This window comes from Plutella xylostella, chromosome 17, assembly GCF_932276165.1.
Source record: "Plutella xylostella chromosome 17, ilPluXylo3.1, whole genome shotgun sequence".
In the NCBI taxonomy this organism is placed as follows: domain Eukaryota; kingdom Metazoa; phylum Arthropoda; class Insecta; order Lepidoptera; family Plutellidae; genus Plutella; species Plutella xylostella.
The window spans coordinates 6,308,910-6,376,971 of record NC_063997.1 but is presented as its reverse complement, the minus strand read 5'-3'; the positions used below and the strand labels follow the sequence as shown (position 1 = coordinate 6,376,971).

Below are 68,062 nucleotides of genomic sequence, written 5' to 3'. Positions count from 1 at the left end.
AACTGGTTCACACGGCCCGTTTCCAGTTAATCTAATTTGAGCCGGGTTAACGGAAAGACGGAACTTTAAACATGTTGCTGGATTAACTATATTCTACAGCTCAGTCCGGATCTATTGTATTATCTATGGACCATTTCTGACTACGCTGGTCCACTGAGGAATCGTCTGTTCGCACATGTAATGTGTTAAGCCCGTCAGTAAGATTATTGTTAGTTTTATATTTTCTTTAGTTACCTAATGTTAATTAATTGCTTTGTGACTGTCCTCTTTTTTGTGCGGGTACGAATACATCCTGACTTCAGGTCAAAGATCCACGGAAAAAATATTTGAAAATAATTGAATACTTACATATTTTTTTAAAATACACGTTTTTTGAAATTATGAAGATAAACTTTTTTAGACGACCTCTCCAGAGCTATTTTATTTTACTCTCCGAAAAGTTAATAGAGGGCGCATTTCCATGGATTCCGCTTGCGTTTCTTTACAAAACGTTCTTATTTTTTATTCCGACAGCGCGGCAGCACTTGCCATTAAAAAGCCCGACGTTTGCCTCCGCCGAGCCTCTTTCCCTATCCGTGTATGCCGCGCGCGTATGTGTGTGTGAGAGTATGCACGGAACAGAGTTGAGGGACTAGAATAGTAAAACTCTTTTTTATAATACTTATAAGTAATATATAAATAAGGTTTCAGCTAGCCTTTGATTTTATTCATTTGTTCTAATGCAAGGACTGCTTTTTCCCTTACTTTTAATGTGACTGAAATTGTGGTTCTTCTTGTTTCTTATATTCATCTTCTCAAAGATCATACACCTACAATCCGTGATCCTAGAAAATATATATCACCTGTAGCGAAAGTATTCTGTATCTTATCAAGACATTTTTCTACAAAGCCAAGTCCAACGATTTCATAGCTCTACATGTCTTTTATAAGTGCTCGTGTGTCAAATGGCAGAGATACGACACCTGACTAGACCTGGCTAGACATATCGCGAGCACTTGTTGACTCACTCTATTCACCAGCGCAGACCATAGATGCGGAAGATTAAACGTTCGTGTTCTTATTTACCTTATCTCTGGTCGTCCTTACTACTGAGCGCATTTTAACTTTGTTACTGTGATGCGGGGCTGATTTTGTACAAGTTGCTAACCCAGTTTGAAACTTGTGACTGTTTATGTCGCTAGGGAGTTAGTTTCGTGAATACGGCTTAATATTTTATTGGGATATAGTACGTTTTGTCCCGCTGTGGATATTGTTTAAGTAATTTCAAATGTATACCTACTTTTGTTTATGGATAGATAGCAACCAAAATAATGATGTTCTCATTATATTTCACAAATAATGATATTTTTAAATGGAGATACTCATTATATCTCCATTTTACCAATAGCATTTATTTTATATCAGTGTAGTATGTGATTAAATCATATGTGGCGCGCGTCGTTAGCGAAAATCTGGTTTACGGATGAGCAAAATGTAATGGAACGCTTCAGGATTATAAAAATACGGCTGTCAATTTGCTAAAAGATTGATTCACGTCATTTTGAAAGACGAGAAATTTGAGGTACCTACATCTGGTGAAATGAAATCAGTCGACACAAAAAAGCACTTAATACGTTTTAAGAAAAAGAAGAAAGCCGCCTAATTAGATATTACGTCTGTTACAATTCTGGAAATCCTTTGTACTGCAGAATTTTATGCGTTCTTTGTGCCGTCAGCATTTTTAAATGCCAGAGCGTTTAATTTTCGTATTCAAATATGGACTTAAAGATGTTGAGTTAGAGTCTACGTTGTTCTAAGGTGAATTGTAAATATTGAGCCGGTGACAATCGGCGGAGCGCTGAGTGCGAGCGTCACTAACGAGACCCCCCCCCCGCGCGCCCTGCGCCGCCCCCTCGCCCGCCCGCTCATTTTCATTTGATCGCCAGTCCCGCCCCCTTCGCCTACTTTCAGTTTTTCTTCAGCAAGCCTGACATAAGGCACCTCATTATAATAATATCCTGAGTATTTGAATACCTATATCAAAGACGCCAGATTAGCTTAGCATGATTTACCATAATATCGAACATTGGAAGTCTCTTTGTGAAGGCACAGATTTATTGGCATTTTGTATTCAATATAATTGGACGGCATCGAAGCTTCTCAAGTTGATATTGAAGAGCACTTCCAGTGCGACAGTTGTTAGGCACGACGAACTTTTGTTTCACAAGTAGCTACGATACCTACATTAATAATTGTTAAGTATCCAAGTAACTACGTTTAAACTTACCTATTAAGTAGGTAAGGTATGGTAATATAGGTAAGGTACTATTATATCATCACTCCATAGATCAACGCGGACTCGGGTGTACCCTCTTGTCAATTTCACCACTCTTTTCTATCTATCAGTAAGAAAACCATATTTTAAGCATACCACATCAAAACCTACACCTACACCACGCAAACCAAAATATACATGTCCTAAAATCTTCAAACCCGTTTAACCGTCCATCAATTAGGGCGGGCGCACACTGGGCGGCGCACAAAGCGCGCAGCGGTCGTGTCACAGGCGGGTGCGTCACGGAGTGCGTCGCGCGTGACGCGGCCACTAAGCGACGTCGTCGTTACCCGCACGCTGCGTCACGAGCCGACGACGTTGTGTGTAGTGTACACATGTGCTTAACATTCCCAAGACTGTGATGGCAGAGCTTGAGCTTTTAGTTTTATGTTTTACTTAATATAATAATGAAAAGTACTGAAATACCTGTTTATTTTAATTTAGACTGGAGATTACTGAAAAAGACTGACTATCGTTTAATAATAGTTTTGATAAATATGGGAAATCTATACTACATACATACACATAGAAACTAGCATTCAGTAAAAATTTATTAATAATATGAAATACAGCAAACAAACAAACTTTTTTATTTACTAGCGCGTCGAATAAAACTATATGGCGGCAATTTGTAACGTCACTCCCCCACACTGCACTGAATAAAAGTAGTGCCATTGTAGTCCGCTAAATTTAGGAGAGTTGGCGGCTGTGAGATTACATTTAATACGAAAAAATGCAAATAAATGTAGTTAATTGGTACCCATTGTAAAAAAATATATGGTTTAATGATCAAAAATATATCCGATGTTTTTGATCTTTAAACCATATATTTTTTTTATTGTATCTCAGTTTGTTTTTAATCCCCTGAGATAAAAGAGTACACTGCACTTCACTGCTGCAGTCACATGACGGCTGGAATGTGCAGTTGAAGTGTACCTCCAGGTCAAAGTTAGGGCTGGGACTGGCTGGAACACAGTCTGCGATGCAAGCTCAACCAAGCATTTGAATTAAGTACTTGCAGCGCAAATGGAATATTTCTGTTCAAGATTTTGGCGACACGATGACATTGTTGAATAGACGTTTTGAAAAGTCCTTTGGTATTCAAAATAATGTTAATTACTTTATACAGGTCAAGTTTGCAGCACATTGTAGGTGAAATAATAAAATCACAGCGGTAACATTCAATGAATATATTAGGTATCATTCTCTATCAGTCATTATAGCCTTAAGAAAAGGAGATTTAATACTATCATAATATCACAACAAATATTAAAAGAATCTCAAATATTCTACAAATTTTATAAACGCAAAATACGTCAGTGAAATTCAAACGCCAATTTAACTACGAAGCGAATTCGTGAAAATCTGCGCAATCCATTGTCGGGTAATTGAAAGAGCTTTATCGCTTTGAGCCGGCGGCGCCGCAATGGATATCGAACCAGACTCAGTAATGTGCCCGGAGACAGCTGGCGGCCTGTCGTTAGCGATCCAATGACGAGAATTTGCGAGAATCGCCTTGTTGTCCGTGTAAGTATCACTAGAAGCAAATTTTTAGCCTCTAAATTTAATGAGAGGCACTGAAGGTATTTTAAATGAGGGCAGGGTATTGAAGCCTCAGTCTTTTCTTAATTTTATTGTGGTACTACTTATTAGTGCCCTTTAGTTATAAAACTAAAGGGTACTAATAAGTAATACCGTTGTATTTTTTATTTTTGTAATGTTTGAAAACTATTAAAAGCTTTTTTTTTTTCATTTAATGTGTCCTTTCCCACCCCAATTCTGGTGAAACATAACTTAGGTAACATATTTATTTACTGATTTTTAATCTATAAGTAAAGCAATATTTATATGCTATCGAAATCGTAATAATTATTGCACAAAAATCAATGGAAAATAATCAATGAAAAATATTCGTATTTTCCCATCAAAAAGATTCGCGATGGTACGTGCCGACGCATCCAATGACATAGTTTCATATGAATAATATTTTCACTCGATTGCATAAATTATGCATCTGAGCTAAAATATTGATATGAGCTTTTTGCCCTAGGCTAAAAAGAGTGGTTTACTTTGATGTGATAATATCAATCATTATCATAATTTCAGCAAACAATGTTGTGAAATAGATTTTTTTTCTTACTGAGAAAACAATAAGGACACCCCATTTTTTAACCATCTTGATTAAAAATCAATGTACATACGAAGTTTTAATCTGTGCTTCAAACTCTAGTATATTTCTATCTGACAGAAAATCATCGACCCCAATGAGGCGTTTGTTAAAAAAAAAAAGTTCCTTTTTGGAGAAATAGATGGCGTTGTCTGGGGTTGTACCAACTTTCAAACCCTCAGAACACACTCAGATCACAATATGTTATTCTGTGAGGCTAACGAAATGTGAAAGTGACGTAGGTAGGTAGAATTGTAGTATTATTTTCTCTATGATGTCGATGTCACTGTTGCTTCAGCGTTCAGTGCGATTGTGCGTACAGCCGTTCTTTTCAAGTTTTCTCAGTTTCCTTGTGTTTCTCCTGTATTAATTGAGTTGTAGTTGAGCTATCTGCTCCTCCTCCCTTGATACTGTAGAGTTAGTGCACTTGAGATAGTGACTCTTTTGAGATAGTGACTCTTGTGAGATAGTGCATAGAGAAAAGAACACTACGTGACGGCGCGGGTAGAACTATTCACAGAATACTTAGCACTATCGCAAGCCACATGCAGTCTGAGCCTCGGAAGGATGGCTCGCGCTACCACCCGACATTTAATCACAACTAGTGAGTTCTTATTCTGAGTTTAGTACTCTTTGCTCTCTATGTAATTTTTGACAGTTGGTACACTGCGTTTTCACGCCATCTATCGGCTTACCCAAAAGCTCAACTGACAGCTGTCAAGGAAAACGGCTCATTTCCACATCACATAATATATAATAGGCATGAACCTACTTATACAGGCTGTTCATGTAATATATGAACGCACGCAATTTAAGAAGTTTCCATAGGGACGGTCCTCTTTCCGAAGTCATTGAAATGTAAAATCGTTAATGAGGCTTCTCCGAAAGAGAACACTTCGTCGCCTCTAGGGATTTTACCTGTCTTTGATATGTTCTTCTATACGCTTATATTTATGTATTTACACCTAAAATTGAGGTTGGTTTTTCATGCTTGTTAAACGCTTATAGCTAGCTACCTACATGTATTTGTATATTATATTGAACGTCTTCAACACTCCAATAAGCAAAATTATACAATTTAATTTTATAAACAGATTTACTAAAGTTGTAGAAAATTTAAACTTTCTACTTCCAATTCCAGAAGTTCCATTTAGGTACAAGTGAACTTTCTGATTGAAGGTGGAAACTTTAAGGTGAAAATTAATAGCGAATAATGATAAAGTATAGACAATGATTGAGTGTCCCTTTCACTACTACTTGCTAATTCTTTCTCGCGGAAAATCGCAAAAGGGTTTTTAAAGTGGTGCGGTGGGAGTGCCCCCCCCCCCCTCAGTCCGGATTAAAGGGGGGGAGCTCGTTAGCGACAATTTTTCTCAAAGCTTTCCCGAGGGAATTGTCACAATTCCGATTCTGACGAATTAAGTCGAGAACAATGTAACCGCGTCTTTTTTTAAGACAAGCCGGCGGCGGCGGTGGCGGTTATGAAAATAAAATATGAAATTAAAAAATAATACTTATGGCTTTATTCTTGAAATTTAGATATAGAGGTAGATTTGAGCAAGTATGTCATGATAATAGGTACTAAGATGTTGCCAAAAAAGTACTTAACTAAATGAAATTTTAAGTAATTCGAATTTTTATTCAATGTTTACATGTATTAACCATAAAAATGTGTAATTTTATAATCATATTCATATAATATAAGATTTTACGGGTACTTATATTTTTTGACACTACTTACCTAATATTTAATTACAAAAATAAATACCTAATATCATCAATTACTTATGTAAGTACGTATGTTTTTTGACACTACCTTGGTATTTTTGCTCTCTTTCTAAGGCCAGCAATTTAATCAAAGTCCGCCAGAGTGATTGTATTAAAAGGCAATTTATTTTAGTTCGTGCGAAAGGCGACGGAGGAAGGGTCTGTTAATTACGAAACTAATTAAGACTGTCGATTCTGCTATCAATTTCCCCTCAGTAATGGTGAAAAATAATGAGCATTTTTAGTGTTGGTTATTATAATTTCACCCATCGCTCGCTTTATAGAAATATGTACTTGCGGATAGGATTTGACATCGAGGTTAAAAACAGTGTGTTGTGTTACGATCCTTTTAAAAGTTTAATGTTATTATAAGTACGCAAAGTATACATACAGGGTGTCCCAAAAGTCAACGTCATCCCTTAAAGGACTTATAGGTCAGCTCATGAGAGGCCAGAATATCAGAATATGACCTCAGTAAAAACTCGATAATTTTCGAGATATTGACACTTTTATAAATTTGCTGAAAATCGACACATTGGATCAGTTTTTTGCGTGCCGCCGGTACAAAAATCCATATTGTTAGAATTTGTTTGGTGTTGCATCACCCTGTATAGCCCTGCTATTGATCGCAGTCAAAAAAAATATCGAGTAATGCTGTATGTTTAAAAAAAACACGGTTTTCAAAGTCATAAAAGGTAATCGTATTTTTTTATAAACAACTTTGACTCTACATACTGTAAAAAAAATATACCACGCAATCCTGGCACCTTATTTGAAAAGATTGCTCATTTAATGCAGTTTCCAAAATGGTATGAAACGTTGCTATTGTTTCAATTAAAAAAAAAGTTATTGCTATTTTAGTACAAAACGACCTCGATGTAAAATTGTTTGAAGGAAATTTATCTGACTGAATTTATTAATGGTAAGTCATGTTGGAATGAGTAAAAGTAAAATAGGTGGTGGGGTCAGCCGTGGCAATATAGATGACGCAAAAATAGCTAAGAAAAAACTTACCAAACTCTTATAAAACATATTTTGCGTTTTTTACACCTTTTTTAAAAAAAAACAAACATTTATTGACTTTTATTTTTATTTCTCAAAATCATAACACCGCATTATTATATTTAGTACATAATCAGCAAAAAATAATACTCATTAATGGTCATAATCATAATTTTGAGAGTTTGGTTTTGTTTAACAATAACTTTAAAATAAATAACAAGTAATTAGAGGTAATGTTAATGACAAACTGATCTGTCCCTTTTTTGGATACTGTGGGTGTACAATGTACCTACATGTGTAAGCGTTTATCTGTACAAAATCGCACATTAGCACTACTCAGGAATGTACGTTACCATGCGCTACATTTATGGGGAATGTGGAGTTGCTATAGTCCACTTTTTTCGAGAAAGATACTCAAAATGCGTTTTTTTTATTCTGTGACAACGTTGTTTCTTTTCCCACTCCCGGCCACACCACCTATTTTACTTTTACTCATTCCAACATGACTTACCCTTAATAAATTCAGTCAGATAAATTTCCTTCAAACAATTTTACATCGAGGTCGTTTTGTACTAAAATAGCAATAACTTTTTTGTTAATTGAAACAATAGCAACGTTTCATACCATTTTGGAAACTGCATTAAATGAGCAATCTTTTCAAATAAGGTGCCAGGTTTGCGTGGTATATTTTTTTTACAGAATGTAGAATCAAAGTTGTTTATAAAAAAATACGAATACCTTTTATGACTTTGAAAACCGTGTTTTTTTTAAACATACAGCATTACTCGATATTTTTTTTGACTGCGAGCAATAGCAGGGCTATACAGGGTGATGCAACACCAAACAAATTCTAACAATATGGATTTTTGTACCGGCGGCACGCAAAAAACTGATCCAAGGTGTCGATTTTCAGCAAATTTATAAAAGTGTCAATATCTCGAAAATTATCGAGTTTTTACTGAGGTCATATTCTGATATTCTGGCCTCTCATGAGCTGACCTATCAGCCCTTTAAGGGATGACGTTGACTTTTGGGACACCCTGTATGTAAATACGATTTTATTTATGCCTCTGGCACATCACAAAGCTGAGACATTATGTGTGTAGAAATCCCGTATACGTTATCCTGAAAATATCACGTTTTTTTATCGATTTGCCGAAGTTCAAATCGCAGTGTTATTATTTATGGCTCCCTAAAATTGTCGATACTTTCCAATTGTTGAAATACCTCAAACAACGAACACACAAATACTACACTTGAGTAAAATAAGGAACGGCATTCGCGTTGTAAATGTTACTGTTAATTAGAAAGTCCGACTTGATTAATATTCTTTTCCATGAATAAGGAAAGGAACCTGCCTCAGAAATGCTTGTTGTATAAATGCATCGCTTAACATTTAGTGAGCAAGGAAAGTAACGGATCTTATTTTGAAATAGGTGTATGCAAAGTATTTTTTTTAAACTGGCAAGTTGGCCAAGATTGTTATTGTCTTTTTCATTATTATCGGCATTTTATTATAATGCTTTTGTATTACGAGATAATCATAATTATTTGTAATCTAGTAGCAGTGAATTCCCACCCTCACAATAATTAATAATTTAAATCTTGTTTATGGCGAATAATAAATAAGTTCACTTTTAGTATAGTTCAAATATGAAAATATTTTTACTATGTAGCAATGAAAATCGCACTCAATTCTTATTATTTGTGAATTTTATAATAATAGCTTTCAGCTAGCAATTACTTAAAAGCTTTTATACAAATAATAGGGCTTTCAGAAGCGGCATATAGTTGGGATTAAATTGATTGGAAATAGTGAACTAGATTGAACTTATATCATAACTGAAAATGTCATCATTATTATCAGAAATATTCATAATCGTCAGCATCACCCAGCAGTGGGCAGATACGGGCTGATAATGATGATGATAATGATGATCATCACTAACCATAACTTCAATGATCAGCAACAATCACTGAAGCTATAGCTCGACTACAGAGGCTTAAAAATTGTCTCAACCGTTGAAAAGTTATGAGATCCAGGATTTTATGGATGTTGTGCTGCACACACCCGTAGATGTTCGTCAGCTTCATATTTCTGCGTATATATATGAGTATCTAATGTTAGTGTGACCAAACACGGGAAAGCTGTACTGGATATGAAGCAGTTATACCGACCCTCTCCAATTCAGGCAATTTATTCAAGAACGCGTTTCACACATCCACATCAGGATTCAGCACACAGCGCCCAATCCAGCCAACGGTTAAGCTTATTAATCTAACACAATACTTGGAAAAAGCTCTCGTTTAAAAAAAAAAAAAAACACGCACTCACGCCTTGTACTAATGTACTCCCTTGCGGGGTAGGCAGAGGTGCATTGCTGCACCCACTTTTCGCCAGAGTGTTATGTTAGTCCCAATGTAATGTAAGCTCTCGTTTATTTGGCGGAAATTGAAGTGGAAGAAAATATATGCAAAGTCAGGGTCTGAGGTTGAGTGCTGAGGTTGTTATGAAAAGTGAAAGGCTTATATTCGGGTCGGGTATAAACTGTTCCAGCACTCATGGCGTTATAGCGCCACTTGCCGCTATCGCAAAACGCAAACGAGCGTTAAATTCGGATTTATATACTCATGTGTGTTGACTTGCTGAGTGATATTTTCGTAGTCGAGACTCAAAGGACTTGAGCCGTAGTAAATCTTTGAAGTTTGCTTTGAATTAGCATAATATAAATTATGTTGTACAAAATCTTAATGAGCCATGTGGTTGATACTAATTAGTTAACTACTTACCTGTTCAATGTACCTTAATAAATTAAATTGAATTAATTATATAATAATTCCATGTTTTTTGAGTCCTTGAATTACTGTTAACAAGAATATTTTTATTCAAAAACTAAACTGTATTAAAAGTAGACAACCGGTTCTCATTTAAGATTATTTATGTAAGCGTTAGCCGGAAGTGCTGAAGCTGAAGTTATTGATAGCCGCCGCCCGTGCCGTGAATACTAAGGGTTGGATTGGAATATGCCTCGGTCACTGTTTCTTGGTCCTTCGCAATATTGGGATAGTGACTGCACTAATAAAATATTCGGACACTTCAAAAATAATCATTTTTGTACAATAAAAATATATGTGTCAAGTACTACATGGTACATTTTTATTTTGTTTAAGAAAAGACAATTATTAATACTAACATAATAATGTCGATTTAGGCACAAAATTTCATTTTGGTGATGTCATACTATAAATTTTACCAGTGGAAAATGAGTTGGACAATAAGCCCCTCCTCCCACTAAACGACGCTTGATAGTTGCGTGACCTTACACAGTAAAATTTTAAAGAAAGTATTTAGTAGAAATTGTGCCACTCTTGAGTCTAATCATTTTGACATTAGAATATGACTATAAAGCGCCATTTAGACTGTGCAAGAAACTTGCACTTGCACACTAGAAATAAGTCTTCATAGATCTAAATAGTTGTAAAACCCTCAGTCACCATTACTTAGTGTTCCGGTGTTCTCAATGCTAAACTGTCCAGAAATATTAGTGGCAAGTTCCAGTAGTTCCTAAACTACCATAACAGTAAAACGAGGGAAGTATTTACCAGGCGCTCTTTTACAAAATAATTATGGTATAACTAATATGAATATAGGTAAGATTTTATTAATATTTGATATAGGTAAGTAAGTGTTTAAACAACAACAGTATTATTACGGCTAAGTATGCACGTTTTCGTTAAACTTACATTTTATGTAACAGTGTTACATGATCGAAAGCTGGTGATTAGGAATCTAATGAGAATACTGTTTTTAGTTCATAATATCCTGATGCTCGTAAAATGTACTTATTCAGGTTTATATGCAATGAGAAGTTTAAATATACCTTATCTGCTTATACTAAACTATTTATATATTTTACAAATAAAAATAAAATACCTAATAATATAAAAAATACTTTTAGGGCCTGGAAATATTCTACCCTTAATAAACGGGAGTTTATCAAAGGTAGAATATTTCTTTTAGTTCGCTACCATCGCCCGGGATGGTTCCGAGGAGGCTGGCATGAGAATACTTAAATGAAAACATTTAAATCTCAAATACATTCATTACATTATTTGAATCTTTGAATTTTTTAATAACCTACTTCTTACTTTCCCTGTTTTACTTTCAAATCCGTCCTCTTTATCTAGATAAATAGATTTACGCCAGGGAACGTGGAGTTAGCTGCAACCGTGAATATTGAATTAAGTTACACCATTACTTATGTTTTATATTCACCAGTGAGGTTTGGGATTGCAGCTGGCTTACGTAATGCATGCGGATTTGAGCAAATTACCATCAAGATAACGTTGGAAATAATTTGTAGGTTCATTCAATATTATAAAATATATAAAAAAATTAGCAACCTAGCCAAGATTAGTGAATGCAACGTTTACCAATTTTATTATTTTTATTTTATTGCATCTAAATTGCGTTGAATGATGATACATTTCAAGTCAAGCCTTCTTAAACCAAGCACCCGATGATTTTTACCTTGTAATGAAGGTGAGGGAATATTGAGCGCCCTCGCTACGCTCTACCCTGGGGTAACAATGTACTATTTCGTAGGATTATCCGTTAAATTTCCACTCACAAAATTTCAAAGAACAAAATATTTCAGATGCGCTGTTAAATGTACCAACTTCAAAATTGCAGACGGATAGTTTCTTCCGTTTAGTAGCAATTTGGTGCTATGTCACTGGAACTGTTTTCATTGCTCGTGAGTGTATTGTTATCCGGTAGGTGGGATTACAAATAAACAATTAGTATATATATAGTAACAGGAACTACTAATGTACAATACTATGTATACCTATACTTAGTAACTGATTCGTCGCCAGGTGATTAATCGGTCATTTGAGACGGTTTAATCCTCAGACGACGATAATTGATACCCTCGGCTATCGTTACTTTAGCTCTTGCTGAAAGCTGGCTCTTATTTCGTAGACAATAAATAATAGTTAATTGAGCTTTTCGGTCTGGCTTGCTGCCTTTATGTACAGGGTGTTGCAAAAGTGGTATAGTAAGCCAAAAGTGGTTGCTCAGGGGAAATTTTGAACTACTTTTGTTCGATAACTTATGAAAATTCGAGAAAAAAATATGCTTTAGGTTTGAAATTTTGTCACGTGACACTTTACTTCGGTTAGTTTAAAGTGTTATTTTTAATTATTAATTTTCATAAGTATCAAGTAGAAAAAGTAGAATTAAAGTTGTTAGGAGATATTAGATCCATTTTGGCTTACAATATCTGTTAAGCTATATATTTTTTTGGTTTTCGTCACAGATCACTTTTAATATAAAAGATTTCAGATGAATACATTCGAATTTCATATAAAATGACGCCGCAGGCGTTGCGTTCATACAGTCCACTCAACTTTACGTTATTCGCTGACTGCACTTTGTGTCCAATCTGCTTATTAGTATTCATAGTTAATACATACATGATATATTTGACCGTAAAATGTACTATAATAATTGAATTTAAGTACACAGGTAGGTACTTACAGTCAGCACAACATTTACGTTTCCGAAAATGCACTATACTTACCTCATCATCATCAGCCAATAATCATCCACTGCAGGACATAGGCCTCTCCCAAGGAGCGCCACAACACTAGATCTTCGGCCTTCCTCATCCAAACACTACCCGCCACCCGCCTAAGGTCGTCAGTCCAGCGGGCAGGAGGGAGCGTTCCACGCTGCGTTTGCCTGTTCGTGGTCTCCACTCGAGAACTCGTCTACCCCAACGATTATCGGTTCTTCGGCAGATATGACCAGCCCACTGCCATTTCAGCTTGCATATTTTGACAGCTATGTCGGTAATAAATTTAATTATTTCGACAATACCTATAACGGTTTTATTTTTGTAAAAACTTCAGCATTCCACTCTCGACGAGTGCGTGGTTTATAAATATTGGACTCATTCACAATAGCCTTTTATGAATTTAGGGAAATATTATCAAGTGGACCCAAAACTTTTGCTGGTTCCGTCCGATAACATTTTGGGGACGGCTGAACATTTCCAGCGGGGTTGGTGGAATAAAATTTACATACAAACGTGTTGTGTGCTATAATACACTTAAATTGGATTGGTGCTTTAATGCTTCAAGGCTAGCAAAAAGCTTCAATATTATTAATTTCATGATGGTTTTTTGATCATTAATATATCGTTACATTACAGTTTGTAAAATGTACGACCTAAATTGCTTTTATGCCCAGTGCATCTGACTATTTATAAACAACATATTTTTGCTATTGCGTTTCATAAGTATATTTTATGCTCATTTCCGTTTTCTCCAGACTCTAGAGACTTGCGAGCGAGCATGTGCGCGGCAAAATATTCAAATGCACTCAACAGAAGTTACATGCGGCTCCGACTTGAGCGAGTTACTCGCACGAGTTAGAGTTGCTCGTACGAGTTAGTGCAACTCGCAGGCTGTGCTATGCGGATGCGAATAAATTCGATAATTTACTTACCTATATTTTCCGGTTTTGTTTTTCTATGATTAATGGTGTACACCGTTCATAATATTCATTTTTAATGTATTAAAGATTTAACACGGTGAAGAGCATTGTGCTTACTATCCGATAATATTTGAATACTTATCCTTTTTATAGTGTTTATTCTGACTTGGCCGTTTTTACATGGGCCAAACTTTTAGAGAATCCCTTATTGCGGGGAGAGATCGTCGTAGGAGTTACCATAATTATTTTCAGTGTCTTTTCTGGTAAACGAATTTCTACTGATTAAGATAATAGGCCTATTACATCTTGTGGTCAGGCCCTCTCCTTCTCTCAATTGTAGTCAGTAGAATAGCCGCTTAGGCCTGCGTATAATGTGACAACTGCAAGTAACGCTCTCCCGGAGTACTTGGGAATACTTACTAGCGGCTCCGGCACATAAAATTCTACCATTATAAGAAGCTGTCTTACGAGTATACCTAATAATTATTAGTAATAAGATCGTGGTGGACTAGGCCTAAACCCTTGCTTCATTGGAAGGAGACCCGTGCCCCAGCAGTGGGGATGTAATAATAATAATAATAATAATAATAATAATAATATATCTTTATTTCAGGTGTAAAAAGCCCATATCATATCCTATCCTAATTACATTTACATTTATAAAATTAAAATTAAAAGATACAAAAGTAAATATCATTAAAGTTTAAAGACAATATTAATATATATATATATATAATTATGTATACTCGTATAATAAGATTTCACTTTGGATAAAGTTCATGTCATTTAACGTTCCCACCACGATGCACAGCTAGCCAGTGCCTAAAGAATGGACCATTCAAGTCGTCACTCACCACTTGCAGTATGGTATTGCTGGAGGAGCGCACTCTGTCCCAGAAGCCCGCAACACGTGACCTGATTATTGCAAAAAAGTCAGGGACCCCAGCCTCCGCAAACATGCCTGACGCACTGCAGAAACGAGGATGCTTTAGAAGTATACGGAATGCATCGTTGTACTGAACCCTAAGAGTCGAGTATGCGCGTTTCGTGTAGTTTAGCCAGAGCTGACAAGTATAAAAGCTCTGGCAGTACGCTCTAAACAGAGTTACTTTTACTTGCTCAGTACAACGAGCAAACCGCCTCGCGAGCATGTTGCAGCGGACGGCCAGGGCCCTGCGCTCCCTCTCCAGGTCTGCATCATCACGTAGATCTGACGTGAGCACGTGTCCCAGGTATCTGAATGACTCCACAACCCGAACTGGCGCCCCCCTTAAAAAGAGTGGAAGTACTCTCTCAGGACCCTTCCCCGACCTGAATACCATCATCTCCGTTTTCTTCTCGTTATACTTTAGACCATGCGCTTCAGCATAACGAGCACATGTGTCCAAAAGCCTACGAAGACCCTCGATTGAGGGGCTGAGGAGCACCATATCATCAGCATAACTTAGGTTGTTTATGTAAACATCACCTATGTGGCAGCCAATTCTGGTGCTCCTCAGCTCCACAATCAAGTCATTCACATAAAGGTTGAACAGATCGGGAGAAGTAAGTCCACCCTGACGCACACCACATTCTAGCCTATACTCGCTAGACATGGTGTCGCCCCATCTAATGTGATTCGTTTGGTTTCCGTACCAGTATCTCAACAGATCCACCACCTGACTGTTGACATTTGCCTCGTAAAGTTTTCTCCATAGTAAATTGTAATTTACTAAGTCGAAAGCCCGGCTTAGGTCCAGAAAACATGCGTAGACGGTTGTTTCACGTTCCGTATAGTATTTTGCTGTATGTTTTAATGCCAGGATGGCAGAATCCGTTGAGAGACCGGGACGGAAACCAAACTGAGAATCATCTATTCTTAACTGGCCCACCAGCTCAGGCTGCAGCAGCCGCTCCAGCACCTTGCCGAGGATAGTACCCAGTGATATCGGCCTGTAGTTACTGATACTTGAAAGGTCTCCAGTTTTATTTTTAGGCACCGGCACTACGACAGTTTTCATCAACTGCTCCGGGAGATAGCCGTTGGCAATGCATCTGTTGAACAGCGCACTCAGTACAGTGTAGATGTGATCACCTGCGTAGAGGATGTGCTCAACACTGAGCCCGTCGATCCCGGGTGATTTCCCACGGACCATGTTCCTTACCACTAGTGCTATCTCCTTACTGGTAAAACTGATGTTCGGTTGATCGCTTCGGCTCTCAGTGTCGGGCACACTCTCCACGCTCGCCGTTGGTAACGGCTTTACCTTGAAGTGGTCTGCGAACAGTTCAGCTATTTCACTGGGACTATCACACTTGTCTACACTTACCGGGACAGATGATCTGTGACTCATTTTCTTTGTGGCTGTCCAAAACTGTGAGAAGTTTTTACTTTTCCTGGTAACGGCTAAAATGTCCATCTTAATTTTGTCCTCATTTGACTGACACCACTTTAATTTATTCTTAAAATTTCGCCGAGATGTACACATTAGGTCATAAGATGGACCAGACCTAGGTCTACCACATTCTAACCAATGCCTATAGTGCATCCTCGCTACCTGGTGGCTACTCTGTACATGATAGTTCCACCCCGGAACATACCTACGTTTTTTCTGTGCATCGTGTTGGGATTTAAAACTTAAAATTGCCCCTTCTTGTAAAATTGAGATTAATTCTGTATATAAATTGTCAATTAGGTAATGTAATGTGTCGTGATACTCGTGATGAATAAGATCTTATTGTTTAGATACATATCCTTTTATCCAGGTACTTATCTGAATTTACAATAAATACAACTTCTACTTAAATCCTACATAAATGCCTACAGGTACTTAATAAAGTGGGAGGAAGTATAGGAGTGGGGGCTAGAAATGAAAGCCATCATGTATAAATAGACAATATTATTGTATAAATTTTTGTATACATATACATATGTATAACTGAATTTCCTAATTACACCGACTAGATAATATTTAATCTACATAATTTGGCAGTTTCGTTTCTCAACTTCCAGAGTCTTGTGAACAACCTGAAAGAGAAAATAAAAATCAATTATGAATGCTCTCTCTAGGTAAGAAAATCTCCATCAAAACATAATTATATCCTAGGCAAATCATTAAAATATCGATAAATTCACTATGTGCAAGTAAGTGTGTACTGTATAGTACATAGTAGTAGTATAGTACTGTATATACTTTAATTACCATATTTATTCCCGTGGTCGGGGCAGTAGTGCCGCCGCCGCCGCCGCCGCCTCTGCGCATCACACGCGTCGAGGCACGTTTCTTCTGTTGAAGAATACATTATGTCATTGAAAAGTCTATTCTAAATTCACATTTAAAATACTGAACTATTTTATAACGCGGCTAGTGTGAGCCTACGCTACGGTGCTAATGTCGTAGCAATGGCTACGAATGGCGTAGCAAACTGCTACGAAGTTCGTAGCAAATCGCTACGAACGTCGTAGCACCGTGTAGGGTTAGATGTAAGTAAATGTAAGGGTGGCGCTGCCATCGTGCGATTCCTGCGTGCATGGCCAGCGTTCCTCAAGGAGCAGTCTAGCTAGCACCACCGATATTCCTCGTTATACAATCTACACCAAACAAAAGATAACGTATGCAATGCCAGCGCAAACACATGATTTTATGTGAATGGAAAATACTTAGCCTAGAGATTGTTAGTATGTATCGATAAAATAATATTGTTTAATTCATCTATTTCCAACCATGAGAAGCAGAGTTAAACTGTTTAGCCGGGGGTGACATACATTTCTGTTTTGTAACATACAATATCCTCACAGCCGGCGGGCGGTAGTGGTAACGCCGGCGGCGCGCTATTGCCATATTCTATGACCGCCGCCCCTGAAGGAGTATTCTATCCCCACCAAACCAATATTCCTTATCGACTTCCTTTGTTTTGTGCTATTTATACAATGTTATTATGTGCTATAAATACACTGTCCACATACCGTCACAGCAGTCGGGCAGCAGCGCGGGCGGCGCGCTGTCGTCGTCGTGCCGCGCCAGCGCGCGCAGCTGCAGCGTGTACGCGCGCGACCCGCCGCTCGGCGCCGGCGGGCCCGCGAATGTCGCGTACGGACTTATCTCGTATACGTCTGTAGGGGCGTGAGAGATTGGTGATGAAACGCACAGACTGATGATTTACTGGAGGACATAGGCCTCCTTATATACTGGAGGGTTATTGTTATAATATTCATGCTTGGCGGGCACGTTGGCAATATTAAACAAGGCAAAGAGAACAAATATCTGCCTAGGGCGGAGATCGAACCCGGGACCTTCGACATAGTTGTCAGAGCCACAAACCACCGCCACTGTCCGTTGATTTCAAACTTTAGGTTAATTTATACAGGTTTTTAGATAATAACATTGTCATCTATTAATTAAAAAATCAGGTTAAGAAACTCAGTAAGGAAGACCCAGTATAAGTTTTCCGCTAGAGATTGATTGATAACATTATAGATTCAGTGGCTTCATAGTTTCGAATACACAATGTAGGTACATGCTATATTTTGTGAATAAATAATATATTTTCAATCGCATCATCACACCGATTTACACCACAATAAACCGCAGCGCCCACTGCTGGTTGCATGTAAATTTAACGTCGAACACGTTTTTCCCGGAAACGTAATAAACTCGCTAGTGGAAATCAGTTCCCAAGCCTCAAACAGTACCATAACTGAATTACAATATAACTAGTACATAAATCTAATGTAACATTTTGTCGGTCCTAACAGAACACAATATTACCCGTTTATTAATTTGTTTGGGAGAACAAAAGCCTGAAAACAAATAACAGTTGTGAACAAAAGTTAGGTTTCCGTTCGCGGTGTGTGGGACGTGCGTGTAAAAGTTCAGTTCAGTTTCTGTATAATTATTGTATTATGTTATGCGGTTGAAAATATTTACTACCAATCATTATGAGGTGCGTGATCTAATTTAAATTGGAACCAAACTGAATCTACATTTATAATTTATGTCCCAGGTGATTTGTTTTTGGTAACTCACCACAAACTTTCTATATCTTTTGTAAAGTTTGTTTGTTCTCACAATGAAAATATAGTAGTTCACCTGTACAATATAATTGTATTGGTAAAATAATATATTAATGATAAAATATTTAGTTTAAAAAGTTTTTCATTGGCAGGCTGAAAAGGTACTACTTTTTTCAATTGACTACCACAATCATCTAGATTCTAGCTTATTATTTTTATAACAAACAAACGCACATCATTAATTCGTTAAAAACATTGAAAAATAGAATGAATAAAAGTTGTTAAAACTAAAGGCTACATACCTGGCGGGTCGGGAGGCAGCTTGGGCGTCTGGTGCGGCGGCGCGCGGTACGTGCCGCAGCCCGCCTTCTCGGCGTTCGTCGTGACGCGAGCCACGCCGCCGTCACTCCTAGTGTAAACAGTACTTAACTTAACTTTACTTAAAAACAGTTTAACACCATGCGGATTTCATCACGCACGTGGGATGGTACGCCATTTTCCCACGTCTCGCGTGCATGTTCCACGTGTTACAATGAATACTTAAATATAAACTCGTGCGGGGCAATCCTGAGTGCGTGATCAAATCCGCATGCTGTTAAAAACAGCCTTAAACGTTAGCGTCAACCTATCGATATTGTACGGTATATTATTGTATTGTTTCAATGTCCTTTACGCTAAAATATCTTGCTATACACAATCCATTAACCCGCTCTAAAAATCTCTGAAATCAATATTCATTTCCATTAAATTAATAAGAACATTTATGTACTGAAATCACAGAGATAAGTAAATAATATAGTTCAGATAAATTTGATTATTTTGCACCAGATTTGCAGAGATTCCTCATTGAGCAAATAGGTCAGGCGAGTGACGATGACGCGCTGACAGTGGTCGCTCTGTAGGTTATGTTCCTACGTTGATATACCGCTCGCTGCGGCGATGATATTGACGAATCCGTCGAGGACGATGATTTATGCGAACTAACTACTGTGACCGCGGTCAATAGTTCTATGCTCTACCGATGAAAAATATGATATTTGTGATTGGATAACTCCGTATTTATATTTATTACACTTGTTCATTTGTAGTTAGCTAAAAGTTAAGTACAACAAGGTTTGTGGCCTTTTTGGGACATTACGTTAAGTAATTTGATGATTCTGGTAAATTAATTACGTTACCCTAAATTTTAATGCAAAGTCACATTTTAAGTCATAAAATGTAATGCGTCACAAAGATAATAAAAAGGACCATAACGCTCCAACAATAAATTGTATTAAATTAATTTAAGAGCTGGAAAAGGTAAACCTTTTAAATAAAAACGTATAACGTAATAACTCGTCGCCGCTACAGTGCTTAAAAGAGTGCCAAGAAATCGCGCCCCGTGATGGAACAGTGGCCATTTGCGCGACTATGTAGCAGCGAGACGCGATAAATTATACCAAATAGCTACAGCACTCTTCCATTGCGTGAATAAACTTTATTACAATGTGCTTTTAAACCGCCATTTTATTCCTCTTTCACGTCACTTTCTGACTTATTTCCGTAGATAATACGCCTTCATTTGAATACGGAGGCGTCGTTCCGTCACTAAACTAATTTCGGCGTACGAAGCAACTAAGACTTTGTAACAGAATTTCTGATAGTTCCTACGAGTATGAAGTGTCTACTCTTTCAGTGAGCTATACTTTATAAGTTCATAACTTCGAAACTTGGCGGTGTAGGTTTTAATTTAATGGAAAACTATCCTCTTACAGCATTGAGGTGTATAAATGCTCACATTGTTCAGTAACTACGGTTTTTAGATATTCTCAATGTTCGAAATCCATGAAAAATAGAGATTCGTGGAAGGTTTAATTTTTAGCGACGACTCTTCGTGTCGGCTGAATTCGGGTTTTGTCGACAAAACGCTCCGCAAAGGGTTGACGGAGGCAAACGACTTCAAACGACATATTTAATTGTCGATGGAGCACCCGCGTCGGAGCTCTGTCACCGGCAGATTCGGCACAAATTCTGTTTCAATGATATCACGCATTTTTTCACAGACAAAGCGGATTTGGACCCGGAGGTATCGCACTTCATTAGACCGAATCGCTCGGTCCATTGAATTTGCTGATTGTCGTTATATTTAATTTTGAAAAGCACATTTGTAAAATCGATTTGGATTATTACTAGAAAAGTCACGTCTTTTTGGTACATAAGTATTTTTATTAACAGATAACCTCTATTATATATTAAGTATATTATTCATATATGATCAAAATCAGTAATATGTATTACTTTCAGACAGTAATATTCGAATACAAAATTGTACTATCAGTACTGAAAATTAAATAAGTATTCGTACATCTTCCTCCTCAACAATGCAATGTACTGAAACAGGCAGGGACGCCCCCGCACAGTTCACCAATTACGGCGCCAATACTGGGGTGAATCTTGCTTTGATTGCATGCTCGCATTGCTCAGTTCCATGATTTCTGTACCATAAATACGTAGGTGTTGCATTGCAGCTACTACAGTAGCTTTATGACCCTATGCAAAAGTGATAAATATAGGATGTCGAAAGTGACGCCTCTAACACAACCACTGTTATACGACTTTTGTAAATTCGCGAAAATCATATTTAAAACTTACGTAACAAATATGATTTTTGAAAAGCAAAATTCATTATGAACATTTTTTCATAATGACCCCCTGATTCACCTTATTTTGGCTAACTACACCCTTTTAGAAACCCCTGTATGGAAACCTCACCTTTTCCTCCTCAGCAATATGGCCAATATCGTGAGAGCGGCGAGGGACAGCATGGCACAGAGCGCGAGCAGCAGCGCTAACTCCCCCGCCGTGGCAGGGAAGGGGGCGTCGACCTCCTCCGCGAACCCTCCTTCCGACGCTGTCGTGGTGAACTCGTAGACTTCGCGAGTCCAACTGGCTTCATTGGACGCGCGGGCAGCCACGCGGTAGCGGCAACCCGGGGTTAGACCTTGGGAGATCAGATGGTGGAATGAACGCGTGAAGTATAGGTATGCGTATCCTTCTTGTGGCGTGATGATTGGTAAAATAAAAACCAAGTAAGTAAATAAGTTTAAATAGTGAATATTGAGGTTTAAGCAGTACCATAATAGTACCTATACAGTAGCAGTACTGTAGTACGGTGATTCTAATAGGACTGAACTAGGAACTAATCTATATTCATGTGCATGTATTGTAGGTACTCATCCTCAACATTTCGTTAGCAACCAAGATATACCACAAAATAAACCTACAATCTCCGTTTCCCAAACTCACCTCCTGATATAACTTCTCCCCCAATAGGCACGTCCCGTGCGCCGGCCGCGCTCGAGCCGGCCCACTTGAGGCGCAGCGCGACCGGCCCGCAGCCGCCGTCGGCCCACACACCGACGTTCTCAATACATCTTTAGTTCTACCTAAGGGGGATTATCTCTTACGCTGAGATGTGACGATAGTCAAGACGTGATGTTATTCAATGCTGTCAGCTATTATTACACCATCAACAATCTCCACTTTTACTAACCTCCTAGTATGACTTCTCCCCCAATAGGCACGTCTCTGGCGCCGGCTGCGCCCGAGCCGGCCCACTCGAGGCGCAGCGCCACCGGCCCGCATCCCCCGTCGGCCCACACGCCCGTGTCGAACCGCGCGTGCGTCGCGTTCGCGTGGATCCATCTGGGTAATTTTGTTGTATTTAAGTACGGTCAGGTGCAAAGAAACCTGACCCCCCTCTCATACTAACAATGCTTCTGAGGGGGGTCAGGTTTATCTGCCCCTTACTGTACCATGAAATCAAGTACAATTTATATACATTATATATTGGATTCATATTACCCTGTGTGTTCTCTAGACGTAATTAAATTATAATATGAAGTCTGAGAGTTCTATTAAAATTGGTAAGATTCAGGCCAATGTCTGTCTAATAGCTGTCCATCTAACATCACACTCATACACCATTCATTAAACCCATATGGCTAACGTCGAATAATGTTGTAAGTGTTGTAACACAATGCTACATACATATACAATATAAAAAAATCCTTTTAGGGAAAGTCTGTTTATTTATTTAATTCTTTATTGTACAAATATTACAAATAAAAGTACATAAATAAAAGTTTATCATCATTAAAGTTTTTTCATTCAGTATTCCAACATACCTGGCATCAGCGGGCGCGACGGGCGGCCCCCCGGTGGTCCGCACACTCAGCTCGGGCCCGGGCGGGCCCCCGGCGGCCGCGTAGGCGCGGTAGGCCGAGCCGCAGCGCAGCCCCGTCAGCCCTATGGGACCGGGGTTCGCGGCTTGGACGCGCCATTCTCCCTGCCAGAAAATTAGGTAGAGTATAATAAACCCTTCCTTCATTGGAAGGAGACCCGTGCCCCAGCAGTGGGGACATAATGGGTCGTGATGATGATGATGATAATAAATAAATCGTAAAATGTATGAAAGTTTTTTTGAGGATTCTAGCCAGTGATTTTATTAGAACCAAAGAAAAAATAATTTACGACAGTAATCAGGGTAATCTGTCCCTCAATTATGTTTCATATTGAATTTCCAGATAATGCAATCCAAATTTCGTATCAAGACTTTAACATACTTTTACAATAAAACCAATATTTCATATTCTCAGTCAAAGCGTACTTCCTTTCACTCATAAGCTCCAAATCTCGGAGGCCACATACGAAAAATCATGACCCACCTTACTAAGTAGAAAATCCAGCTTCACGATAGAAAGATAGCGTACCTCAGGCGCAGCCAATCTCCAATGCAGCGTATACGCTTTAGCCAGCGCATGTCCGGGCGCTCTAGCCGCCGGCCGTAGCTCTAACTCCAGTTCCCTAGCCCGGGCCTCCACCAGCGCCAGGGTCGGTGGGACTGGCGGCCGCAGGACAATGACCTTCCACGTGACGGAGTCTGAGCCGTGCGGGTTCTCGGCCACGCAGGTGTAGTTGTCGGCGTGTGAGAGTTCTAGACCTAGGAGGGGTTGAGTGTGAGTTGTTATGGGGACAGAGGGGTTGTGTGAATTGGGGGGACGGAGAAATGTAAAGTTTTAAATTGGCTTTACGCTGCTGCCACTGGAAATCGTTATTTAACGTAATTTAAAGAAATATGAAAGCTATCAATGGTTAAAATAAATTTGATGCTTAAATTGATACGTAACAAATATGGAATTCAGTCCAAAATTACATATGAAGAGGTAAAATATATAATAAAATAGTTACGTCAGTAAAAAACTAAAACAATGACTCACTGCGAATAAGCAAGGCGTCGCCATCAATGTGGAACGGAGGTCGCAAATGCAGAGGGCTCCCACCTCTCAGCCACCGTTTAGCCGGAGGGGGCGTCCCACCGACCACGCATCTTAAAGATATGGAGCCCCCGGCTGCACCCATGGCTATGCCTCCGAAAGACGATATTCTTGCTGGTGCTATAAGAATAATGATTTTAAAAATAATAAATAGTTATATGGCCAAAAAGATGATTCTTATTGTTTGCAACAAGAATTAATACAGCTCCATTCTAAACTAGCCTGTAGGTACTTTAGTAGTTAGTACTTCTAAGAATCTTCTAATTGAAAAATGTGCCAGTTTACAAATCTGCAAACATGAAACAGCGACGAATATTACCCGCTTTTCAGATTTGCGTCGTGGTACGGCACAAAGTCGGTTTACTTCTTAGAAAGCATTGAATAATGAGGACAGCTTCGCGGAATCCTTCTTGTGTTCGTGTCGAAGCTGTAGAGGACCTCATTAAGAAATGCATAAAATATGACTCTCATTGGGATCTTTTGACCAATAGGTACCTTTTATTAGTGATCGAGTGATCAATTATTTGTACACAAAACAGAACAGAATAAGTTACATAACTTATATGTATACTAAATCGCGGTCTTGTGGCTTAAAGCGTTTTTTTTGAGGATATGGATATTTGGGTGGAATGTTTTACTTCCTTAGACAACTCCCCATAAATATGTTTTTTTCGCTGTAATGTATGTATGTACGTATGTTTTTAATCTATATTCTATTGTTCAAGTTGTTGGTCACCTATTTCACATCCCTAAACTCACCCAAAGCATTAGTCTGACACGCCACAGCTGACGACGGCGGCCCCTCACCAGCAGCAGTAGCGGCCCGGACCCACGCCTCGTAGGTCCGTCCCGGCCGCAGCCCCCGCAGCGCCTTGAGGCACTCTGTGGCACCGCCCGAGGTTTCAGGGTCGACGCACGAGCTCACTCGAGACACGTTGGGCTCTTGTGATCTGTGGTTGTTGTGAGTGGTGAAGATTTGGGGAGGTGTAGTTGTGGTGGTAAGTTTAGGGATATATAGTGAGAAGCATTTTTAATTTTAATTGAAATGTGAGGACCACAAGCCTGAGTGATAAGTGCTTAAATTTTGAGCAGCTGAACCATTTTTCATTAAATACGGTTGAGAACAATTGTGATCAAGACACTTCACTAATAAAAACAAAACAAGAATTTTAATTTACGAATAATAGCGGCTTAGCTTATTTGAACTAATACAAGAAAAATAAGTAATTACGTATGTAAGTACATTTTTTTTCTATTCTATAAGGGCTGAAAACATAATAAAATAAAACTCAATAAACGTTACCCCGACAGATCCTTGACATAGAGCGTGTAGTGCGTAAGCCTGCCGTTGGGCTCGGGCGGGGGCAGCCACGAGGCGCGCAGAGACCGCTCTGTCAGCGCCACCAGCTTCATGCCTCCAGGGGCACTCGGCACTACGAACCAAACATTTGTTTATAACTAGCTGTTTGAAGGGAATTAGACAAAAGGGCCAGATAGACGTACGCGTAACTTAAAGCTCGACATGTTTTTTTGTTTGTGAAGTACGCGAATCGAAGGTGACAAACGAAAGACCGTCGTCGGCCATAAGTACGTGGTCCTTACTCTCACGTCTATCTGGCCATTTTAGCATCAAGTGGGGTTTATAATGACACGAAAAAAATTTAGAAGTTGACTCAACAAGTGACTGTGTAGAGGTAATTAATTATTTACTTCTGTAAAACGCACGCAAATGCACAGCCTGTAATAATCCTTAGCAGGACATGAAACTGCTTCAAGATTATTGCCATAATCTTCATGCTTGGCAAGCGGGTTGTCATTGTCACACAAGCTCTAAAAGTCCTCAATCAGTTTTGTGATGTACATTTTTTATGATGATTCAACAATTTCAATACGAGAAAGAAATGTAAGTGATTATAACGCACCATCCTCATCGGTCCGGCACACTTGCGGCGCGCTCAGCGGCCCGTCGCCCGCCGCGTTGTGTGCGCGCACCCTTATCTCGTATTCCGCGTACGCCGTCAGCCGAGACACTGTCGCTTCTTCCCCCTACAATTAACACTTCATTAGACCCTGTATTGTGCCGTGGACTCTTAATTGTACGCTTCAGTCAAAGCTGGAATGTTTGGTATTCAGTCCTAGCTTTGGATATGGGTAAATAATTTAACAAACTATGAAAAGATTCCGAGAATATAGCAGAAATCTGGGAATTCGATATTCTCACTTGTTGTTGTTTCACTTAGTAGTAGTTAGTTGTTTTCACTATACTTAAATTTTACTAAAATATGATCATACTACATAATCTAAAATCAATCAAACCTGAACACGCAAATGAGCGTCTTGCGGCGGCAGCAGCGGGTCAGCATCTCGTCTCGTGTACTGCAAGGTGTAGTGTGTGATGACCCCCCCTCTGTGCTCTACAGCCGGCAACCTCCACGAAACACGCAGCGATGTTGAACCCCCCGATACACACGACAATCTTTCCGGCCCAGCCGTCGGCGCTACAAAACAACTTAACTTTAAAACTTAAGCATTCTTTGCTGTAAAAATATGAACAAGTAAACTTTTCAAGTGGCCATCAATTCATCCTGAATCGTTTGACCTACATCTGAGAGGCTACGGTCCAATTAAGCCATTTTGCATTTTGATGGGAAAATTTACGATGGCCGCTTTGCGTCGATAGAGAGGCGGCGCAGCGTGGATTTATTTACGCGGTGACGTCATCGCGCTCTGCGGAACTCGCAGCTCGGATATTGGAATTGCAAAGTGCACTTAAAGTGAACTTATTATTATAACTATTTGTGGGACAGTTTTTATAGGGAGTATAAATACTTTAGCTTGCTGTAAGTTATAGAAATAGACTTTATTACCATAGATGTCAAATTGAACTCACGTGACTCCAAGGTATGTCTATAATGCGGGGGCGACGGGGGTCCACTACCGGCTGCATTATACGCCCTAACCGTGACCCCGTACCGCGTGGCTGGCTTCAAGCCCCTCAGGGTGGTCCCTGTGGCCTCGGCGCTAGCTCCACTCTCCGTGCCCGGCCCTTCGCTGGACATCGACTTGCCTTCCTCTGACACCTCCCACCATTTGATTGTGTAGCCTAGGAGAGTGCCGTGCCATGTTTCTCTTAGCGGTGGCTGGAGAAGAAAGTGAGTGTGTAATGGAGGTTTTTGTGTAGTCTATAATATAGTGTATATTTAAGGTACAAAGTAAATTTTATCAGTGATTAATTTAAAAAAAATTACCTGCCAAGTGATGTGTAGTTCTCTTGCTTTGAGCGCCCGAACTGTGATGTCGCGAGGTGACCCGCCGGGAGCTGTATAAAATTAGCATGAAGTGAAGAAATTTTATTAAAGCAAGTTATTCGGGCGGGGAACTTTCATCACATAAACATAGGTAACTAGGTTACCTTACATAAACATACATTACAGGAGGGTCACTTGAGCTTACGAAAAACTAATTTCCGGAGCTCTGCTGCACTAACCGCGACTCTGAAGGGTTACTCTATATACTCTATACTGAGTGGCTCACGATGCAGCGCTCCGAAACTTAGTTTTTCGTCACATAGAGTGAACCCCCTGCCTAATTGATTGAAAGTACTTACCAATTTAATTTTTTTCTAGACTAACCCTCCATATAGGTAGATCAACATACCTTCCTCGCGAGTAGTGAAGTGCAGCGGCGCGGTGTAAGGCGACGCGCCCACGTCGTTGTAGGCGGCGAGGCGCAGCGCGTAGCGCGTGTCGGGTGCCAGGCCTGCTAGTAGCGCGCCCGCGCGACTTGGGCCTTCCGACCTGTGAGGTAACGCGAGGTTACATACTACCTAGGTTCCTGGCTGATGAGAATCAGATTACAGGTAATAGGTGACAGAGACAGGCTTGACCCCTAGTTCTTATCAGCCAGGTGCAAGTTAAATCATCCAGGTAGCAAGACTGTAGTCTGATATACAACCATGTTCATGAAGTAGTTATTTCGTATCTTAACAATATGAACATTTTAAATATGCGTCTCGTCTGTAGAGTTCGTAATCGTAAGATTGTAAGATAGATAGACCTTCAAATTCAATCTTAACAGTCTGGCTCTTAAAATCGTAACAACTATGTGCTCCTACACCAAGGAACCTCCAAACGTAAACAACAACCATAACACTCACGCAACATGCAGCAAATCCAAACTAGCCAGCGTCAGATTGAGCACATCAGGCCCAGTCCACGAGTCTAACAGAGCGGGGAGCGGGGCTTCGAGCGGCGCGGGCGACGGGTCGCGCGACAGTGCCCGGTATTGCACGGAGTAGTGCGACACGAGCGCGCCGCGCGCCACGCGCCACGTCACGCGCGCGCGCCGCGACCACACTTCTGATACGCGCATCTCTTCCGGCGTGCTTGGACGTTCTGTTGGGTTGAGTTGATAAAGGTTGCCTGATAAATACTTACATTTTATGATTTACAAGGGTGAGTGGCACGTAAACGCTACTAGAAGGAGATTGCTTTGGACAAGGGATTAATCATATCACCGGTTGATCTTTAATAAACAGCCGAAACTCGGGGCCTATATGGGTAGGATGCGCCAAGACATACGTATTATACCTTTCACAAAAAGAGACGAAGGGTAAGCTGGCCGGCGTACTATCTAAGCTTTATTATGTAAGACCTACCCTTCACAAACAGCCGGAAGGTGAGCTGATCACTGCCGTAGAGGTTCCTCGCGTGGCAGGCATACTCGCCGGCGTGTTCAGGCCCGACGTGCGCGATGGTGAGCTCCGTCAGTAGGGAGCCCGCGCCCGCATCACGCGTCTCCACGCCGCCTGACCCACTGAAGGAGGGAATGCTTAATGCTTATCCAGGGTGTTGCAAAAGGTGCTTTGACTGGTATAGTCAGCCGAAAGGGAGTGACCCAGGGGAACACATTTTTACGAACTTCCAAAAGTCGTAAGGTCTGTTTTTAATGACAGATTCTGAACGATTTATCAACAGTCGATTTTCCCGTGATTAAATGACGTATCGTAGTATTGGCGGGACACTCGACTGTTGATGAACCGTCCTTAATCTGTCAATTTAGTATCTGAGATTAAAAAACAGACTGTAAAACAAAAGTTGATCAGAATTATCACCAAAACACCCCCTTTCAGCTTACTATATATACCCTTTTTCTAACACCATGTAAACAATTTATATTACTATAGGTTCATATGTAGGCACTGAACAATCAAAAGGTTCCTAACCCAGCTGTAAGAGTCACGTGACTAAAGCAGGTCGGATATCATAATCAACAGTATGGGTAGTATAAAACCCGTCTGAAAAGCAATTACCCACGGTCGTCAGCTGTGCGTGAGGATCCGTAGCATCGTAGCGTGGGAATCAAGCTTCAAGTATTATGTGCGTTGCCACAGAGAGGCATTTGTTAACACTATATACATATAAGTACTATCTAAACACCTTTTGTAACAACTGAATTACAAAAATGGTCAGCTAAAGTCTCAATGCTTCGTAGCCTACATCTCGAGCACTCACGCCTGCTGGCAAAATGGAGCACTCTCCTTATTCACAAACACAAAGTATTTCGTGTTTCTATGTAGGTCTACGAGCAAAGCGGCAAGTCATTTTGCAATTCAATTCTTAGAACCTCACGTTGCTTTCAGTATGCCCTATTGTACAATGCACTGCCCAATGATGTAGAATATTGTGACGGAAACTGTAGACGTGAATAAATATGAGCAGGTGTAGAGACTTCGTTAATACTATAACACCCTATATCTACCTTTACTTTGAACTAAAACAATTGAAATTTCTATGTAAATAACGCTAACGTTAAAATCAGAAATACATACTTAAAGTACATACTAAAAGTACCTACAATGTAGGAGTACCTCAATTGCAAAGTGCAACATTTATGGCTATTGTTCTTATTATTTATCGGATGTGAGTTTACGTGAGTTATCGCCAGTTCCATTATAAACGAGCCGGGACCCACTTAATTGTTCTACAGCTACCTATTCGTTTGCAGAAAAATAATAGAAGATTTATTGTTGGCTTTAGCTTAGTGGTTCTTTGTGAATGAAATTTCAATTCTATTGAATGTTGAAAAATATAATTTGCTTCTGTTTTGTAATTAAAAAGCTGGTGGACAGGAAAATATGAGGTAGGGAATCTGATACCTTCCTTGCGCTAGGATGCTATTTTATAAACTTATAGATATTTTTATAAATCATTGAGTAGGGTCAAAAAGAGCTAGAACAATGCTTCTTCGATCATTTACGATCTCGGATAACCACGAAACTAAATAATGAACTATTTTTTTGTAACTGTGATTTTAGATTGGTGTATTAATATTTTTAACAACTTTTAATGTATTGATTATTGTTCTATTTAGAGGGTTCGTCAAAAACATTTAATTTTCTTCGTTGTTTCCTTTCCTTTCCCACATAAATCATTAACCTCAATAACATGGCTAAGCTGACTCCATGTGCCATTCAAATCATCCGTATATCATTGTTAATTGAACCGCAAATCCGGCCGGTAATCCGCGTTATTGGCATGACTGCGTGAGGTACTCTAATAATTCAAATAGGAATTTGGCTCCCTATTCTCTGTCTTCCGAGCCGTTAGCAACCGTGAATGATCGCATTTGTGTAAATAGCTCATTACTCATTAATTCTACATGACATGTGTTTAGGTACGACAAATTATGTAGAGAAGTATATCCGACAGATGTTTATAGCTCTGATAAATAAATCATTCTGTTGCATCTGTGTCTCCTACATTATAAGGTACTCGAAGACCAAAATCACAATCCAACGAATATTTTCCCTTGTTCACTAGTTGATCTAGGGTTGAAAAGGAGAAAAATATCCGTACGTGAAACGGTGTGGGTGTATATTTAGTATATGCTGAATCAAGTCAAAGTGTTCCAGAGTGAAATAACCCATAGTTAACTTACTGCAAGGCGAGCGGCCGGGAGTCGTGAGTCCAATGCAAATTGATTTCTGGCTCTCCCCTGGCGTTGCAGGCCAATCTCGCGGTGGTTCCTCTAACGACCCATCTTGTCTCGCCGCCGCCGCCGTGTCGGGATAGCTTCGGAGGCTCTGTGTGAGCAACAGATTATAGCTTGACAATTATAAAGCTCTATTCAGACCTAATGTTAGCAGAGCAAGACGATCAATGACGAGACGGTATGCGATTTGTGACAGCTATCAGCTTTTGCTGAGATCTGAATAGGTCTTTATGCGTCTTTAGAGGAAAGAAGGCAGAGTAAAGAGGTAGTTAAAGGAGTAAGAAGGTGATCAGATGCACGTCAAGATATCCGATGGACAAACTGATATAGATAAAGTTATATGAGGTGCGGCTACATATGTAAGTGAAAGTTTTAAATATATTCAACGAATGTTTTGATAGGATAACATCCTGAGCAGAATGATAGACGCAATTTTAACAGAACCCTTTACTTTTGACCCTTAAAATTAAACTAAACATAAACTTACACTAAAACTAAATATACCAAAATCTGAAAATTTTAAGTGTGAATGCTGAACGATGTTTTGATGTTTCATATTTTAATTTAGGTGTTTCCATGGAAGTAGGGCGATCTCAATTAAATTAGCTGACCCAATAGAAGTAAATATATAATGGAGACGCTGCTGGAAAATTGACATACTAGTATATCTCTATGTTTTGTGGTTTCTGTGAGCCCCTTCGACACGACTCACAACTATTACGAACGCCGGATGGTACTATCTTAAAAGAAAACACCAGTATTACTATCGGGTTCCGCTCATCTCGCATAATCTTTATTGACCAAAACTCATTTCGCATAACTCGTATGGTCTAAACTTTTTTGGCCGAACCATCACTTTGCCAAGGCTTATGTGGCATAAGGCTCGTTTCGTCTAAAACTCTTTAGGCACAATCTTTAAACACCTAAGTTTCGTTTGCTCAAATTTATGTTCGTCTATACCTGTGTATAATTTTGTTTCTCCTAATGTTATTTTAATAAATAATGTATTAAGTATGTAGTAAATGTACAAATTGTGGTATTTTTCTCCTACATCCCGAAAATCACGATATTGTATGATCAAAAAATCGAAAGTTAACGACCAATATAATTATTACAAACCCCATGAGATCGAAACCTAAAAATAGGTGCGACGACGAGCAAAGCGAGGAGGAGCGTGTTAGGTGCACATGTTCATCAAAACCAAAGCGGAGCGCAGCGAAGCGGAGCGGAGCGTTTTCCAAACAGCGGAAACAATACAAGGTACCAGTTTGCGCTATGTAGGGAGACGCTCCGTCAAAGTTAAAGCCAAACGAATATTATTACTTTGTATAAACCTATGCCATAGCATTATTAGGCTATTCAAGATTTGGCCATACCATTATTAGGCTAAACAATGTTATGCGAAATAACTTTTTACTAAACGAGATTTATGCCATACGATTTTCGGCGTAACGAGACTTTGACCAAACGTTACTATGCAATACGAGATTCGGCAAATAAATCTTATGCCAAAAAAGGTAGAACCATTACTATCACTATTCACTTCGAGGATCTCTGGAGACGTTCACTGTTCGAGCTTTCTATTAGAACTGAACTGTTCGACTGTTACTATTAAACTGAACTCAATAATGTGCGCCGGACACCTCGCTTTATATAGGCCGGCGAGCGATCTTCCCGAAAGTTCCAGAGATACCCGAGGTCACACTATTTATTATTATTATTACTAAGTAGGTATAAACAATCCATACTTATCTACTAACAATAAGTACCTAACTTAGCATCTAGAAAGTTCGCGGACGTTGTGGAACATTCCCTAACTATTGTTCTAGAAGCTTCTAGACTATTGTAGATCTATTGAATCCATACTAATTCTTCTAGAACTTTATCGAAACTACTGGAAAGTGATAGAATGTTCCAGAACCTTCGCGAGTTATCTACTCTATCTATCGATTGTCGCGAACATTACTCCCGCCGCAGCTCTTGTAGCTGAACTATCCGCGGTCGCGACATCATCTTCGTCGATGGGCAGCTCCTCGGTCATCTCCATGGTAGGCGCCCGCAGGATTCATGACTCTGTCTCGTTGCTGTTGAGAGTCTGGTACATACTTCTTCATCCATCGTGCCCAATACTTGTCAGTTAATCTCTTGTCTATGAGATCCAGTCTTCTAACTGCCGAGTCACACATGCTGCATTCACAATTTTTCCGCAGCAGTCCGGTCTCTCCCGCCGGTAATACCTTAATTTTATCCTCCAGTAACGGCAGCGCATGCCGATCTAACACACTATCTGTCGGACTATCTATTTTTTCGGAGAGACGAACCATTTTTATGGCACTCACACTCATCTCACGATTCTTTAGACTACGATCTTGGGTCGTGTCTATGGATGGCGTGAGTGCTCCGACGACTTCAGCTAGGGGCGGCAGTGTAGGCCCCTCACTTACAGCACTGACTGGCTCACTTGTCGATGTTACACTATTTACAGGAGCCACTCTATTTCCCTGCAGCGGTTTGTTCCGCTGTGGCTCCCGCCGGTTTTCACCGGCGACGACTACTTCCGCAGGTTCAGGCGGGAGAAGGCAGGGCAAGATTTCCACCACAGGTTGGCTGACGACGACTTCTTTCGATGAGGGGTCAAATGATAAGTCTCCTGACACATAGTTCACCTTTTCTCTCGTCACCTTTACTCTCACTGTGTTCACCTGCGATGTTACATTGTGTGTAGTCTTCACAGTATCCGTGTGTAACATTGGGTGATGTGATGATCGGCACCCATTTTTATCACATGGCTTAAACTTGCATACGTGGCCGAACCGTCGAACTTTAAGACAGCGGAAGCAAAGCTTATGAGCTTTGGCCAGCTCCCATCTTTCCTGTACGCTGGCTTTCTTCATCTTGTGGCAATCGGTGGTACTGTGCTCATGGTTGCAGACCGGACACGAAGTGGGGACTATGGAAGACACCGATATTTCATTGACATAATCACTTTCGTGCTTTTTTCTCGACCTGGGCTCCCGCCGGTCTTCAGCAGTAATAATTTCAGCTGAAGCAAATTCACCAACTTCACTGGATACAACTTTGAAGAAGTTGGATAACGTGATGAGGTTCGGCTGGTCTTTTGGTTGTTCTTTGTTGAACCTGTAGTATCGAAACTGTAAAGCAGACGGCATCTTTTCGACGACTGTCCGCACGACTTCCGCGTTATACAAATGATGGGGCTTCTCAAGTGCTCGTATAGTTGCCGTCACATTCATAATTTTCGAGGCGAACACGCAGATATCACTTGGGTTTGCGGATAACTTCGGTAAGCTGCGCAACTTATTCAATTCAGCCATGGCGATTGCTTCTGGACGACCGAATCTAAGTTCTAAAAGCTCCATGACTTCACGCGCAGTTGTTGCTCCAACAAAGAGACAATGCACTGCCTCTTTAGCAAGGCCTCGCAAACTCCTTCGCAATCTTGCCAGGTTCTCCTGTTCACTGAGTTGGTGCTCAGATTCCTCAAAGGCTCTTTTAAATGGCAACCAATCTGTTGACGCACCATTAAAGTATGGCAGTTCCACTATTCTCGAACTTGTATGCTGCATGGAACGTGCAACAGCAGAGCCTATGGCAGCAGCGAGCTCCTCATAATCGTGCTTCTTCATAATAGGTTCATTAGCCTTCACGCAAGTGGGCATATCGGGCGCATGATATACGCTTCTTGGTTCTTCAATCATGGCTGCTTGTGCAGCATGGAATCCTGGTCCCGCAGGTTCAGGCAGGACTTGGCACGCGACGATGTCTTGCGGTGAGAGTGCGGGTGTACTTCTCCGCACCCACTCGGATGTGCGCGCCACTTTGATGGTTTCATCCTTTTCTTCTATCTGCTCCTCTTCCGAGTCATCTTCTAGCACGGCAACCTTGGCTGCAGCCAATTCGACATCAAACATAGCTGCCTCAGCTTTAGCAATGGCCGCTACTTTTCGTCGCTCGAGAAGTTCCAATCGAGCCTGGGCCAATTCTCTTCGCCGTGCACGAGAAGCAGTGGAGTGCAATGAACACGAAATACGTGATCTTCCTTGATTTGTCGATGTTGACTCGACACTATCTATAGCAGCGCTGACTGCGGCGGTGGGGGTAACGGCAGTTGTGACACCGGCAACGACTATAGGGGAGGGTGGCAACAATGGAGGGTGCAGCGTCTCCGTCGTCGGCTCTGACGGCGGTTGTGGACCTGGTGTACCTCCTGTGGTTGTACCCAATGCCGATGCGTACTCCGTTACATCTGCAGACCTCGTCGTGGAGACGGCAGATTTCTCGTCCGTAGTCCTCTTCACTGCGTACGACTTCTGAGACTTCGTTACAGGCATCTTCTTTTCTTCCAATCCGGATGCACAAAGGACCATAAATGTAAGGTCATTTCACGAACTAATACGAATGCCGGCTCAACTATAACTATCCGGCTCAGAAGGACCATAAATGTGAGCCCCTTCGACACGACTCACAACTATTACGAACGCCGGATGGTACTATCTTAAAAGAAAACACCAGTATTACTATCACTATTCACTTCGAGGATCTCTGGAGAAGTTCACTGTTCGAGCTTTCTATTAGAACTGAACTGTTCGACTGTTACTATTAAACTGAACTTAATGTGCGCCGGACACCTCGCTTTATATAGGCCGGCGAGCGATCTTCCCGAAAGTTCCAGAGATACCCGAGGTCACACTATTTATTATTATTATTACTAAGTAGGTATAAACAATCCATACTTATCTACTAACTATAAGTACCTAACTAAGCATCTAGAAAGTTCGCGGACGTTGTGGAACATTCCCTAACTATTGTTCTAGAAGCTTCTAGACTATTGTAGATCTATTGAATCCATACTAATTCTTCTAGAACTTTATCGAAACTACTGGAAAGTGATAGAATGTTCCAGAACCTTCGCGAGTTATCTACTCTATCTATCGATTGTCGCGAACAGTTTCTATTAATTGAAATTCAAACACCACTTTACTTTGTTAATTTTCTTTAAGTTTAGGTGTTAATTATAAGCTCTTTTGTTTTTTTTACAGTATCTGTGTTTTTTTGGTGTTGGACCACGGTCTTTTCATCTCTACTCACCCCTCACATCCAAGAAGAACACATGATGCAGGAAGGCGTGCTGGGCTCGCGCCGTGCACCGGTACCAGCCCTCGTGCTCCGGCGCCGTGGTCCGCAGCCAGATGGTTCCGTCCACCAGTATGGAGCCCCCGCTCGCGTCCGCACTCTCGGATTGGCTCCAGAGGACGTGGCGCCAGTTCTCGCCATCTGTGTTATTGCAGTCAATGTAAACTTTGATGACAGGTTGGGTCTAGAGTCTAGACACATGTTTTTTTTTGGTTATGTTACGATTACCGTTTCTTTTTAACTGTGTATAGGTACTTTAGGGTAGATACAAAATAAACATAGATGAGACGGGTGAGCTCACAGGTTTTCATATTCACAGTTTTCGATTCATATTAATAGTGTTCGAATAATATTCACAGTATTACTAATTATTGTATCACACCCAGATAGTACACGGCCGAAGCAGTGCCAAATCTATCTAAGTAGAAACGGTTTTATTGTAATTTTTCTTTTCCGCGTGATTATATGAACAAAGGCCAATCGACAACTATAGAACTCATCAATCAATCATCTATCTATGTACTAGCATCCTCCCAACTAATTCCTCGGAGATCTTAAGAAAGTTAGCTAAAAGTGATTACTAGTACTTTCATCTATAAAGAAGCCAATTTTGCATCGTTATCAGTAAGTATGCTTGTTATTGTAAAGTATCATTTCTCTGTAACAATCAAACTTACTCGAAGAGTATTTCCAGGAGATTCCCGGAGTAGGTTCTCCCTCGCAAGCAACGCAGCATTTCTCTGTTACAATGGAACTTACCCTGTGAGTATTCCCAAGAGATCCTCGGGCTGGGCTGTCCCCTGGCGGCGCAGGGCAGCAGCAGCGCGGCGCCGGCCGACACGGAAGTGTTCTGAGCACGCGACACCCACGCCGGCGGCTCTGAGGGCAGACGCTGCTTTACATCATACGATATTCTGTTAGAAAGTAATAACTTTCTAATAAGAAAGGAGAAAAAAATACGGTAACATTCGTGCGTGGTGATCAATATTTCAACTAATAAGAATGACTAAATGTTTAGGTAATTTCGTAGCTAATTGCTGTGTGTAAGTAACAAAAATATACCGAAAGGCGGTTACTCAGTTCCTCTTACTGAGCAACTACGACTTTTAGAAATTCCTGAAAAAATATATGCTTCCTATAGTAAAAAAGTGCCACAGCAAAAATATTTCCATAGAAAAGCAGTTTTTTCCACGATTTTCTAACATTGTTATAAATACAAAAGTACCTTGCACTTTATGATTATACCTACATTATGAATTTGAAGTGCAGTTACCTTTCACAGATAGAACGGCAGTGTGGCTGACACTGCCAAAGTCGTTGGTGGCACGACAAGTGTAGTCACCGCTGTGACCAGAGGTCAGCTCTTGTATGATCAATAATGAAAAGAAATCCATGTTTTTTTGCTCAGTCTGAAAAGGAAATTAAATCTGAAAACTTTTACTAAAAAGAAATGGCAGAAGTTAACTTGCGCTATAGAATAAAAAATATAAAAAGAACAATGTTTAAAAAATTATAAGTAAGGGCATAAATCCATACCTTTAGTAATGGAGAGATAGGTAGATTATCTTTCAGCCATGTAAACTGTATCGGTTTGTCTCCAGCAACCAATGTGCAAGTAGCTTGCGTACTCCCTCCCACTTCAATTTCTTCGGGAAAGAGGAAAGGTGCAATTTTTGGAGGCTCTGAAAATTTATAGCTGGTTATAATTACCACATTTCTAAAAACTATTGATCACCTTTCTGTAAAACCATTCACATATCTAAATTTCCTGTTACACGTACAGTATACCTCGAGGTAAGTAGATAAACTATGGGCAGTTAAAACTTTTTAGATTCATACTTTTTAGACTAACTATTAATAATAAGGGCATTCTTAAATCAATGGCTAGACGTCTTACTATGCACTTCAATCCGCACTTGTCGCCTAGCCAGCTCGCCGCTCTCGGCCCTCACTTCACACGTGTAGGCCCCGGCCACGGCGCTCCGCACTGACGACAGACGCAGCACCCCGCGGTCGTCGCCCGGCTCCAGCGTCATGTCCACTGGAGAGCCGTCTTCCTTCTTCCAGGTTACTTCTCTAAAATGTGCATTGAGTTGTAGAGCAAATAAGTTAGGTTACACGATTGCAAGTGCTCTTTGCTGAAAATTAATATTCCCGAGCCGTATTATGTTATTGTTATTCAGATATCTAAAATTCAATGGAATCGTAGGAAAATTTACAGAAAGTGACGCCACAACATTTAATAAGAAGTGAGTGCTTATAAATGCATCCTTGAAAAATTGTTATCCTTGCAATATCGATTATTTAGGCAACTAATTCAGACCTGAAACTTCATATAATCAACAAGAAACAAATGAGCAACTTACTTGATCGGGTATCCCGAATATGGACAATGAAGCACAACGTCTGTATCCGCTTTCACGTGTATTGCGGGTAGATATCTTATGTTTGGGGGGCCTGCATAAAATCACATTTCATTAACCATAATCATCAACCATACAATCTTAAAATTATCAGGTTATCACCCATAACAGTTACCTAGCTACGCATCAACTATTTGCGCTTACCAAAAACATTAATCCTAGCGTAGTGAGCATGAGACCCTTTAGAGTTGGTTGCGTTGCAGCCGTATCTGCCCCCTTCGTCCGCACTTCTGATGGTGACGCTCAGCGTGGACACGATCGCCCCCTCCTCGCCGCCGGGCAGGCTCTCCGCCCGCGTACTCACACTGTACCTGAAGAAAGGATCTTGTGACAGAGAATGTGTGTTGAAATTGAGGAGTTGAAGGACCATAGTATTATTACGTGGGTGGTCTGAAAAGTTTCCGACCTAACATAGATACAAGATTTTTTTTCTTAAAATTTATTTTTATTCTTCTACATAGTCTCTCATATAGTTATTAGGCGGCGCCAAAACTCGGATTTATTGCGCCTAAACTGCGCCAACAGAGCATTGGAAATGTTCATTCGAACACGTCGTTGGTCTGGCGTTAGCAAACGCGGCAGCCAACGCGCGGACAGCCTTCTCATGCCTAAATCTTTATTTAGTATGTGACAAACACGTTTTCTGGACATTTTCATTGCCTCTACTATCTCTCTCACATTAATTCAGCGGTCGTCTAACACCATTTGGTGAACTTTAGCGATGTTATCGTCAGTAGTTGCAGTTTTTGGACGTCCCGAACGTCCATCATCTCCGAAGCTCTTACGGCCACGTTTAAATTCAGCTGCCCAAAATTTTACTGTGGTAAATGACGGTGAAGAGTCCCCGTACACAGAATCTAACTCATCTTTGATTTGCGTAGGGGCATTCCCTTTCAAAAACAAATATTATAAGACAGCTCGATACTCGATTTTTTCCATTTTCACAGAAATGCTCAAATCGACTCACTCAAACGACTGTAAAATTAAAACCGCGCGTCAAAAATGGCTGAAACTTTGAAGTGTTGCTGTCAAAAGATGCACAATTATATTCCCTGACTTTAATTGATGTGTGCTACCATCTTCACGTTGAGGTCGGAAACTTTTCAGACCACCTACGTATGTGAAGGAAAACTAGTTTCAATTCCAAGGGATAACTAATTGAAACCCTAAAAGTTAAGTCTCTGTAGAAATCCAGCTGTAAGAGTACGGAAGAAGAACTTTTCAAATATATTCAGGTTCAGGGTGATAAAAATATGTAAGAAACAATAATCGACGTAATTTAGTAGCTGTTGCATATTGGCCTGTTTTTGTTTCAGTTACTCTATACGTAAAACGAAATCATTACTGAAAAAGCAATGTGCTCCCTTCTGTAATATTTCCACTTACTTCTCAGGAGCGGCAGGCAGGGGCCGCTCGTCCAGGGTCCACAGTATCCGGGGCGACGGCAGCCCGGCCGCGGCGCAGCGCAGGGCCACGTTCTGACCTATCCTGGTTATTGCTTCACTGAACGTCGACACTAGGCGGGGTGGCCTGTCTGTAAGGAGGGACTTATTTCAAAGACTAGAAATTAGAGACCAGAGATATTGCGTGATGCGGCAACGGGGAATCGCGCGGTTTGGTTCCGCAAGACAAAATTCCGACATGGGTGCGTTTTAATAGTAATTATTAACCCACTGACGGACACTGACTGCATTTGACGTCCACCACACTTTTAGAAAAAAATCATAACGTCGAATGCAGTCCCCGCTCTTTTTCTAATTATTTCAACAACGGTCAATGCAGTCCTGTTTTACCTAGAGTTTGTATGAAGACCATCTTTTTGTGCTTTATTTGGAAGGATTTCAAAGTTATATGTGCACCCAGAGTACCTTTTTAGGGTTCCGTAGCCAAAATGGCAAAAACGGAACCCTTATAGTTTCGTCATGTCCGTCTGTCCGTCTGTCCGTCTGTCCGTCTGTCACAGCCGATTTACTCGGAAACTATAAGTACTACAGTGATGAAATTTGATGGGAATATGTGTTGTATGAACCGCTACAAAAATATGACACTAAATAGTAAAAAAAAGAATTGGGGGTGGGGCCCCCCATACATGTAACTGAGGGATGAAATTTTTTTTTTCGATGTACATACCCGTGTGGGGTATCAATGGAAAGGTCTTTTAAAATGATATAAAGTTTTCTAAAAAACATTTTTCTTAAAGTGAACGGTTTTTGAGATATCAGCTCTCAAAGTCGTAAAAAGTATGTCCCCCCCCCTCTATTTTTATAACTACGGGGTATAAAATTCTAAAAAAAATAGAGGTGATGCATGCTAATTAACTCTTTCAACGATTTTTGGTTTGATCAAAGTATCTCTTATAGTTTTTGAGATAGGTTGATTTAACTGTAAATTATATTTGCTGCTACGGAACCCTTTGTGCGCGAGCCCGACTCGCACTTGGCCGGTTTTTATTTTCACACAGCAATAAGTTTTCATACAGAAAAAAGTGTGAACTCACACGCACACAACGGTCATTGACGTCGTGTTTTCTTTACTGCGCCTAGGCAGTGTGCCGGCATGTGCACCAGCAAATCAACACTCAACTCCCATACAAAAATGTTGTGCGTTTTTATGAATTTCACCGTTATTCTAGTGTCCATCAATGTGTTAATTATGCCTTGCGTACTTATAGTCCTGCATTAATGGAGACAGTCTCTAATTCACGAAGAACGAACCTCATTAGAAAGGGTACTGTCTCGACAGAAAGAAGATACGTATACAAGAGACTCTATCTCACCTGCAATAACCAACTCGGCGCCCGACACAGTAGTATCAGAGTGATCGTGAGCAGTGCACTGGTACAAGCCGGCATGGTGCGACCGGACCGGTCCGAGCATCAGTTTGGAGTGAGGGTGCGGCGCGTGCAGCGGCCTGCCCTCGTGCTGCCAGGTCAGTGTGGCGCCACCACCGCGGCCGCCGCGGACTGTGCAGTTGAAGAAGCCGGTACCACCCGTGCTTATCATCTGGAAGTGGGGGCTGCATTGTAGAGGCTTAATATTGAGCCGCTCGGATTAATTGAATTGTTTTTTATAATGCATTTTATTCTGCTGGACACATGCGCTGGTCACGATATTTGAATGTTTAGAAAATTTCTTAATTATATCTTATCCTAAATACCGTAAAAACTCTTTATCAATGGATAGCGGTCTGTTACTTTACAAATAATTATGGCAATTTATGTAGGATAACCTGTAATAGAAGCTCAGCCGTATCATATTCAAAGATCAAAGAAAATTAACATGAAATTATCCTTTGCTTGTTATGGGATGGACTAAATATATCCTACCTATATAAAATACATATCATTCTTTTACTTGAGGTAGAGTGAATAGTTGACGAAAGTGAAGAAGTCAAGAATTAAACACATTGCACTATGGACATTTCCAATGTCATCAAAACACTTAAGTTTAGCGAGTTTAGCACGATAGGGGCAATGCTTATAAAATGCAGATGAAACATCTTACCAAAGGATTAGGCGTCACGACCACCGTCAGCGGCTCATAGACCACCAGCCTGATGATGACTCTAGGGCTGGCGTCGGCGCCGGTGGAACACGCGTAGCGGGACGCGTGGTGAGGTCTGACATTCGGCAGGACTAGCGCCCCGCCGCGCGTGAGCCCCTCGCCGGCTGAGGGTGCCCAGGTGCCAGTCGGCTCTTGCTTCTGCCATCTAGAGGGTAGTGAGTGGAGTTGAGATTTGTTGGTGTTGATGGCGAAGTGAGGCAGACTGTCTTAAGATATGTTTGGAGTTAATTAATGTACGGTGGCCTGCGCCTAAAAGTATACAGGCGGAGTTTTTAAAATAGCGATCTCAAGCTCACATGCTGCTCAAGCACATCCACTCAAACACCACTGCTACACACATCACACACAACACGTCCCCAGATTTATAACAGATGTAGCTGGTCCCTTCATCATCAGGGACCGATTTTAAAAACTCCGCCTGTATACTTTTAGGCGCAGGCCACCGTACATAAATAATATAGAGCCCATATATCTTTATCCGCTCTGGAATATAATACTTACATTCATTCACCTTTTTTGTTATAGTACGTATATGTATAAGTATATAATAATGTATGCATGCATGTTATTATATGATTCGAGACGTTTTTACCGATAGTGATAAAATACCACGACCCTTCACCTGCAGAGATATAACTTTATATAAATATTAGATATTACACAACTTACGTAACAGTGTGTCCAGTCATGTGGCGGATGATACAGGGAAGCACCACGGTGTCTCCAGCTTGAGATTCTATGGAGTTCACTTCTATGTTTTCTAGCCAACTGCTGTCTGGTGACAAAATATATTGATTAGTTTATCAGAGTTTATTTCAGACTACCATCACATAAGGTAACTACTTACGACGATTATAAACAATCAATATTATTGGATATTAATTAGGTACTTGCACGAGCTTGTAACTTTAAAATGCAATCCAAATCTATTATAATTATGGGTATAAGTATTTCATAAATACCCAACATAAAAAAAACATAACAAATCCTATTTTAATAACAACAAGGTAGGATTACAGTAAATTATACTTTATCAAAAACTTTAATTTCCGCCACCGATTTTTAGACCACTCCTAAGAGTTAATTTATTTAAAAACAAAAATTGTATTTTATGAATCTACGAGTCTTTTGTACTTACCCAAAACTTTTTATATTTAAAAGTTACAGTAATAAGTTACATACTCAAGCTAAAAGCTCCTCTTTAGCTAAGCTAAGCTTAACAAGTTGAGTTGGTAATTTGAGTGCTTAAATAACCATTTCGAGAACTTTATGCTAATTCCACAAATAATTTAATTAAACACGCGTAGGTAGATTTCATTAGCCACGCTAAATTCATAAGTTGTTTAATGTAAAAAGATTTTTGTAGGATATAGGAATGTATACCTAACGTTATAATTAATGAGCTTATCATATAGAAGAATAAGTAATTTAAGAATGAATGGATGACAATAAAATTGTGCTTATATGGCTACAAAAATATTCCACAGGATTGAATGCGTGGCAGCGCTACACCAAAAAGATTTTGCCTGTGAAAAACATTTTGCATTGCACTAATCATTAGGAAAATCTTTGCTGTGCGGCGACGCAACGCACCGTGTGCTTGGTGATAGCTTTTTGAAAGTAGAAATATTCTCTTTTTTTTATTTCTCCATTTTATTTACTTACCATCAGTAGCAAGTCTCAGCGGCTGGCTGGACGTGTGGAGCGCCAAGCACGAGTACTCGGCCTGCACGTCCGCTTGCGTGAGGTCTGTGCCGAGCAGCAGCCCGCCGGCGCTGGAGATCCACCGCGCATCTGCAGGGTAACTGCTGGTTACTTGTGATGTCTTAATTTAGGGATTGATGATCCATCACACGTCTTTGTATGTTTAACGTGTTTGAGGTAGAATTTTATAGGTAGTGAGGAATTTGCTGTCCGATGACTGATACCTTCATCATTCAAAGTGTGTTGTATACTTTTTGATACGGTTGTACTTATAGGTTTTTAGTGCATTTCCAGACTTGCTATAGACAGAAATAGGCAACCAGAGATGAAAGAAAACTCAACAGGAAAATATCCTCGGTAAATACAATCAGCTGTCGTCGTATTCATGTCATCTAAGCGTTACCAAAACGATATTGAATTCGCAATACATTTTTGCTAGTAAACTAGTTTCTTCATGGATGTACTACAAATTCACTGTCGTTTTGATAACGCTGACTTGGCATGAGTACGGTACGGTCGTATGTTGAGTTGCATTTGACCGTATCCTCTCACTGACTTCCACCCCACTACAACAGCTCTCACCAGCGCCCAGGTATCCTGAAGGCAAGGGCAGTCCGTCTTGCAGCCACGTGACCTCCACCAGGCCAGCTTGTAGCGACACCTCGCAGCGCAGCACCACCTGCCCGCCGACCTTCGCCGGGGTCAGCTGACGGATGGTGTGGCTCAGGATGGTGTCTTCCACTGGAGGGGAACAGACGAGAGAGAAAACGTTATCATTATATTAAATTATTATGTTATGATTAATAATGTGTATTATTATGTATATGTATTAGTTATGTGATTATGTTAAAATTGGATATTGGGAGTATAGTAGCTGAGGGAAGACTGTTGATTAATGCCTAAAGTAGGTGAGGGAAAGCTATTTGTAAATTTAATTATTGCACAAATATATGTATATGTTGCATAAATGAGTGAAAGAATTGTCGACTTTTGGAGGTATGAAGGCTTACGATAATGCTCTAGAGTTGTTAGTCTTGTTTAAAATACAAGACTTACCTTTTAATAAAATTATAAAAAGTTTCCTACTATCTAATATTATTATAGAGCTAAAAGCGAAAGTTTATGAGTATGCACACCCTTGTTTGTTACCCTTTCACTGTAGGTAAAACGGCTGGATATATTTTGATGAAATTTGGTACATATACGTCGGAAGTTGACAGCGATTAACATAATAAAAGCAACCTTAAACAACCCGGAAATTGAATTCATGAAGAATATTTTACTTTCCATAACCGTAAAGTGGAGCTCTAGGGCAATAGCTAGTTATCTATATTTCAAAAGAAGCGAGTCTATTTGATAATCATAATAGAATTTATTTTGTGAAATTCTTTTGTCTGGAGCTCGAGTATAATTTGATTATTATTTCTCTTTTGTTATTCCAATTTCAAACATGCATTGTTTACGTTCTAACACCTTAATTTTAGCAGAGCTTTGTAATTTTCTTTTCTATGAATGTTAAAAATAAATGTAAGATAGAATTTATACACAAGAACATAATTGAGTCCGACAGGGTTTGTTTGTAGAATATAAATATTTGTGAGATATACAAAAAAACATAGCTAGTTACCTATTCAACAAGTTAGCAAGGTAGTGCTAGGTAGGTTCCTCAAAAAAGTATGGACAAATGTAGCGTTCGTTTACTTTTTGAAGACTCTGTTAGATACCTTCTCAAATTAAATACATTTAATATAGACCCCTTTATTGGTCTACAATCGTTTAGCAAAGTTAAGTCCTCGTAATATATTTAAATAATCTAATATTAACCAAATTATTATAAACTTTGCCATCATTTTATCACGGATAACTTTGCAACCTTATGTGACCTTTTAGTTACCGTTGAATGTAGTTCGTAAACTACATCACGACATCAAAGCCTCGAACACTTTCTTCAAAACTCATTTGAATGAGAATAAGCTCTCACTGCCCCCATTTGTTGCCTTTCAATTTTCCCTTTGTACTCCACCCATTGTGCGGAAAATATTAAAATATGGTAAGTAAGATCGGAAACTTGGTACAACTTGCGAATGGGTAGGATCCTTTGAGTTTTGTACGGAGAGTTAGTAGTGCTCCTTACAGACCCAGTGTTAGATGCTTCAAACTTGTTGAAGATTTAGTTTTATAAGTACCTATTGTTTGCTGTGCTATGCTCAAGGAAATTATATGTACTTAAACTTATATTAAAATTTATAACAAAAGATAAGATAATCTGTAAAAATACAAAAATATCGAAAGAGTACACTTTTAATTAAGATAAAATAACCCTTTTTCCAGGCAGTTGACAGTTGAGTACGTTCGTACCTACATAAAAGCCTTGTAACCAAATAACCAAACTATAAAACAAGAACCTTTATTCAGCTTCACATAACGTAGAACTAACGACCCACATTGATGTAATGTATGTAATTAGTAGTACCCCGGCTGTAGCATTTATTTATTGGAGCACAGCGACTGTTTGAAAGCCGATTTGGGCCTATTTAGTAGTTACTATAGTAATGCGGCTAGCGGGAACCCGTGTTTCGCTCACTTTTATCCAAGCCCAAGCCTAATGAACGTAATTAGACTAGACTCTAGAGATGTCCCGTACATCGGAATTAACGGAAATAATCAGTACTGACGAATAAACATTTCCGATCCACCATTACCGTTGTTAGTACAGTATTTTTTTTCATGTTATAAGATTGTTAATGTGAGTTTTGTATGCCTAAATCTAAACTATGTATGTCTTTTGGCCATAATATAGCTAAAATGGTATCGAAATTAAACAAAATATAAATAAAAAAGGTTGTCGGGGGGCTAAAAAATTATTAAATACAAAGCTCGAGGGCAATAGCTAGTTAAAATTGAAATAAATCTATGTAGGTAGCTTTTCTTTGTTTGATTAAACGTGGGGATGTTTTATAAATTTAGAAGAAGTACTTAGAAAACAGGTAAGTAGGTACATATCATATATAATACACTCACGGGCAATGAAAAGGTTCCACACATAAAGCACTAAATTACTTCTAAACGGAAAACCCGCCTTCTGCCGTCTTCTGCAACATTGAAGTACGTTTATCAGAGCATAAGAGAGCATATTACCAACTAAAATCGGTAATATTTTGTCCCAATTTTAAATTAAATCTTTAAAAAAAATCCTTTTTCGTTTTTTCGGATCCTTTGTCGTCGGAATTTTGTGAGTGGAACTTTTTCATTGCCCGGCAGTGTATAGTGTTGTGCTAAACTAAAACCTCAAACACTGCTGTTTCTCGATGGCACATCACTACCGACATAACTCGAATCCTTTGTAATGCAAGGAAATTAGCCGGGCAAATTCATGTCTTTGTGATAGTTCACAATGCAGTTTTATTCCACGAATAATGAGGGAAGCAAATGGAAAACTAAACGAATGTCTATGACATTGCTTTAATTATCGTACAACTATAATTACTTTTTTTATGTTATAGTACTTATTTTGCTCTTTTGTTCTGATTGCAGCTCAGAGTGATGAATTTAAGTAGTAAGACCAGGACAATAGACATGTAGCCAACTTTTTACCCGACTACGTGAAGCAAAAAGGAGGGTTATAATTTTGACCGCTATGTATATGTATGTATGTAGGTATATATTTATTTTTGTTTTCCCGTGAGAATCCTTTATGACTTGAAGGTTCGCGGACAAAAGTTAGTCATTTCCATAAATATAATTGAATTCCAAATTCATAGTAAGTACTTACTTGAAAGGAATGTTGTTCGGGCGGCAGCAGGGCGTGATGCCCAATCTTTAATTAAAACTTTTCGAAATCTTTTGCAACAAAAAGTTTTTATTATTCTTTTTTAATATTTATTATGTGTTGGTGAAAAGTAACTTTATTATATAAAATAGGTACAAATTGAAAAAGTTTTCTTTAAGTTTAATTTGGAAATAAAAGCACAGTTTCCACATTAAGTGCAAACTTTTCATCTGAATCCTGTGTAGTGAGCTTTCGTCGGCCGACTTTCCACTTCATACAATATAATATTGAACGGATTGCGATTACAGACACTAAAAACAATGAAAGTACAAAATAAACTTCTACTTTACAAAACAAAAAAAAACTTCACTCTTGCTTGAGCTTCTATCATTCATAACCTCAAGTTTAAGCCATAAACAAGTTGGCGGCATCATCAGTCAAAGCATCACGAGCGATGCTCAAGCTCATCAACATGCCCTCGGCATCAACACTGACTACAACGAAGACTTATTACGACACGCTACAACACTCTAATCATAAAAAAAACTCTGCGGTTTTCCGAGACAAAGGAAAAGTTACCTAGTCGCGAGCTCACTGTAATGTCATTTGATCCCTTAATTAAAAGTTTCTGTGTAAAAAAAGCGGGCCTCGACTTATTTTTCATTTTATTTCATATTTCCCGTAGCACTGTAACGGAAATTTAATTGGTCGAACTCGACTCCAAGTTGTAATTTGTTTTTCTCTTCCCGTCTGTCGGTTCATAGCGAAAGTCTGTTGCCTACAGTTTGTTGAATTCTCCTTAATTTTATGAACATATAATGGAATGGCAGTAGATTAATATTGTTTGGGGGTTGTTCAGTGTTTGCTTCATTATAATTAGACAGGTAACAGCTGAATGGAGCTCTCGAAACAATAAGTCCTTTATACAATACAACTTAAATAATTAGACAAGCCGCTTATAATGCTGTTGTTGAGAAGCTTAGTCAAAAATAAATAACATACCTAATTCATACGACGTTGTTTACTGTGACTCTTTGTTTATACTCAGTAACTGCTAACACATCTTTATATGGTAGATATGTCGCAGGCAACTGGTTTAATCTCCTGTTTGATTGAACCGCTAGCCCGTTCATTGGATGGCGCTATTCAGTTGTATGACTAAAGAACAACTCGTCAAGTCGTTGATTGTAACGTTCGACGTCTTGACTGAACGTCATTCAGCGAAGTCGTTGAATGGGATATAGTATAGCAACTTTGTAATGTCCGGTTAGGGTGAACATCACCAGACAAGATTCAACAAAAAGACTATGTTACAAAGCTCTTATCTCACAAATTAACTAAACAATAACAATAACCGTACCTTCATATTGTTGTTCATAATTATCCAGTTTCGCCACTTTTTTTCTTTGAAACTATCCGCCCGCGGCGTAATAATAGGTAAATCCATGTTGTCACACTATTTTAACACAAACAACACACTTCAAAGCTAATTTATTTGCAAAAAACTAACAATATAGGTGCTTTTTGTGTCAGCTGTTAGCTGTTAGACGCCATATTTGTTTTATTCACCACCTGACTGATTTTAAGTCAGCTAACTAGTTGGACGTTTTGTGACGCTTGTACAATCAACGTTCGGCCTAGTCATACAACTGAACAGCGCCATCCAATGAACGGGCTAGTGGTTCAATCAAACAGGAGATTAAACCAGTTGCCTGCGACAGATATACATAATTCGGGGTAACTCGGACTAACTTCATTTGAAAGTGCTGTATAGTTATATAAAATAAAATAAAATCGTTCCTCTGACAAACAGTGAAACTCGATATTTTTCAGGGAAACAGCCCATTAAAGTGCAGAACTGTACCTATCTGAAGACACTGCGTATGTGGATTATTATTAGATATTCCGACAAAGGCTGTTCGACATAGACGCAGGAGACAAGGCAAAGCCTGCATGAATATTCGCCGCTTACATAAGCCGTGGTATCGCGTGTAATGCTGCTCTCTTCGCCGCCTAATTTACATTATGGAAACGATGGTGCGGAGATTGAGCGAGCTAATCAGGAATTTGTACTGTAATCTCGCTATCTACTGGGCTCTATGCTATACTCGTAGACATATATTTTGGAATAAAGGGGTATTATCATGAACCATTTGTAATCTGCATGCGAATACATCATTTAAAAGATAGGGAGCTTTCGTTATTGAAGTATTTTATAAAGATAAAGTGCTTGTTTTTTCGATACAACAATTTAGCATCTAGCGTAGATTTATGCCTACGCTTGTTTAAGTACTGAGTTGGTATTTTAACTACCTACGAATATGCTTGCCAAGATGCCACGAGGACACAGCTGTTGGCAAGACTATAAGGTCGTATTGGGGCCACATAAGGACAATTAGTGCCTTATATTGAGTTTAAAATAGAGTAGTACTAAAATCATTAGATGGCTCTTCATTTATAGCAGGGTCCATAAGGAGATTTGCAATATTTGATGCGGCCTAGCTGGTAGATCGATAAATATGAAATTTATTCCCTGCCTGCTCTGAATACACTGCCACCGTCATCTGTCCGCACTTCTGTTTTCTCTTGATTCGTTACGTGGTGCATTACTAGCTGTGCAGACCTCAAACGATCTTATTTTACCTTTACTTCCTTCACCCATAGGTACCTGGCTAGAGCAGCATGGGTTTTATAACCCGAACATACCCGGCTACAGCAGCACGGGCCATATAACTCGTACAGTAAGGTGCAGATAAACCTGACCCACCTCAGAAGCATTGTTAGTATGAGAGGGGGGTCAGGTTTCTCTGCACCTGACCGTACATACCTGGCTGCAGCAGCACGGGGCGGGACAGCGCGACGCCGGCGCGGTTGGACGCGCGGCACCGCAGCATCGCGCCGCCCGCGTCCAGCAGAGACTTGCGCGCGCCCAGCACCAGCCGACCGTCGCTCAGGATGTGCCTGCAACACGTACTGCATGTAGAGTGGTGCAGGAGATGTGGTATTTTGAGGAAGTTAGAAAAGTAAATTTGAAAACAAAGCAGCTTAGGTTGCAAGAAAACTTCGGTTTACAAGTTTTCCCGTTGAATAAAATCGATGATAAGAATATCAAAATTTATTTCAGTTAATAAATGAATTAAAATGCTTAAATTTATACTCCTGTATAATAACTAATGAATATAATACGAATAGATGTTAAGGATGTAAATAAGGCGCCTTAAGCTTTTAAATCATTGGCAATTTACCCTGCTTATCCACAGCTGATTGAAAACACCTTCCAAGTCGAAGGGAAAATTACGTTTTACCTTCATCTCTCTTCCCAATCCAACTGATTTCCGTGCGAAAATTCGAATTATCCATCATGAATACCCATCTACGCGTGTTCCTATCGAATTACTGAATAGAAAGATATTTTGTTACAGTTTCATTGTTATTATCGGACACGGACAGTCGTTAGTTTGCCCGAATAAAGGCATTCCCTTATTGATAATTTGTATTGTATCTAACATAGCGATAAGACTAAAATAATTACAGTGGTACCGACGTTAATATCCACAGCTACAGCAATAATGCCAGATAATTTTGCGGACAGCCAAATCTCGTGAGAATGTTTCCCAGTAAATGTTAACAATGAGCCGGGTAAAGACAAATAAGATCCGTTTCGCTGTTCGCGGGGAATGGCTGGGAAATTCCAATATCAAACAAGGGTTCAAGACGTTTCGGCTCGCAGGTGAGATGTCCAAACTTTGCCTACACTCGGCTTGAGTCAACAGACCGGCTGACACGAGTGTCGACGAGTCAGAATTCAGCATACCTCTGTAACTTCGCAAACATAACTTTCCTACTCGACAGTCAAAACTTAACTTTATGCTAACAGTAATACGGTTTTAGTTGCCGGTACTACATAAGTCTGCACATGCTCTAAGTTGGTCGGTCCCCTGTTTCGTATGCGGAAAGTTAGACGGTCACAAGGAGCCGGTGTCATGTCGAATGGTCGATTTGCGAAAAGTTAATTTCCTTTACGTGGCTTCGGTACATGGGCGATGAGGCAGCGCCTTTGACTCTCTCGATCAACACTATTTAGTGTGCTTCGCATATATTTTAGACGGTACGTAGCTGAATGGAATATTCAAAGCTAATTAGGTAGACACTTTCCTTCTTTTTTATATAACGTTTTCTTTTAAGTATTATAACTTTTTATTTTCCTTGTAAGTATAAAAGCTCTGCTAAATGCTAAAGGTAAAAATGAGTATTTTTACATTTGCTTTACAGGAGTTTACATTTTATTACGCATCAATGTAAATGTAGGTACCTAATATAATTCTCCTATGATAGAAACCTTCTAGTAGCCAATACTGGATAGGTACTACATGTGTCTTACCCATATCACTCCTTCAAGGGAGTACCTTCAGACATCAACGATGATGGGCCCCATAAGTCTCCAATTACGAAGAACTTGTAAGGCATCGCGGAATAATAGATAGCATTGTGCCTAGAGAGGGTAATCAGAAGCGTAATGGATTCTTGACAGGGGCGCTGAGCTGTAGCCGCGTGTCTGGGGTTTTATATTACAGGTAATTCTGCTCGCCCCACGTACTGGCTGGCTAATGTCTCAGATTTATAGTTATTGTTGTTGCTTTCTTGCGTGTTGCTAGATTTCACCATTACGGCAAACAAACTAAATAATCGCATGGAAATTGCTACAACTTTGTAAGGATAATACATGCTTGTTTGCTCATAAATTAGTTTATCTTTTTTCTGTAACTATTCAAGCAGAATCAGTAACTTTTATTGTACAAATAATGATGTAACAAAACCATTTCGCTCGCTAAACTTCGCGAGTCATAGAACAGATTTTTGCCGAGTCACCGCTTTTTACCGTCCGCCTGCCTTCTGCCGAGTTGGGCAACGAGCTTCCTCAGATTTTTCCACATAAACACATGGTAACTAGCTAACTTTGTGAATCCCATCACAACTTTGCCATAGAGCTACTCTGCTAATGTAGTGCAAGATACTTTTATTGCTTGGTTAAACGGGGCATGGTAATGTGGCGTTTAAGTCTAGATACTTAAGATATTTTGCAAAGATTATAATAGGCCTTATTTGCAATTATACTCAAACATGTTTGTTGCTGCTGTAATTCAAAAGCAAGGGTTTATTGGGAAAAAATTCTCCTTATAAGTAGAAGGTACTTTACTTACCCCTAAAAATATAGAATAAAATAAATATTTTAACGGTAAAACGTTAATACTCGATTCAAACGATCATGTTTTTCCACAAATTCACGATTATTTTTTTTAACTCATATTTTAACAGTATTTGAACGACAAAGTTAGCTAATCATAACTTTGGAGCTAGCTCTAATGAGATTCTAAACTTTCATACACATATAGAAGGCTTCGCGATTTACTAGGAAGCATTGACATACGTTCATACAAAAATATATTAATTAAAGTATCTAAGAATGGCAGGTAGATAAATTCGATAGACCTGCAATCGGGAATGTCAGTGATAAAATCCTCATATAGATAAATTTGTATACTGACTGACACTGAGTATTAATAGCAAATGTAGCTATCATCAAATCAGACCACGCTTTTTGCTCAGCAGTAACTTTCAAAATAATTGACGCCACGTTTCTATAGTATATTTCACAACTCGGCAGATAAATTATTTACAATGCCTTTCAAAAACCTGTAACTCCTGTGACGCGCGTAAATCCTGTGAAAACCAAATCAAATCATCTCGCGGGTCAAAGCTACTTCTTACATAAAGTAAAAGTTCAACAAGCTAAACATTTGTCTTTTGTAACTACAATTAACAATAACTATTCCAATAAGCTATGCAAAACGGCAGAATATAAAATTACCTTTTTAAAGTAATACTTATGCGCTTTAAATATATTGCGTTCTCGGTAGAGTAACTTAAGAAATACAACTAAGTGGTACGCTCCGATACAAGTCCTTATTAAAAATACAAAAGTTGGAGCAAGTACTCTCATGTTGCAAACTTCCCGGTCGTTAGCAGAGCAACTTCCCCGTAACAGGTGCCTAGACTCTTTACAATTAGTTGCACAGCATTTTGTGTCAAAGACTCATAAGCAACGTTTTATTTTTTTTAAACGAGATTTTCGTTCTCGCTAAAATAACTTTGTAGCGCTTGGACAAGGCCGTAATCTGTTGCGATGTTTTTCGGAACAAAATTAAGTTACAAAATAAAAAAACAACTTGAGGAATCCTTATCTTATTTTTCCGGTGTACTTAAAAGTTTTGAATAAATTTTATGTCGTATCTTAAAACAGAGAGGAACAAACACTTGGAAGCCTGATAAATCTGTAATTTACGCGAGATAACCGAGACCTTATAAATTCATGCGGCGAGTAGGCCATCTCAAATATTAGAAACGAGATTATCTGCTACTAATCGAGTAGATCGGGCGACGCGACGTCTGCGCGGCTTCCCCGGGCATGCGCGGCTTCCCCGGGAACGCCCGGGAACGCCCGGATATGCCCGGACTCCGGGGCTAATTTATTTAATGGCCGTCGACCGCGGGAACTTTGTCATCCTCGCTTATGCAAGGAGAATCGTTAGTGACACTAAGTAAAACGTGCTGTTTACCAAGACAACTTAACGACACTTTTTCTTTTTGTTAGTCGTAATAAACTATGATTTCTTCTCGGATAATCCAGTAATAGCCCGGCTATATCCGTCCGCGTGTAGGCTGAACAAATAAGTAAACAAATCGGTTAACTGCGAGTTGATTGGATAAGAAATGGCTTTGTTTTTGTATCTTATACAGAAAGGATACTTATCTGCTTGGATAGAGACTTTTCTTATCGAGATGAACAAATGCCTACTTAGAACCAACAAACTGCTGAAATTTCCGGCCCCGTTACAAAGTGGTCCATTATTTAGTCATTTTCTTCCCATTGATCCACAAATTGACTGGCGGGTTAAACATAAACATAAAACCCTGTGAGTTGCTAAAGCTTTGCGACGTGAAAGTAAAGATGTTGGTGGTTGATGACATCTCATAAACACTACGTTCTCGTCGTTACTTTTATACACTGTGAAATACCGATTCATCATCAGAAAAATGGTAGAGATAAATTTTTGATGTGGGTTTGATGCTAAACAGCAAAATACTCGTAATTAGGAGTTTGTTTAAAACTTACATACTGTTTCAATCTTTTATAATTATGGTTAACAAAATCTGCTAATGCATCTTCGTAATCGTTTCTTATAAGGATTCCAAAATAACTTTCCAAAATTTAATATGTACCAATATATTATTTTCATAAGCCTATAAAATTTATAATAAGTGATAAGTACTTATTTAATAAGTGACTTAATTTTAATAATAGAAGTACTTAATTATAGGACAAAAAGTATTTTCAATTAAAACTGAAGCATCTTATACGAGACGAAACTCTAAAACAAAAAGTAAAGTGCTCCATGCTACGTCACACTTTACATCGTAAACCCCGGAAGCACCCAGCATTCTCACCTCGGCGGCAACATATCACCCACGGAGGAGGTTAAGCATATAACGATGACGTGCAAAAGCACGCAGATATGAAAATACGAGCGAACTCCCGGCGCTAGCAGCAAACACCGCCCGCCGTATCTCTTGTAAAATATATTCAAACTTGGAACAGTTATTTAATGTATCCGTCGTCGACGTTCAGAAACTCGGCTAACTTCCGATTTCCAAACTAATCTTGCGATATATTAGTTGCGACTAGAAAGTCGAAACTATACCATCATAAATTGGGTTTGTGGGTTACAAAGCGACTTGAGTACTGTATGATTAATATTACTCAAGTTCTATTGGGATACTTCAGATATGTTACTAATTGGTGAGTTTAGCTGCGCGGATCATTTATTAATGCCAGAGATAGATACCGAGTGTGGGTAGTAGTAATGAAAGGTATGGCTAGAAATTACGCATTCATAGAGAAATATGTAATTACCTATAACTAGGTAGGTATATAATTTAAAATTATAAATTATAGTTTTATACCTAAATATCAGATATACTAAATATTTCTCCATGGTATATAAACAAGCTACACACCTGGTATGCACAGCTGATGAGTTGATAGAGTACTTAGATAAGTGTACCTCGAGTTTAAGTTACAGTTCCCCAAAATTGATAATGCGCATAGAAATCTTCGTCATTGTTCGGCAACGGTCGTTTTTCCCGAGCGTTAGAAAACTTTTCTTCATGCAATTTTAGTAGAAATATGTATTTGGTGCTAAAAGAGATATCAATGACTTATCAGTAACGAAATATGATTCGATAATTCATAATATTGTCATAATATTAAAATGGGAGGTTTTCAACCATAGACAAACAACCATAGATTATAGATAACCTCATACTCAACAGCACTGCATTTTTTTTAGCCGGCATCTAAAAAAATGCAGTGCTGTGGAGTATGAAGTTATCTATAATCTATGGTTGTTTGTCTATGGTTGAAAACCTCCCATTTACTTCGAAAATCTGATTTGGTAATCCATAATATTGTCATAATATTAAAATTTACTTCGAAAATGTTACAGTACTTTTCAAGTGTCTTAGTGAAGCTGATGTAAAGATGGATGAAAGAAGGTTTGAATAACACAAGGTTTATATTATAAGAATAAAAATGGATTTCAAACAAAGGTTTACGTTCAAATTTTAAAATCTCAGTTCAAAAGTATTTACAGCACTGATCATTTCACATTAATATTTCAATTACAAACTTGGTCTTTTGGGTGTGGCTTTATTTACAAAGTGAAGTCTATCAATGTGACATATATTTTTCATAATAAGGCATCATCAAAAATAATTTTATTTGAGTGGAAATTAAATTCACATTTGAAAACAAAACCAAGAACGATGAACGAACGAAACGAACAGCTCTATACATATAATTCCACAGAACTGACTGACAAGAACTGAAGGACCTTTGACTGATTGGTGACAGCCGCCGACAGCCCGAATTGTTTTCGATTATGTACACATGATATTGACCTCCTATTTCTTTCAATCTAGGTGCAAAATCCAAGTCCATTGTTTAAGGCTCTTACGATTCAATGATTCGGGTGTTTCCGGGAATACGACAAATTGCGAAGATTTGCATGCGCATTATTAATATGGGAGAACTGTACGATGCTTTATTAATATAGTACCTAAGCCTATGAACATTTTATCAGACACTGAAGGTGTATGGATTTATGAGGTACTAGCTGTTCCCGCGCGCTTCGGTTCGCCTTAAAAAGTTTTCCCGTGGGATTTCCGGGATAAAAAGTAGCCTATGTTCTTTCCCAGGGTCTAGACCGTATGTCTACCAAATTTCATTCAAATCCGTTCAGTATTTTTGGCGTGAAAGAGTAACAGACAGACAGACAGACAGACACACTTACTTTCGCATTTATAATATTAGTTAGGATATGATACAGTGACATACACATATTTATATGTATATATATTTATTGTATAGTATAGGCTATAGTACCTATGTAGAATGACCCAATTGGGCTTACTTCTACGAATACCTTGTATAGTATACAGTGTAGCGTTATGTACATGTATAAAGTTGTGTAAATATCCTATGTCGAAGCTATAGTGCACCCAATCATGTAACAAAATAATTCATACGGAAATGCAGCCAACCAAAGCTAACATAGAACAAGTTCTTCCAACAAGAATAAACATTCATTTACATACAACTGCTCCTGCGAGTGAAGTATATAGGTAATAGGGAAAATAGATGTGCCACTACAACCTTACGTTGCCGCCCATTACTTTCTATTAAGATGAATTTATTTCGTTCATTATGTAAAGCAGCTGTACCTACGGTAGTAGGGTAACTTAATAGATTTAGTGGAGTTCGTAGCAATATATTATTATGCGTGGGATGTCTACAGCTATAATTTACCTACACTTCTGTCCCACTTTGATGGTGTATTCTCCGAATGCATTATTGTATGTGATGAATAGAGTAAGCTGAAAGTGACAATGAGTTGTTCGCTTGCCATTATTCGGCAAACACCATTGTCGCACCTGTTTAGCCAGGCACACGCGCAGGTTGACAAAGGTTATAGGCAGATATTTGGTTAAATAGGTCAGCCGTGGTGCTAACCAGCAATCCATCAAATTATCTCTTGTGTGTGATACCTACTGATATTTAATTTATCTCTAGTGTTTAGTATGCAAAGTTCGGTTTGGATTTTTTTTTATTTTAATGCAGTAATTTGTTGTAGACACTGGACTAGACTCGCACAGGACCGGAAGAGATGGCGTGATAGGGAAGAGGTTTATACCCAGCAGTGGGAAGATACGGGCTGATAATGATGATGATGAATTTGTTGTTCTTTATTTCTTAATGCTCTTAGCATTAAGTCCACCTGATTGTACATGTACTTTTGTAAATTGTGCAATAAAAGCATAAATAAATAAATAAAAATTTTCAATGGCAAGCTGGTTTCTCTACAAATAAATTTGGATTAAAAGGTATCTTAGCTTTATCAGGCTTATAAACTGAACAACTTATAAAATCTTTCAATGATAAATAAGAAATAAATTCTACTATATCAAATAAAATAAAAATATAAATAAGAAATTGATATTAATAAACAATAGTTACGTGAAACTTTACTTATGCAATCTTAGTAGATCCACAAACTAAGATCCCTAAATCTTTAAACTGTCTTATAATAAAATGCAGTAAAACCGCAGTTTACGAGCGCACCAGTTTAAAATGACGCCATTTTGTTATAAATCCGGGCCAACGTCGTCGTCGCCAGTGTCCGTGGAAATGGCAAGAAAATTGACTTTTTCAATCAATCAGCCGACGTCCACGGAACGGAAAACGTTATTACATTTTATTGTTTTCGGTTTTTACTGCCATTCCTTCATTGGAGCTATGAAGTTGCTCGTAAAATATGAAGGTTTATTACCTACTTATTAGAAATTGTATGATTTTGAAACCAACAGAAACCAATATGTATGCCGGCTATCCTATATGTACCTAATGACAGTTAGTTTTTAAATATTTTAATTGAGAATAAAATTTGCAGTCTTTCCGTTAGCCTGCTTCATAGGTATAATTCTTCGGCGGTTACTGTACTATATACGCTCTACGAGCGAACAGTTAGCAAGGTATCCCCGTGCTAACTGCTACGGAACCAATACCATTCACTTTCAGTATCATTTACATTTTGTGAGCCGAATTCGTTTCAATGAATAGTAGGTTGGTTGTCTTTCCATTTTCATGACGCACAAGAAATAAAGACCACTATAAAATTTTCTGAATACAATACTCGTACGTGCAAGCCTGCATTTGGATATGCCACATATAATAAGCATCAAAACATCATGAAAGTAGCAATAGTACTCACCGTAGCCCCGGTATAGTGGTCAAGACCTGTCCCTCAGTGGTGACCCAGTGCACCTCGGGGGTGGGATGTCCGGAGGCGCGGCACACTGCAGTGGCACCCCTAGTGGCGGGCCAGAGCAGCCGCGCTGGGGGCTCCGTCGTGAACTGAGGCCTCTTGTCGGGGCTGCTGCCCTCCGCTAGCAGTAGGGTTGCCAACAGCCATGGCAACACGGGGGCTGTAACAAGGAGATGTAGGGTTAGTGGGTTATAGTTGACCTATGGGGAGTTGGGGAGCTTTTTCATTTAATACATAAATTTAATACATAACATAAATATCACTGGCACAGCCCACTTCTAGAAGTATATGTATAAACATCAAAATTAACTGCCATTTGTTACATTTGAACGGACCGAGCAATAAAGCATTTAAATATTAACAAACATCAGCTGAAAACCCTATCTATATCACAGAATATTTAATTCTGCCGAACAGACTGTGCCGTCTGGCAACATTTTAGAATACCCGTTTTCGCTTACTTAATGGGCATTTTAAGATTTACTGTTATATCGCTCATACTCCGGGCCATAACTCTTCAGCGCCAGGCAACTAGTCACCACTATGCTACAAAGTGCAAACATATTTATTCCACACCTTTCCGCTAAAATGAACGTTATCACAACACATTAAGACTCAATTTTGCTGATATAAAATAGTGGACTCGCAGTGGATGTCGTATCGCGGGAAAGCGCGACTTTATTTACTGCACAATGTTTACGGACATAAAGTGTTATGTAGTTTATGTTATGAAACAGTATGAGCTTAATGTGTTTTATTAAAAGTTAATCTTCATAATACATATTACGTTTCCCTCATTCCCAATGGTTTCAAAATGAAGGGCATAGCTAATTAATTACGAGTTCGTTGTAAAAAGTGCGGCTTACAAACGTGATAAAGTTACGTAAAAACAGTTTTCTTTCCAAATCTCTGTTTTTGAACTTTTCATATTCTAAAAACATTTAAAAATTTAAGATTTTTTACTTATGAAAAAATATTTAAGTACCTACCTATATTTATAAGTAGTCAGGCATTCAAAAAAACTTTTTTTGAAACCTGAAGTGTGTAATACCTACCTAGTTCTTAGCAACGAATTTTGTCAATTAGTTGCATTTTAGGAAGAAACTATTTACCCAACTGGTTGTCCACACGGATTTTTAAAAACAGAAATTGCTAAATTATGCTAATTATCTCTTAAAGTCTAACTTTAAAAAAACATAAAGTTATGCCTCTGTGTTTTTACCATATCATATTTTATAAATAGATTACACTCTACATAATTATGACCTCTTACTACCAAACATTATTATTCTTGCTAAAATACTGGATCTAATTTGTTTTTTTGGTGGTATGTAGAATAAAAAAATATCAATCCAGTGTTTTAGCAAGAATAATGTTGGGTACTATACCTATATTTTGGTCGAATATTATGCGATACTAAAATTACCTATTTTATAATGTTATCTGAAACTTTCTCACCCCATGCGGAGGAATGATTTATAGAAGGTAGAAAGTATTGTAAGAATAGGGAACTTTTCCAACCTAACGGCGTAAAGACGGTCGGGAAGGGTCTAGTACGTTATTTATAACGAACTTTATAGAAATATGTGAAATTTATACCTACTTGGGTAGCCGTTACAGAATTCGTGGGACAATTTGGTTTTTAATAGGTAGTTACGTCTTATATTAACTTTACCTATGGAATGTGTAACAAGTACCTAAATTTGTCTAGGTAGGTACCTTCTTGTGACTGATGACACTTTCATGGACTAAATTGGATTATTTTATATAATAAGGTCTGTATACATCTACTCACTACGTTGCAAATTATTATGTGCATAGATTTCATTCAAGGCTCAATTACTTTGACTTTAATTGGCCCAATTTACTTGAATTGAAATAATATTTCGCGTTGATAGTCTTGACCAATAATTAAGGACATGATCGAATAAATTTCTACATAAAAAGTACATACTTGTGTCAGTACCTATACAATATCTCATAAATACCAGGCTGAAAATACAGAGCTTCCTCACCTTTCATCCTGCCTATAAAAATTGGCGTCCTGTCAGCAAACACATCAGTATTCCATCTTACTAATCCACACTTGGCACTCGATCCATTATTTAAAATCCCAGTCCACTTCAGCCATAATTTGATACTAATTGACAAACTTATTAATACCTAAGCTCACATAAAATTCACAGATTCATTTCGCGTTTCATTTTTGAGGTTATGAAAATGTCTTTGTAAAGTGGCGCGTAAAAGTTTTGACAGCGCGCTTTCCCGCGCAGCGGCTGCGTTCACGTAGCCGCTATCACTCGTCCGCGAGGACTGGCGCGGCGGAGCTCGAGATAAGAACACGCGCGTACTGCGCATGCTCACTGCAAGGCTAATTTGTTGCTACTTGAACTACTTTGGTAGGCGAAATTTCGAAAGACTGCGTAAGTATTAAGTAAATACCTACTTACATAAATATTTTATCAATCGCTATTGCAAAATAAACAAACGTTTATTTTCTATAGTAAACCAGTAAGTCATTGTTGTACATTTCACAGAAGCACTTAGAGGATTTCCATTTATATTTCAAAAAGCCAGAGTAAGGAGTAGCCGGAATTCGACAGAAGCACAAAGGTCGCATTGTTTTTTTTCTCGTTTCGCGTTCTAAGCGGAAAGTACTGTGGATTATTTTGCGGTTTTCATTTGAATGGAAAGTTTAATTGCGCAGTTGGCCAGACGGACATTGAGTGCGTTCATTCATTGTAAAGTGCAGAGGTTTAACAAAGCAACAAACATAATAATGTACTCGACTGTACACTTATGTAAGAACTTAGTGAAAAGCCTTTTTTTACTTTCCCAAGTTTTGTTTAAACTTAAGTACCTATAGACTCCATTTTTCATACATAAGTTGAAATTAACTTATTTAGAACTACTTTCTCGGTAGACATAATATCTACATAATTACATAATATATACGAAAATATATTTAAAAAAACTTACATTAAAAAACTCTGGGTATCATTAAGCTGCAATCTCCGTAGCTATGCCGACTAAGCTGGTGTTTGTGCAGCGTCTTACAACTGGGCTGAGGAAACAACGATTAACTGATTGCAGGCCGATGCATTAATTACTGTGGACTGAGCTTTACTCCGCTTGATTTATTACTCATGTGACTTGAATGGAGTGTTTGATTAACATTAGTAACTAGCTCTCCCCGCGAGCTCCGTGGTGGGAAATCCGGGATTAAAAATTGCCTATGTATTAACTAACAACATTCTACAGTTAATAATAATAAATGACTTTTATAAAGTGTCGGCATTACCTATGCTATGCTGCAATAGAAATAAATAAAGTCGGCATATAGCGATAGAACAGTATGAAGTTCTGTTAAAGTCGGAAAAGTCAACAAAGCGCAATAGTCGGCATCTTGCTACTGACTAATTGATAAGTAGTTAGTTATGCATTATATAATGTTCTATAATGCATAATAAGGTTGCTATTATACTTACCACATAAAATGAGAAATATAGAAAAACAAAAAATATTATCTAACTTTATGAATTCTGACCCAGAAAAAATACGTTGCTACAGAATTTATTGGCAAAAGTTTTTTAATCCTCCGGGGTTCCTTGTCACCCTGTAACTTATATTGTGGATAAACTTATTTGTGAAATGAATTATGTATATAATATTTTGTTTTAGTAAAAGTAAACATTTACTTACTAGTAATGTAATACAAAAGCATAGATATGCATTTTGGGATAAGTATCATTATTTAGTTTTAGTTAGGTGTGTAAAGCTAAGTACCTAACTGCCTACCTAATTTTACTTACCTACCCTTACCTTACGTATAAAAATGACCTATATCTATGAATTTCATTACTTCGTGACATTGATCAATACTTATAAAAACGTGTAAAAAATATGTAACAAACGACGTTTAAGTTTTTCAGGGCGTACTTTTATCCTATCGCGTCGTACGCACAAAGAGCAAAGCGCGAAACTTTTTACAAAGTAATCCGACCTTTTTGGAGCCAGCGGACAGTGGAGCAGGTCTATTCTCGATATTATCGATTTCCTTTATTGAACCCACTGTGCACGGATAAGAGCAGGCAACGCTGACAAAGTCGGAGAGCGAACGTTAATTCCACTAATGCGTCAGCCGGTACTGTGGTATAATGGAGTGTACCTACTATATTTTGCAGTATATATTAAACTGCATAAACTTTGAGTTACATAATAAATGTACCACATAAAAGAGTTGGTTCTGTAAAGATAAACTTTAATTCACCGTAACTAATTGAAGTAGTCTGGTCAGTTGAAAAGTTAAACCATCTTGAACTAGTTCAGAACAGTTTTATTGCCTTTGCTGAAGCTGAAAGTTTTTAGAAGTGATTAGAGCGTTGAGACTACGTCGAGTTTCACACTCGTGGTGGTACTGTCTACTATATGCAAATAGCGCACTCACAAAATCTCAACGAAAAAAATGCGCCTTTAACATTTCAGCGCTTTCAAATAGAGCAGAAAATATATTTTAAAAATCTTACCTTAGTTTAAGTACACATACCTACTATACTTGTTAAAAAAAAATTTATCGGCTTTTCTCTTATCTATTTCTAGCTGTTCCAGCGGAGGGCATCCCACGCTACGTTTGCCTGTTCTCTGTCGACAAAAATAACAATAGGATAGGCGGTTGGATTATAAGATACCCCATAACCAAGAAGCACACAATACCGCGACATTCATCTCCGCATATGGGTTCAGCGGTGGCCTATCCCGGCCATTCTTGGCAATTCCACTGCCATCATCATAAAGGTGCCGTGCCTCGTGAGGTTACAACTGCCCATTTATATATTTAATATATATTTGTTTACAATACCTAGTACTTAATAATATCTAACTATCATTATATTATAATTGCTTTGTATACAGGTATATATTTTTATATAGATTTTTACAAATATGTACTTAATAATATGTTTTATCATTGTTAGATAATTGTTTTTGTCTATTGTTTTACGTGTCCCATTTATAATTTTAAGTTAGTTTATTATTTTTATTTTTTTTAAATAAGCTAAATAATATTTGTTTAAATCATAAAATACTATTTTTGTAATCCGTGGTTAACTGTGTTGGTAGTACATTGATTTAATATCATAATGTTTTAATGCCATGATTTGTAACATACACTGTACTACTGTTTGTTGATCTTAAAATAAACAAATAAAAATAAAAATAGCAGAACTATGTAGTTGTTAAAAAAATACGCGTGGAATTTTAGGACCTTCTTCTATTCTAAGTAACGTTGAAAATTACGTAAGGGATTTAAATATTGTGTACCCTAAGTGTATTTTACTTATTTCACAGGTGGTAGTTGTCATGCGGGGCCTCGCCCCCGCCACATCAGGTGTACATTCAATGAGATGAGTGTGCAGATAGCGAGCGCTTGATGGTAGTGTCTCGCCCTTATCTTTATCCTTGTCTCCTATTAGGGAGTTGCCACTTCTGCACATATATAACATTAAATCAGAATTTTCTTCTCGATCCTAATCACTTCCTATACCTGACGATTGCAACATCATCGCTGGTCTACTCACAATACAGCGCTTATGTTTGCTCGCGGAGTAATTACATTTCTCATTACGAGACCGCACCGCGTCGGCGTTTTATGGATGAATGTGGTTCCAAAATGTACGTGAATTTATTCACTAAGCTTGCTTATGTGAGCTTGGGTTAATGAATGGAAAGGATACGGCACTTTAGCCTAATAAATCATTTGCGCCAAGTTGTTTAAACTTAGTTTTATTTGATTCTATTTGCTTTGTAGAGGCCTATGCCTTTTGTTAGTGACCCTCTGTGATCCTATGGACCTTTAAGTGAGACAAACAACGTACACACGGCAACGTTAAATGGTTGGCAGGGCACACTAACGCAGGTAGTGTATGTGTGTGTCGGCGACGTCGACGTAATTATTTAGTTCTGGGCAACCCACACACGGATATTGTAAGCATGTAGTTGTGCCAGTGACAATGATTCATTGTTTTTATGATATGAAGCAAAATTTTGCAAGGCATTGTAATAGATTGAATGGCTCAGTTATTATGATGCAAGACTTACATGAATCGGTATGCTGGTTCAATTCCCACTGGACTTACATTATTCCTTTTTTGTTTTTTAATAAATTTTATTTATTTTTTAAGATGGTTAATAATAGTATTGTAGTATATACGAATAAAAGCAACACAGAAAGTAAATGAAACAAGTTATTAAGTGTTAAAATTACCAAATTTATTCTTGCCGTAACATAAACATTAAGGATGTTACGTTTTTGTTGTTTTTCGTTTTAAAACATAGTTGTAGTTTATATTAATAAGGAAAATTTTCAATTTGCAGTTTTAAATCATAATAAACATCAGACAAGGATGGACTGGCTGTTTTACTAAAGTAAATAGGCAAGTCATTAGTTATATGAATCAACATGTTAATTAGCTAGAAATAAGATAACTTATTCTCACCTCAGTAACAATAACATCATTAACACATTGGCTTACCCATAATTGTAAATAATGATAAGTATTTAACAAAATAACTAAAATCTTATACAAATGGAAAAATAAAAATTACTGAGCTAACCCCAATAACTATAATTTTCACCACTTTTTCGCCATAATATCTTACGTCCATCCTTGTCTGACTTTTCATCACTAAATATCACAACATTGTTGCACCAATCAAAGTTTAAAATAGTCAGTCGCAAAACGCACTCTGTTTCGACGATGCTGATCGGTTAGAGCAATTTTCTTCGCCGGCCTCCGACACCGCAACCCAGCAGCACGCAAGTGAACCCGTACGGATTGTAGGGATAGATAGATTATGTGTTGTGGCCGTAGAACGGGTGCTGCAGAACGGATCAGCGCTATGTGCAGCTACGATTTCTCGATGGCGTGGTGATGCATCCGTATAGACGACTACTGTCTACATGTCCCGAATCTGCGTATCGGTGAACCCATAATTGAACAGTTCTCCTCTGCAAACAAAAAAAACAAATACTTAGCATATACAAATACAAATATTCTAACAGTCAAATAAAATGTTTGCCATTCTATGTTACTTACCGTTAAACGTCTTGCGATTTCACTAATTGTATTATTTTGTTCATATAAATACAATTATCTCCGCCTTTTTGAACATGGTTTAGTTTAAGTTAAGACTTTCCATAGTGACTGCGAAGAGTAATTAATTAAATTGTCAAATCACAAAGTGAATCACTATGCAGACGCAGAGGTGAATTGTCACTAAAACTAAAAACAAATTTCGTTTATTCATATTGTATGAGGGTAGAATGGTTTTAATTCTCAAATGAAGAACGAATCATATATTTTTGGCGAAGAGAAATAGTCGACAGCTATGCAGCTTGTAGTCATTTGTCAGTTTCAAATAAATTAATTTTATACTCAACAGCGTTTAAATAACGCAAAATTTGAATTAAGTAAAATAAAAATAAAAATAACCATTAGTGGACTCGAACCCACGACCTATGTTTCATAAGTCTAACATCCTACCAATGAGCTACGAAATGTATAGACTCCAGCAGTGAAATTTTGCTTCACTTCAATTTTATAACTATTTAACTAACACTACCGGTTGATATTTTTATGTCACAGCTGGTATACGGGCGTTTGCCTACGCGCAAACTCGTTTGTGCTGTTGTGTGTGTGTGTGTGGTTTGTTACTGGTGTGTAAACCGATTTCTGCGTTTATGCACACATAGACAACGTTAGTGTGCACACATACACTACGTTAGTGTGCCCTGCCAACCATTTGACGTTGCCGTGTGTACAAGTCACTTATGATTTGTCGGATTCAAATAATTATTTATTTATATGTATAATATTGCTAAAATAATGCTAGCATCTGAGAGAATATCTGTAGCGTCTCCTATTATTTAATTCTTATTACTTAACTATAACAACAAGTATTTCATTCTAAAAGCGTTAAAATACCAGGATCGTGATCATTAGTAGAGCTCTATAATAATATCCTACAGTGGTCAAGTTTAGGCCGACGGACAGAGAACGTACGTATATGGAGTTTTAAACAATAGGTCGTTAGTATGTTGTGAGCTGCGAGCAAGCCGGCATACCTCCGATTGAACATGGCCGCTAATTGGTGACGAACCCACAAACACACAACCCTTGTTGATTAGTCAACGAAATCAATCGAATAAGCCGAATTCCGGTTCGCAGTCGTAATTAGCTATTCACGATAATTGTCTATCTGGCCCGGCTCCGCTTTGATTTCATTTGCAATGTGGATTGATGTTCGGAATCATTTCGCTACTTCATCAAATGCCTATACAAGAAATATTCTGAAAGTGTGCATAAGTAAATAATTAAATATGATGCACTTTGAATTAAAATTTTCTGTTTTTTGGCGTCTTCGTGCAACAATCCAACATCAAAGTACATGGGTAATATACCTAATTATATAATTATTATATAAGTACCTAATTATATTGTTGATTGTTAACTTCTTATTTTGTGCATCTTAAGCAGTTCAGTGATGTTCTGAGTATTTAGTAAAAAAATAGGTGTGAAAACTTTATTGGCTTGTGTGTAAACCTTATGTTAATTTATAATATGTAATAGTATAAGCTGTTTGTTTTCCAAATAAAGAAAATTAAATTAAAATTAAATCAAACAAATTAATTAAGTAGTAATAAATTAATTAAGTAAAAATAAATATTATAGATTTATGACGAGTTGAAGATCTTGTCTACGAATATTACGCGGTTGCACAAAGAAACCTTGTCGAAACTAAGGACGATCTTACATAATTCTGACTCTTTCTGCCTGTATACAGTCAAAACAAGGTAGCAATAGATTTAAGGTCGACCTAAGTGTTAAGTTCCTTCCTGCAACTATTTATTATACGCGGAACTTCCCAAACAAATGCGCCCATCCGCGAACCTCACTT

The 68,062-nt window shown here is 38.7% G+C and overlaps 1 protein-coding gene across 1 annotated transcript; it reads right to left on the bottom strand.

Moving 5' to 3' along the window:
- Positions 1–16,616: 16,616 nt before the first annotated feature.
- On the bottom strand, positions 16,617–61,507 carry LOC105383589 (Down syndrome cell adhesion molecule-like protein Dscam2). Its single transcript, XM_048626683.1, has 35 exons — positions 61,123–61,507; positions 59,054–59,267; positions 50,494–50,627; positions 44,480–44,638; positions 43,859–43,987; positions 42,863–42,968; positions 42,134–42,338; positions 41,407–41,632; positions 40,017–40,164; positions 38,775–38,941; positions 38,574–38,664; positions 38,105–38,283; positions 37,744–37,889; positions 37,481–37,616; positions 36,967–37,086; positions 36,163–36,348; positions 31,000–31,144; positions 28,718–28,875; positions 28,217–28,454; positions 27,718–27,857; positions 27,309–27,379; positions 26,951–27,200; positions 26,377–26,558; positions 25,983–26,106; positions 25,364–25,493; positions 24,820–25,010; positions 24,004–24,180; positions 23,497–23,726; positions 22,912–23,072; positions 22,278–22,429; positions 21,497–21,725; positions 19,048–19,154; positions 17,699–17,845; positions 16,935–17,018; positions 16,617–16,759 (listed from the first exon to the last, which is right to left on the bottom strand). Exons 1-35 carry the CDS (start codon positions 61,127–61,129, stop codon positions 16,734–16,736), a joined length of 5,295 nt encoding a protein of 1,764 aa, XP_048482640.1. The 5' UTR covers positions 61,130–61,507; the 3' UTR covers positions 16,617–16,733.
- Positions 61,508–68,062: the final 6,555 nt, after the last annotated feature.

Bases quoted from the DNA above. Each gene is read 5' to 3' on its own strand.
- LOC105383589 (XM_048626683.1), bottom strand. The intron at 40,165-41,406 runs GTGAGATAGAGT...CCCTCCTTACAG, and splicing joins CGCCGAGTTGGTTATTGCAG to ACAGGCCACCCCGCCTAGTG. The intron at 23,073-23,496 runs GTACGCTATCTT...ATTTTCTGGCAG, and splicing joins GGAGATTGGCTGCGCCTGAG to GGAGAATGGCGCGTCCAAGC.